Source organism: Lathyrus oleraceus, chromosome 6, assembly GCF_024323335.1.
Source record: "Lathyrus oleraceus cultivar Zhongwan6 chromosome 6, CAAS_Psat_ZW6_1.0, whole genome shotgun sequence".
Classification (NCBI taxonomy): Eukaryota; Viridiplantae; Streptophyta; class Magnoliopsida; order Fabales; family Fabaceae; genus Lathyrus; species Lathyrus oleraceus.
In genome coordinates, this window is record NC_066584.1 from 504266851 (window position 1) to 504338939 (window position 72089).

Sequence of the window (72089 nt, forward strand, 5' to 3'; positions counted from 1 at the left end):
CATAACTACCACATACTTTGTCCAAATTGCAAGTTCTTTATATGCACAAACTCCATTTGACATGTACTTTGAGGGTGCATCATTGGAATTTCCCAAAAATGGCCCAGGCAAAAAGTCACTTTTCAACTGGACAGCTGAATTGGACCAGGGGCAAAATTGTCCAAATGTCAAAATATTGGGAATTTTTGAATGGGACTTTTTCCAACACCTCAGGAATGGCATTTTAAGTGTGTTTGAATATTCATTTCATGGTTAATGCACATGGTTTGAGTTTTGGCATGAAGAATGAAATGGCTAAAAATGGATACTTTACATACACATAGTGAAAATGAGATTTAAGCAACCAATTGCAATGGGAATTGTTTCTACACTTCACATAGGGTGTTTTGGACATGTTGGAACCAATTTTGAGCTGGCATGTGCTGTCATGTGGAAGTTACCATTTTGCCCTCACTTACAAAAATAACAATTTCCATTAACCATGTCATTTTGCTAATTATGTGATTAGAGCTACAATTAAGCATCCATATATAATCAAAATCATCTCCTAATCATAACTGAATATCACAATTACCAAGAACAGATCTAGAAACCTCTCATTCTCTCCATTTTGCTCAAGAACACACCAATCTTCAATCACAAAATTCTTCATCGATTCTACACCAAATCACGAAATTCCTTCTTCATTCAACTCCAATCCTCTTATTCTTCATCTGTTTGTGGCATTTGGATTGCAAAGAACACTGTACCGCGACTGTTCCAAAACACATCAACAATGGCAAATCTGAATTATGGACGATAGGAGCGGAATCGATTGAAACGGAGCGTGGAATTCATCTTCCTGAAGGTTGTTGCATCGCTGTTTTGAGATCCTAAGCCTTGAAAAGTCGCGCACCATTGCTGCACTTCCAGGTAAATCGAAAATTCAACGTTCACCATTGGCTTAATAAGTATATGCGTTTGAAAGGCCTTGGATTGTAGAGCATCATGATGTAATTAGTTTTGCAAATGGTTAACCATAGCTCACGAAATCTAGGTTTGAAGTTTTGTGACAAAACCCTAAGTGAGTCGATTCGAGAGTTTGAGAAACTTTTAGGATGTGATAGTATGATATTCGTGTTCCTCTTGAAGAGACGGATCCAACGGTTATAAGCATGCCAATTTTCGTTAACATTTGTTGTTCATCCACTTTTGAGATTTTCTGGATTTTCTGCGTGTGAAAACGATGAAGAAGATGATGTTTGATCCAAATTGTCATTTGAATTTTCAAATTTGCTGTTTCCCGCCGCGCCAAAAATTACCATAATGCCACTGAAATTTCATTTTTATTAATTTAAGTTAATTCATTTTAATTCTTAAAAATTACCATGACCTTAAAAAATTCATAAAAAATAGTAAAAAATTCCTAAAAATATGGAGATTTTTTCCTTGACTTTGTTGACTTGTGTAGGATTTTTTTGACCTATTGGTCAAAGTTGTGCTTGGGGAATATTTCATTTGACCTAGGGTTTTCTAATGTATGTCACATTTTGATACATGTTTGTAATTTGATCATGAAATGCTCATAATGTAGAATAAATTCTTGAAAATTTTTGTGGTGGTTCTTGACTCATTGAGGATTATTTATATGTAAATTTCATGAATTTTGGATACCTGGTTAGAGAGCAGCAAATTCTGGAACTTAGGTGTGACAATTTGTGTCACACCTCATTATGTCAACTTGCAGGATTTTTTTGAGTGACCTATACATGTTAGAATTGGCTGAAATTTTGCATGATGGTTAGTTAGCGTGTTGAGATATTGTATGAATTTTTGTAGGATTTTTCACTGTATTTTCAATTTAATCTTGATTTTTCATTTCTGGTTGTTGAAATTGCAAGCTCATGTGATACATGTTGGTAGATTGATTGGGAAATCCTCATATTGTATTGTATGGCCATGAAATTTGATATGCATGAACTAGACACATGTTAGGACCTCCCTGTTTTGGTCTCATCAATTTCTTTTTTGTTTTCATTGAGTTATGAATTTTTGAAGTGGATGTATGCATTGATGTTGTGAATTGAAGCATGAAATTGTGTCTGTTTTTGATGAATTTCATTGACATGGTTCCATTTGCCCAATTGAGCTCAAATTTGACATGGTAGACCTTGATTGACCCCTGTTTAAGTGTATTTAATTTGAGATTTTTTTGATGTGTTTTGGCATGGCTTTGAATGCAATACTTCTGTTTGTATATTTGGTGCTTCATTTGAACCAATATGGATTGTTTTGTGCATGAATTGAACTTGATGGATGATATAAACATGAGACCAAGGATGTTTGCTCTTGTTTGATGTTAATTTGATGTTGGATGGTGGATAACTTGCTGTTTTAACTTTTTTCTTGCTTTGGGACCCTAGGCTTGGCCTAGTGGTCTAGGTGCTAATATTTGCTTGATTTTTCAGGATCAAAAAAGCAATGTACATGGAGAATGATACAAGTTGGTTTTAATTGATGTTGTGGATGTTTGTACACTAACATAACATTGTTTTGTAGGTGTTGAAGCTTGGGCTTAAGCCTTGAGCTTGCCTTGTGTTGTGCAATAGCTTGTATAGTTTGACTGGTTAACTGTTTATTGTTTATGCTTTGTCTGTCTGATTACTGACTGAGTTTGACTGTTTCCAGGTACTTTAGTTGCTCAGTTCCTTGTGAACTTTTGCTTTGCGTTGCTTAAGCAACTTGCATTTGAGGTATAACCTTCTTACTTCATGTAGTCTGGAGACCCGGCTGTTACCGAGCCGGGCAAATTGTCTGAAGTCCTCCTTAAGAGGCAATGCTTGTGTATGTTTATTTTTTAAGCCAAGCAGGAAAAGTCCTTCAAGTAAGGCAATTGGTGGAAGGTAGGGACAAGCAACCTGTCCCCCACTATTCAGTGAGTCTTCTCCTTGCTCCCATTACATGGTTGTAGCAGTGAGATCAAAAGCCCAAGATCCTGTGCAGTGCACATTGAGTCAGAGTCATCGAGTATAGAAGGGTTCCCCTATTCTGGACCCATGCTCATTTGTCAGCTCTCCCTGGTTAGGGATAAGAGCTGTGAGGTCTCATCCTCACTTCATCCTTTCATCTGCTTCACCTTAGCCTCGTAATGGCAAGGTTAAGAGCAAACGCAGCCCGTACAGACGACTTGCTTAGGCAGTCAAACCTGATTGATTGAGCCCCCTTGTTTGGCTATAGTGCGTGATATGTGGATATCTGATTGACATGTTTGTTTGAGATGCCTGTTCTCATTTAATGCTGATATATGATTGTATGCTTGTGTGCTAGCTTCTTCCCTGGTTAGGTTAGTTTGCTTATGCAAGTAGGATAGAAAACCGAACTTAGGGTAAACGATGCATGACAACATTAGGCTCGAGTCTCAGCTCCCTAGTTGTGTGTCATTCCCCGGTTTCTGGTTAGCAATTCAGTCCCTTTCAGGGGAACTACATCGCCCTGATCCTCGTGCCAGACGAGGTATGTAGGCAGGTGGTCGCGCGAGACCACTCCGGGCAACCTTTTTCTTTTTTGCGTGTGTTTACTTGTTATCTGATTGTGTGTTTTGGCTCGGATGCCGACGTAAGCCCAGTGATTGGCAGTCGGGCTCCACGTTTGCCGTTTTGTACATATTTTGGTTCGGATGCTGACGTAATTCCATCCAGTGGTTGTCGGGCTCCATGTTTGCCACCCTTGCTTGTTTGTATGTTTTGTGTTGTTTGGCGTGCGTAAGCCGAACTACAGAGGCTCTGATTCTTGTTCCAGACAAGATATGTAGGCATAAGGTGCGATACCTTATCGAGCTCGTTCCTCTTAACCCCACCTGCGTTCCCCGCGTGTGTGTGTGATGTTTAGCAACCTTTTCTTTTCTTAGAACGTGGATCCCGTCGAGTACGACGGACGTGAGGGGTGCTAATACCTTCCCCTTGCGTAACCGACTCCCGAACCTTTTCTCTCTGGTCGCGAGACCATGTCTTTCCAGGTTTCTCTGAGCGTTTCCTTTCCCTATCTTGGGATAAATAACGCGCAGTGGCGGCTCTGTGTGTTTTTATTTTTAGGCTCGCCGGTTGATTTTTCGCAGGATGCGACAATTCCTTTTGGAGGTTTTCCTTGAGAAGACAAAGAAAGTTGTTTTTTGTGAGTCCTTAAGGAGACTAGGGTATAGTTGGATCCTTGAGAAGACAAAAAAGGTTATTCTTTGTGATTATTGTAATATGTTGATTATACTAGATTAAGTTATTGTGTATAAGGAAATATCACCTTGGCGGGTGGACTGAAGTGACTTTGAGTTTCAAGTAAACCAGTATAAAAATACTCATATTTTTATCTCCTTGTTATTAACTTGTTAGTGGTGTTCTTGTTTTGAAAAAAAGCGGTTGCTTGTAAAACCCAATTCAAACCCCATTTCCTGTGTTTTTCACACCTTCAATTGGCACCAGGGCTCCAAATCTGATTGTGATAAAAGTTTTATCAACACCTCATTGTGTTCAGTACTAATCCAGTTTGTGTGAGAAACAATGGTCGCCACTAAGGCTGCTAACGTTGTTAACAATAATGAAAGAGATCATTATAGTGCAAAACCATCAATCTTTGATGGTGAGAAATTTGATTATTGGAAAGATAGAATATAAACTTTCTTTCTTGATTATGATTTTGATCTCTGGGATCTTGTATTCGATGGCTATGTTCACCTAGTGAATGCTGAAGGGAATATTATAATAAGAAGTGTTATGACTGATCAACAGAAGAAAGATTTCAAAAATCATCATAAGGCCATAACCATATTGCTCAATGTTATCTCTTATATAGAGTATGAGAAAATAACAAACAAAGATTCTGCCAAATCCATTTTTGACTTTTTAAGGAAGACTCGTGAGGGGAATGCTCAAGTAAAGGAAATAAAGGATTTGGCCTTAATCTAGAAGTAGGAGGCATTCAAAATGGAAGATGATGAAATAGTTGAGACCATGTTCTCAAGGTTTCAGATACTTGTTATAAGACTTAAAGTTCTGGACAAAGGATACTCTACAACTGACCATGTCAAGAAAATTATCAAAAGTCCTCCCAAAAAATGGAGACCTATGGTAACTGCCTTGAAGCTGCCAAATGATCTCAACAACGTCAGTCTTGAAGAACTCGTTAATTCTTTAAAAAGCCACGAGATTGAGCTTGAAGAATATAAACCTCAAAAGTGAGGTAAATCCGTTAATCTAAAATCCAAGTATGAGAAGATAATAACTTATCAAGTTGGGGAAGAATCATAAGGATCTAATGAAGAATCAGAAGACGATAATGAGCTGTCTCTAATCTTAAAGAGAGTCGGTAAATTTTGGAAACACAAGAAAAATGGTCAAGGAAAGTTCAGAGGAGTCAGAATGACTGCTGGTCGCTTTGATTCTTCGTTTGGATAGAAGAAGCAAGGTTTTGGAAAAGAAGTCATCTGCTTAGAGTGCAAGGAGTTAGGCCACTACAAAAATGATTGTGCTAAGCTGAGAAATGACAGAAGGCCTAAGAATATTTTTTTTAAAGGCAAGAAGAGGTTGATGGCTACATGGGATGACTCAGATTCCGAAGAAGAAGATTTTGACGAAGAAAAAGCCAACTTGCACTGATGGTAACTACAGATGATCCCACAGGTTTTGAAGAACCAAAAGACAAGGTATTATCAGAATCAGAATCCGACTATGATTCTGAAGAGACATCCTTAGCAGCTCAGCTGAAACACCAGTCATGGTACTTGGACAATGGATGCTTGCGAAATATGACAGACAAAAGGTCTATGTTCCAAGATTTGGAGCTTAAGCCTGAAGGCTTCGTTGGTTTCGGAGGAAACCATAAATGAAATATCATTGGCTCTGGAACCATTGGTAACTGTAAACTTCCTTCTTATACTAATGTTCTTTTAGTTGATAGCCTGATGCATAACCTTTTGTCTATTAGTCAACTTAGTGACAATGGTTATGATATCATTTTTAATTAAAAGTCGTGTAAGGATGTCAATCAGAAAGATGGTACAATCCTTTTTAACGGAAAGAGAAATAACAACATTTATAAAATTAAACTTTCTGATCTTGAAGATCAGAATGTAAAATGTCTAATGTATGTTAATAAGGAGCAATGGGTATGTCATTGACGTTTGGGTCACGTTAGCATGAGAATGATTTCTCATCTAAATAAGCTTGGATTAGTCAAAGGTCTAGCCAACCTGTAGTTCGCTTCAGATGTTCTTTGTGAAGCATGTCAGAAAGGCAAGTTTTCTAAAACATCCTTCAAAGAAAAAATTGTTGTTTCTACCTCTAGACCGTTATAACTTCTACACTTTGATTTTTTTAGACTAGTGAAAACTGCTTCTATCAATGGAAAGAAGCATGAATTGGTCATATCCGATGACTACAATCGTCGGACATGGGCAAAGTTCTTGAAACACAAGGATGAGTCACATTGTGTGTTTTCTACCTTCTGCTCACTAGTGCAAACAGAAATGAACTACAAAATAGTTAAAGTCAGAAGTGATCCTTTTGGATGTGAATGTTTTATGTTAAACACTAAAGAGAATCTCAGTAAGTTTGATTTTAAGGCACAAAAGTGTTTATTGTTAGGATATTCTGAATGATCTAAAGGATACATAATCTTTAACACAAAAACACGAATTATTGAGGAATCAATTCATGTTAGATTTAATGATAAGCTTGACCTTGAAAAGTCAAAGCTAGTTGAGAAATTTGCGGATCTAAAGATCAATCTTTTAGAATCCAAGGATATTGATTTTGGAGAAAAATACTCAGAAGGCAAAGCTAAAGAATCTAAAGAAACGACTTAACTAGAAGCAAACATTGATCCAACTCATCAGAAGAATAGTAGATCAAAAACCTCTTATTCTGAAGAACTGATTATGGAGATAAAAAGGCTCCAGTCAGAATAAGATCTTCATTCAAACCTTCTGAAGAGATTATTCTAAGTTTGGTATCTCTGATAGAACCCATATTTATTGATGAAGTTATTCTGGATAATGAATGGATTATGGCTATGCAATAAGAACTGAATCAATTCACCAGAAACGATGTTTGGGATCTTATTCAGAAACCAAAGGGTTTCCATGTCATTGGAACCAAATGAGTCTTCAGAAATAAGCTGAATGAGAAATGTGAGGTTGTCAGAAATAAGGCTCGACCGGTAACACAAGGTTATAGTCAACAAGAAGGTATAAACTATACAAAAACCTTTGCTCCAATTCCCAGGTTAGAGTCTATTCGTCTTTTAATTTCATTTGCAGTCAATCATAGCATCATCCTTTATCAGGTGGATATTAAGAGTGCATTCTTGAATGGATATACTTCTAAAGAAGTATATGTGCATCAACCTCCTAGTTTTGAAAGTTCTCAAAATCCTGATTTTGTTTTTAAATTGAAAAAATTGTTATATGGTCTGAAGCAAGCTCCTAAAGCTTGGTATGATAGACTAAGTAACTTTCTTTTGGAAAATAATTTTACCAGAGGGAAAGTGGACAAAACTTTCTTTTGAAAAACCTTTAAGAATGATATTCTGGTTGTATTTATGTTGATGATATTATTTTTGGTTATGCTAATGCATCGTTGTGCAGGGATTTCGCTAAGTTAATGCATGCAGAATTTAAAATGAGTTTGATGGGAAAACTCAAATTCTTTATGGGAATCCATATTGAATAATGTTCAGAAAGAACGTACATTCATCAGAGCAAATATACAAAGGAACTTCTGAAGAAGTTTAACTTATCAAAATGTAAGCAAGCAAAAACTCCAATGCATCATACATATATTATGGAGAAAGAAGAGATAAGTAGTAAGGTAAATCAGAAGCTTTTCAGAGGTATGATATACTCTCTTTTATATCTAACTGCTTCTAGACCTTATATCTTATTCAGTGTCTGCTTATGTGCTCGCTTCCAATCAGATCCTATGGAAACTCACTTAACTGTTGTTAGGAGAATCTGTAGGTATCTAAAAGGTACTACTAACCTTGGTTTGTTTTATAGAAAATCAATTGAACACAAATTAATAGGTTATTGTGATGCTGACTATGCTGAAGAGAAAATAGAAAGTAAAAGTACTTCTGGAAGTTTCCAATTTCTGGGAGATAACCTTATCTCATGGTCCAGCAAGAGACAATCAACAATCGCGCTTTCAACAACCGAAGCTGAATATACTGCAACTTCTAAATGCAACACTCAGATACTCTAGATGAAGAGTCAGCTGAAAGATTATTAGATATCTCAGAGTAACATTCCTATTCTTTGTGATAATACTTCAGCTATTTGTTTATCTAAGAATCCTATCTTGCATTATATGACTAAGTATATTGAAATTAAACATCACTTTTTACGTGACTATGTTCAGAGTGGTATTTTCCATTTAAAACTTGTCGATACAGACCATCAATGGGCTGATATCTTTACAAAACCCTCTGTTAAAGATAAATTCGTGTTCATTCTGGAAAACTTATTTATGGATTTATGTCCAGAATGAAAAGATGTATTTTAGAATGTTTAAAGTCTTAAGAACTCTATATTAGATTATGAGAGTGTTTTTTGTTGACTCTGAAACATGAGCTTTCTGAAGTAGGGAAGCTTTCATGAATCAGAAAGGTTCTGATCATAAGCAATCTTATCGATTTGTCTTCCTAATTCTGAATAGTTATTGCATTAAATGGTTGTCATGTCGTTTGATTTCAAGTGGTTCTAAGTGGTGACAGTTGTTCTATTTTTTTAGTATGCGTGATAAAAGCGTGACACATTGGGTTTCACAATTCTTGGAATTAGACTAAAGTCTTACGCTTCCCCTTATGTCTGTGTATTTCCATTTTGTCATCATTGCAAATTTTTCTCTATAAACCCACTTCACTCACATTTTCACACTACACGCACAATACTCTCACACTTTCATCTCTAAAACCTAAAACAACCCTTTATGCAATTGTTCTTCATCTCCTTCATCTTCATCAATGACTGCTCAACAACAACAAACTCAACAACAGTTTCAACAACTATAACTAGCTCAACCTAAATCTCCTCCTAGATCTGTCTCTAGTGAAAGCACTTATCTATCCAAAGAAGAAATCAACAACAATAATATTCAGTCGGATAACTCTCCTATCTTCACAAAGATCGATCCACCAGAAGTTTTAACACACAACTTGGAGATTTTTCTTGAAGATGATATTGGTCCTTTGGTAGATCCCTTTAATCTCCTAGATGACTACCCAATTATTCTGCTGCCTCCTTCTTCTTCCCAAAACCCTTAATTTTTCTAAAAATATCTTCACATATGTGTATGCTTTTTATTTCTATCTAAGTGTGTATGTATGTCTTTATTGTTTATACTTGCTGCATTTTATTTGTAGTTCTTTTTAGTTCTTTGTATTTCCGTTTTGTTAAATACCAGTTGTATCTTTTCTGCCTTTTTGGCTTGTCAAATCAAATATTTTGTTTCTCTTTATTTATTTTATTATTTTGTCTATGTCTTTTTTATTTATGAAAAATGGGGAGAAACATAACGTATTTAAGGGGAAGATTTCGTGGTTATTTTGATATATCTAAATTCCTTAATTAAAAACCCAAACATTGATTAACGTTTTCTGCTACCAACTACTTCGAAAAAGAGTTTGTTAAATGTTTTATAGGGTTATATCTCAAGAATCGTAATGGTTTTATTCAAACATCAGAGGTTCTTATGAAGTTTTAAAGATTTGAATATAAGCTACCAGTTTATGACGAAATGGTATTTTATATGAGTCTGTACATCTTTCATACTGATGATTGAGAATCAGATTCAAGGAACTAATATTCATGTTCTAAACATAGAACATTAAGTAATAAGCATTAAAATGCTTCTGAAAGTTCTTTATGAAAATCATGAAATTGGCATCCAACTATAAGGAAGAGTTTCCTCTATAGTAATCAGACTTGAAAAGTCAGGGTTCTTATAAGAAGATAACCATCTTTTTTAAGAAGATAACAAACTCTAAAGTTTCTTCAAAATAAATCAACAAAGTTTTGAAGTGAAGCTTATCAAAATAATGATGTTATCAAACTAGTGCTCTGGACAACATCAATCAACTTCTGAAGATAAACCAGATTTTGACTGAACATTCACTATGGTACTTCAAAAAGGTTAATCAGGAAAGTGTTATTTCATTATGATTTTATCTTTATAAGGTTATACCTCTCAGGGGGAGCTTTGTGCTTTTGTAAGATGTATTCTTTTGTGATTACACTGTACAAAATTGTTCATCAAAATACATGTTTTGTCATCATAAAAAGGGGGGAGATTGTTAGAACAAGATTTGCTTTTGCATCTATACCTTGACTTTTGATGATAACAATATTGTATTTATGTGAGAACAATTTTGGTACCCTAATGGTTTATTATTATTTAGCTTTAACATCCAGTTTTGATTATGAATATATGATGTGCAATGTCATTAATTTCTGAACTATGTGTTCCAAATCCGCTTATGCATAAAAGAATATTGAAGCGCTGCAAAAGCTTAATAAGTTTACTTGAAAAGCTATCATTTTTCTATACAATTTTTCTTTAAGTATTTGTTATTCATTTGTGTAAAATCTGCTTGTATAGAAGCATCTTGTAACATATAAAGTATTATTCAAACTGTTAGTTTGATTCTTTGAGGAGGTTATTCTTGAGAAGACAAAGAAGGTTGTTCTTTGTGAGTCCTTAAGGAGATTAGGGTACAGTTGGATCCTTGAGAAAATAAATAAGATTATTCTTTGTGATTATTGTAATTTGTTGATTATAGTGGATTAAGTCCTTATGTGTAAGGCAAAATCAGCTTGGCGGGTAGACTGAATTACCTTTGAGTTTCAAGCGAACCAGGATAAAAATACTTGTTTTTTTATCTCTTTGTTATTAACTTGATAGTGGTGTTCTTATTTTGGAAAAAACTTTTGCTTGTAAAACCCAATTCAAACCCCCATTTCTTGTGTTTTTCACACCTTCATGAACCTATGATTCTGATAGGATATCATAATACTGGAGCATACAAACTATTAAATCCAATTAATCAGAAGATTATGATTAGTCGAGATATTATGATTGTTGAAAATTTTGCCTGAGATTGAAATTCTAGTAATGCAATTGATAATGATTTCGACGATGTAAGTAATAATGTTGAAGTAAAAGATATTATCGATATTCTAGTTGGAGTTGAAACTATTACGGACATACGCGACATTGTCAAAGTCATAGAGGTTATGGCTAGCACAAGTCAGAGACCTCAAAAAACTAGAGCTCGTCCAACAAGACTTCAAGATTTTGAAGTGGTTAGTGATGATGATTTCATAACAAGTGGAGAACTGGTTCATTTTGCTTCACTTGCAGGTGCTGAACCAATAAACTATAGCGGCGCTTTAAAGAATATGAAGTGGAAGTCTGCTGTGGTCGAAGAGTTACAAGCAATCGAAAGAAACAATACGTGGGTGTTGGTCGAATTACCAACATATACAAAAGTTATCAAAATTACGTGGGTGTTCAAGTTGAAGCACAATGATTATGGGTCGGTAGAAAGACATAAGGCGATGTTGGCAGCTCAGGAATTTCTTCAGTGAGCAGGACTCGACTACGCTGAAGTCTTTGTACCTGTCGCAAGATTGGAAACTGTTCAACTAATGGTAGCCTTATCATGTAAGCAAGATTGATTGACATTTCATTTAGATGTGAAATTGCCATTTTTGAATGAACCTTTAGATGAATATATGCATGTCACACAACCTCATAGGTTTGTGATTCAAAAGGAAGAAAGGAAAATATACAAGTTGCACAAAACGCTCTATGGTCTCAAGCAGGCACCCAGGGCATAGAATAAGAAGATCAACTCATACTTAGTCGAATTGGGATTCGTCAAATGAAAATCTGAATATGGTATCTATGTTCAGGTTGTGGCACAAGATATAACATTCATTTTCTTATATGTCGATGACTTGCTAGTAACTGGAAATAGCTTGAAGAACTTGTAAAAGTTCAAAGAGCTAATGAAGAAGGAATTTGAAATGTCGGATATGGGAAAATTGTCATATTTCCTAGGCATGGAATTTCAAATGTCGAAGTAAGGTATGATGCTACATCAAAGAAAGTATGTAAAAGAGATACTCAAGAGATTCAAGATGTATGATTCAACTCATGCATATTCGCTTATTGAACCAAATTTGAAGTTGGAGAAGCATGGAAAGGAAGATAGAATCAATGAAACTCTATTCAAACAAATTGTCAAATCTCTAAGATATGTGTGAAACAGTCGACCTACTATATGTTTCTTAGTCAGATTAGTTAGCAGTTATATGAATGAACCAATGGTGTCACACATGAAGGCTGCAAGAAGAATCCCGAGATACTTAAAATAATCGACAAACTATGATATTTTATTTCGACGATACTCTAAAAGCAAAGAAGCCAAGGACGACCAAATAAGCATTGTTGGATATTTTTTCTAGTATTTGGTGCCCTAATCTCATGGTGCTCGAGAAAGCAACTTGTGGTGACATTGCCATCGTGTAAGACTGAATATATAACATGATCATAAGCTGCATGTCAAGCAATTTGGATCTGATATGTGTTGGAAGAGGTCTAGGTCGAAGTGAAGAAACCTTCGGTACTGCAGATCGACAATAAGTCAATCCTAAATCTTGCGAAGAATCCAATTTTGCATGGAAGAAGTAAGCACATAGAAGCTAAATTTAACTTCATAAGGGAGAAGGTAAATCGATGTGAACTTAAAGTAAGATATTGCTCAAGTGAAGCACAATTGACCTACATTTTCACCAAAGAATTGAAGATCGACAGGTTCCTAACGTTTGAGAAAGAAATTAAAAATAATTCAGATCGACAATGATTAGTGTGTTTCGGCAACTTGAATTATATGAGTGTGTGTTGAGATATTAGATATAATCCAAATTGAGTTGTGTGGCCCAAGCCAAAGCCAATTAGGGTTTAAAACTTGTTACTTAGTTTGTTATTTTACTTAGTATTCAAGTCACTTAATTGTATATAAATAAACATTTTATAATTGAGTATTATCATTCAATTCAATAATACAATCCTTATTTCCTTATTCTCTCTTAACTAAAAGTGCCTCAAACACTAACAAATTTAAAATAACAGAAAATGATATTTATTAGTCAATAATAAAATATATATTTAAGATACTTCAAATTATAAAGATAAAAGTAAATTTTAATTAAAATAATAAGGTAAAAGTGAAAGAAAAATGATAACCTATAAGTTAAAATGCTACTTAATATTTATAAAATAAGTTATAAACTACTAAAATAAATTATAAATTCGTGATAAAAAATCACAATTAATTTTTTTTTAATATCATATAACCTTGTAAATTATAAACTATAAACTAAAAAATAATATATCGTGACAAATAAAACTTAAAGATTTAAAAGGTAAGAAGAGTAGATTCATGAAAATGAGTTTTGCACATGCTTTATTAAACATTTACTAACTTTAATATGTTGTTTGTAAATTAAAAAATAAAATAAATAATATTTTTGTATAATTTATAATATATTCTATAATTTAATTTGAAAAAAAATAAATAAAAATAAGTTATAAGAAGCTTATGAACAATTTAATCAATTATTTCGATAATTACATAAAATTTAAGCAATAAAAAAGTTATAAATCCCAATTTAAAGAGGTTGTTATTAAAGTAACTTAAAAATAACAATTTGAATTAAAAAAACAACTTTTAGATTTTAAAAAAATTAATTTTGATTGAATTCTTTTAGCAATATAATATATGAGCATATAAGTTAACATTATCCTATTAATTTAAATAGTGTAAATAGTACTATAGGCTATAGTATGAATCATGAGAATGAAGCCAACGAAGCAAAAAGAAGGGTTAACCTAAACATAGACCCAACCCAAAGCGTGAAAAGTGTTGTGGCGAGTGAGAGTGTAATAGTCTGTACTATAGTACTAGAGTGTGAGGGTTGTGTTTATATTTGCTGGCAGAATCAAAAAGTTATTTGTATTTTTCTATCTTGCGTTGCGTTACGCTTTTTTTTTCATTTTCATATATTTACTTATTTCTCTCTTTCAAGACTCGAAAGGGATTTCTCTCTCTAAAACCTCTTTCTCTCTCTAAAAACCAAAAACCCACTCAATTCGTAGTTTGCTGATTCCGGTAGCGATGGCGGCGACACCACCATGGCAGCCACAGGAGCAAGGGTTCAAGGAGATCTGCACCTTATTGGAGCAACAAATTTCTCATTCTTCTTCCGCAGATAAGTCTCAGATTTGGAGCCAAATTCAACAATACTCTAACCTCCCAGACTTCAACAATTACCTTGCGTTCATCTTTTCTCGTGCTCAGGTAATTCATTCCATACTCGTTACTGGCACCTCCTTTGATTTTCATTTTGTTTTTTGTTTCCTTGATTTTGCGTTGTTCTACTTGAATCGGTAGATTTAGCTATGTAGTTAGGTATTTGTGTTTTGTTTGATTGTTGTTCTTCACTGAACTGAATATAATCTAGTTCAGTGATGAAAGTGATGACTTAATTGTTGCTTGAATAAGGTTGCGTTATTGAAACGGTTTCATTCACTGTGTTATATTCTGTCATTTTGTCTTGTGTGTTAGTTAGCTATGAAGCGCGGACACCGGAAACATGACACCGACACTGACAGGTCGACATATGTCATAATTTGAAAAATGAATAGATTAAACTAATCACAAGTGTCAGTTTTAACACATACACTCTTTTTCCCAGAGGGGCCGGTGCTACAGGGTTAGTTAGTTCTTCAATTTGCACTAACCAGCTTAACAGCTTGTGACTTTTTCCCCTCACATTTTCTCTTACTGGTTATTTGATTTCATATCTAAAGGTAAACATTTCTCAGATGTTTTGAAATCATTGAATTGATGTAGTTTAATCTGGATGCTTTGCCTACAAGTTGTCACGATCAGTGTTGTCAAATAGTGGAGATATAGTGTAAACTAATTTGAACCAATTGCTAATGTTTCATGATAAGGTATTTAGTACAAATTGTTGTCAAATAAATAACAGCTATAGTGCTGCAGCGAAGCGAAATTTAAACAAACTGTTATTTTTTGCAATCCGCAATTGATGATACTAACATATTTTGATACTTTTCTGCTCATGGAGACGTAAAACACGGTCTGGCCATTACTCTTAAATGCCAGTTTATGCCAGCCTATGTGTTGCAATATGTGCCATTTATGGTTTGACGGATTCATGGAATCCTTGATGTTCATTGCTAACTACGCTGCTTTGGCAATTTTTTATTTTTAACAGGGAATATCTGTGGAGGTTCGGCAGGCTGCAGGATTATATCTGAAGAATAACCTGAGAAATGTATATAAGTTAATGCAGCCTGAACACCAGCACTATGTGAAATCAGAGTTGCTGCCTTGTCTTGGTGCAGCAGATAAACACATAAGATCTACGACAGGAACTATTATCAGCGTTGTTGCTCAAACTGGAGGAATTTCACAGTGGCCTGAATTATTGCAAGCCCTTGTAAATTGCTTGGACAGCAATGATCTGAATCACATGGAAGGTGCAATGGATGCATTATCCAAGGTGTGCTCTCTGTTTTAAAATCAGTATTAGTATGTTTAAATTATTAGTATAGATCTAGCTAAAGTATTTGTGGCAACAGAAAAAATAGAGTACATCCATTATATAGTGCTACTCAGAACTGCTAAAGATAGAGGAGGGGGTTATTTAATAAAGCAATGTTATATGTGCTGCCCAACATATACTGAATGGTCATAGGATGGTGCCAGTACACATTTACTGATTTACTGTCAATGTTAAATGGACACACATCAATAAAAGTAAGATAGATGATATAACAATTTCCAAATATTTGGTGTGTCTATGGATGCATGGAAGTGTCTGGATACATCATGTGAACTTCTATTAGGTTTTCAGAAGTAGAAAGAGAAAAAAGAAAGAATTGGAAATAAATTATAAAGGAATCAATGCATTAGGGTAATTAATGATGGGCGCTCTCCCCAAAAGTCATAACTGACAGACTCACTTAACCGTATCCAGATTCCCTCTACTGCCCCCTTTGGGCTAATTAATTTATCTTCCTTCTAGAATAAACTTTCAATGATGGGCGCTCTCCATTCCTAACAATATTTCTCCCGGGGACTTCAACCTTGTCCTCAAAGTTGAGCTAAATTGGAGATCCTAGATGTGGCTTCGTCTGTAGGCTTATTCTTCCACTTCATTTTTACTTGGTTGAGTTGGACTGTCCCTTTGGCAAATATTCCCTTTTCCAATAGCCTTTTGGGCACCACTTCTGCCTCAATCTGCACTCTGGTAGATGGATTTGCTACACAAGATGTTTTCCTAGTGCTTTCTTTAGCCATGGCACATGAAACACGGGATGAATTCTGGCTTGTTTATGAGGCTGAAGCTGAAAAGCAACCGGTCCCATTTACTTAACACCTTAACCACAGGAAACAACCTACACTATTGCCCACCCAACTTGGGATGTAATGTAACTAAGTTACTACTTAAAAGCAACTATTGTTGTGCATAGCTCCCTTTCTGTCAATCTTATGGTTGTATTGTATGGCTTAGAATTTGATGCGATACTGTTTTTTAATAGTTCTGCTGACTTGAAAGTTATATAGAATATCTCTTATAAAAGCTGTGCTATGATGTCAATCGGATAGAGGACTTAAATTGTTATATTGGTTACAAAAACTTCAAGGAGGACGCTGTTGTAATTAAAACCAAGGGGATCGAAATTTGAAAGGGAACTTCAATCAAACTAAAAAAGACCAAATGTATATGTTAAGCCAAAAAATCAAGAAAGGGGACATATAGTTCCCTTCTAGTTCCCCAATTATTGATCATCTCCCTTCTTTCTTCCCTTGATCGAAAGTGAACTTTAATGAAACTATAGAGACCCAAGTCTATTTTTAAGCAAAAAATGATGAGACTGATATAGTTATTTGTAGTTCTCCTATTGGTGATCGACTCCCTTCCTTCTTCCCTTGATTCCAAATAACTGAAATGAGATGAAGGCTTGGCAGATTCAGAATGGAAGATCTTATGCTTTGTTGAAACTTTCCTGCCATTGAAGTTTTTGTTATTTGATACCTAATTTGGTTAAGTTTAATATAACATATACAAGTGAAATGGATAGGGAGGTTGTGTGCACTAGTTTTTTATGTGGTTGGAAATACCCTATTTCCAGCATCATCAACTGATACTTCAGGTTCCGTAGTATTTGTTTCCATAAACACCTTCAAACACTTGATATTTTACTGCACATGCAGATTTGTGAAGATGTTCCCCAAATTCTTGACGCTGATGTACCAGGGTTAGCAGAGCGTCCCATCAATATATTTCTTCCTAGATTGTTTCGGGTAATATCAATATTTTATTTTCATTTTTCATATTTTTGTTTGTGTGACTATATCTTCCAACTGTTCTTTTCTTTCTATTTTTTTTGTTTTAGTTTTTCCAATCACCTCATGCTTCATTAAGAAAGCTATCGTTGGGTTCTGTCAATCAATACATTATGTTGATGCCTTCTGTAAGTATCTCCGGACTTTATCATCTCAGTATTCTGGTTATTAAATATAAAATTGAAGTTTGGGCTTTGATAAAAGTAGTCTAACTCATTCTATTTAGGCCTTATGTGTATCCATGGATCAATATCTTCAAGGTCTGTTTATTCTTGCAAATGACCCTACATCAGAAGTGCGGAAGTTGGTGAGTTCTCAGTGCCTTATTGTGTATTTGGTGTAACTCAATATTCTCCGATATTGGAAATTTCTGAATTACTTGGTGCTTTCTTTCCAAGTCCAGATTATTTTTCTTGGTTTGGATGGCTAGTAGTTGAAGTCGTTGGTCTTCTGTCTCTGCCATCTACTTGCTGCATATTCTATATTTTATGTTTGCATTATTTTTACAACTGAGGAGAGTGAAGACCAGATCCTATTGATGTTTGACGAAACCAAATTTTGATAGGTTTCGCCATTCATTTAAGGAAATTGACTCACTTCTATTTTTTCATATCAGCTATTAGTATTTCTTATCCATGTTGGAATCAACTGAAACCTTTCTAATTTCCATTGACAACCAGGTCTGTGCAGCATTCGTTCAGCTGATTGAAGTCCATCCATCTGTCTTGCAGGTGTGGGCTTCTTATTCTAGTTCATTTCAGTGTTTAAAGTTAATTGAATAATGTTATTTGTAGTATTGTATATTGAGCTGGTTGTTGCATTTTATTCATTCCACCACATTACACTTCATATTTGTGTTTACTGGTTTGAATAAGTTGAAAGCAAGGAAGCTGGAAAATTATTTTGCATTTCATTTGGAAGCAGTAAAATCTGAACATGTTACTATGTTTTACATTCTTGCAAGCACCAAGTCTGGTGGTCATTTGCTTTATTTAATATTAATCCTTTTCTATGAGCTCCCTCTTTTCTGATCAATTGTTAACCATACTGCAGCCACATCTAAAGAATGTGATCGAATATATGTTACAAGTCAACAAGGACACAGATGAAGAAGTGGCCCTTGAATCCTGTGAATTTTGGTACTATTTGGTTGGAATTGTATTTTCTTAACTTACAATTAGTGGATGTTGTTCATAGTATAGCTTCTATATATTGTCATGATTCACAAGGAAAGGAATAAACTTAATTATAAATGTTTGTTTTAGGGGAAAAGGGGAAGGGAAAGAGTTCGGTTGGATTGGATGGTTATATTCTTTTCCAATATGGGAAGTATATCTCACGAGGGTGTCTGGTTTTACAAGTTTCTTTTGTTTCGGAATGATTTGTTTGCAAGAATGTCATATGAATCATCAATTCCCTGTTTCTGAAATCAGCAAACTAATGAAAGTTAGAGTGATGTTTCTATAATGTGGTGATGCTGTATCTTAAACCCTGCAAGCTTCTATATCTTTTTCTTTTTGATAATTGCTATTGCAGGTCTGCATATTGTGATGCTCAAATGCCACCAGAAAACTTGAGAGAATTCTTGCCCCGTCTTATTCCGGTAAACCTAATTCTCTCTCTCTCTCTCTCTCTCTCTCTATATATATATATATATATATATATATTTCATGTTTTGGTTGATAATACATAAGATGTATATATAGTACATAGGTTGAGAGGGAAGAGCTAATTTAGTCTAGAAATTAGGGGAATAACTATTCCTATAAATGCTAAGATTAAATGTGATAAAGACAAAACAAACAACTAGTTAATTTACATAAAGTTCTATGAGCTGTTATGATATATACAAAACATAATCTGTACAACAGAACAAATTCTATGCTGATCTTCAACACTCCCCCTCAATCTGGATGGTAGATATCTATCATATCCAGATTGGATATGATATTCTCATATATGTTCCTCGGAAGGACTTTGGTAAGAATGTCTGCTGTCTGCTGGCGTGATGGAACATGATCAATACATATAATTTTCTGATCACTTTTCTCCTTTATGAAATGTCTATCAATTTCCACGTGCTTTGTTCTATCATGCTGGACTTGATATTTCGCAATGCTTATAGCAAGCTTGTTGTCATGTAATATTTTCATTGTGTAGTTGGTGGGAATTCTAATATCTTCAAGCATCCACTTTAGCCAAATTCCTTCACAAATACCTTGTGTCATAGCTTTGAATTCAACTTCTGCACTACTCCTAGCCACCACAGGTTGCTTCTTGCTTCTCCAAATTACTGTGTTACCCCATACAAGAATTTTCTGTCAGATAAACACCCTGTCCAATCAGCATAGACAATAAATAGAGCTATCTTACCATCCACCGAGTGCTTGAAAAACATAGTATGGTCTGTTTGGCATTGAACAAAACCATTTTGCTTGTCAACTTTTCTCAATCTGTCAAACCATGCCCTCGGTGATTGTTTGAGGCCATATAGGATTTATGGAGCTTGCAAACCATATTTGAGGTGTTAGGTGATTCAAGTCCTGAAGGTATTTGCATATATACCTCTTCTTCTAACTCCCCATTAAGAAAAGCATTCTTTATGTCTAGTTGGTGTAGTGGCCAATCTAGATTTGCGGCCAAAGATAATACGGTCCGGACATAATTGAGTTTAGCTACGGGAGCGAATGTCTCTTCATAATCCACCCCATATGACTGTGTAAATCCTTTTGCAACTAACTGGGCTTTGTACCTATTTATACTTCCATCAACATTGTATTTAATTGAGAATATCCACTTGCATCCCACTGCTTTCTTCCCTTCTGGTATAGATGTGATTTCCCATGTGCCATTTTTTATTCCCACCTGAACTTCTTTTGCTACAGCTGCTGCCCATTCAGGTTTTTGCAATGCTTCCTGAATATTTCTTGGAATTTCAATGTTGTCAACAGCTGCTACAAAGGACCTGTAACTTGTTAACAATTTTTCATAGGAGACAAATCTCTCAATAGGGTGATGAGTGCAAGTTCTCACCCCTTTTCTTATTGCACTAGGAATATCATTATTTGTAATATTTACACTGACATGTTTAGGGTTAGGGATCATATTACCTGTGGGAACTTCATTTTCAAGAGCCTGGTTAGACTCATGGTTTTGCATCGGAGTCGTGCTTGACTCTACTTCCTTCCTTCCTTCTCCTTTCATAAGTCTCCCTCTTCCAAATACCCTCTTGTGCTTTTCGTCCTTGGTTCTGTTGAGATGTAGTTGAAATATTAATCATCTCCGATTCAGTTTCGGTGGTCCTTTCAACTTGGTCGGGTACTGGTTCGGCTAGTTGAGTATCAATGGTTTGGTTTGGTAACATTTGTGCAGCTTCTGGTTGAGTATCAATGGTTTGGTTTGGTAACATTTGTGCAGGTCCAGGTTGAGTATTTGAGGTCTGGTCTGGTACTGTTTGTGCAGGTTCAGTTGCTAAAGGTTGAGTATTGGAGGTCTGGTCTGGTAAAATTTTGTGCAGGTTCGGTTTCCTCAAGTGCCAAAAGTTGATATTCTGAACTATAAGTTGGATATATGTGTGGTTGCTCCCCCTGAATGCCAACTTTGGTGTAATAGGGCTGATTTTCAAAGAAAGTGATATCCATAGTATGGTATAATTTTTTTGTTTGGAGAGAGTAACATCTATATCCTTTTTTGGTGAGGAGAGTAGTCAAGAAAGATGCATTTGATGGATTTCGGGTCTAGTTTACTACAGTGAGGATTGAGATTGTGGACAAAAGCTGAACATCCAAATAATTTTAGTGGAACGGAAAAAAACATCTTACTGGTTGAGAAGAAGGTTTGAAGTGTGGAAATAAGGGTTTTATAAGATGTGTTGCCGAAAGTATAGCTTCTCCCCAAAACTGTTTTGGAACATTACTGGTTAGCATTATTGATCTAGTTATTTCTAAGAGGTGTCTATTCTTTCTTTCCACAACTCTATTTTGTTGAGGGGTGTCCAACCTTTTGGAGATAGGAGTTTAAAGAAAGATTATAGTACTCACGACCCTTGTCGGTTCTGAATACCCGAATCTTGCTTTGAAATTGTGTTTGCACTATGTTATGAAAATTCTCAAATATTCTCCCTACTTCTGATTTTTCCTTCATTAGAAACACCCAAGTGACGCGTGTGTGGTCGTCGATAAAGGTGACAAACAATCTCGAGCCAGTAATGTTGTGAACTCGAGATGGTCCCCATACATCACTATGAATTAATGAAAAAGGTTTAGATGGTTTGTAGGGTTGGAGTGGGTAATGGTTGCGGGTATGTTTAGACAATTGGCAAATTTTACACTGAAAATGCTTCTGGTTTTTATCAAATAATGAGGGAAAAATCTTTTCCAAGTACCTGAAATTTGGGTGACCTAATCTATAGTGCCACAACATTACAATTTTTTTACTATTGGGAACAGTTGCTGCCACATAAGAGTGCTCCTTGGGTTTTTCTTATGTTTTTCCAACTTGTAGGAGGTAGAGTCCCACACACTCTTCAGCATTGCCAATTGTCTTCCCCGACTCCAAAATCTGAAATTCACACGAGTTAGGGAAGAATTTAGTAACACATTTCAAATCTCGGGTAATCTTACTAATGGACAACCAGTTACAATCGAGTTTTGGTACATAAAGAACTGAGTCAAGAGTAATATTTTGAGAAATAATAATTGATCCCTTACCCATGATCTTAGCATGTGTCCCATCAGCTATCCGAACAATATAGTTATAGGGACAAGGAGAATAACTACTAAACAATGTAAAACACCAGTCATGTGATCTGAAGCTCCTGAGTCAAAGATCCATGACTTTGTTTCTTCTTTCTAGGGTTTAGAGCATATAGATAATTACTTTTTTGGGCCACATTAATAATACCAACTTTTTCTGCAGATAGCATAGTGCATAGTCTGCTGAAGTAGTTTTTGAATTGCCTCTATTTGTTCTTGGCTGATTGGAGACGAGTTAGAATTTACCTTGACTTCCAGTCTCCACCTTGAGTGATTTGTTAATTTTTGAGTCGTCCATGGTTTGACGGCCCTAAGTTAGGGATGGTTCAGAGGGAAGAACTAATTTAGCCTAGAAATTAGGGGGATAATTATTCCTATAAATACTAAGATTAAATGTTATAAAGACAAAACAGACAACTAATTAATTTACATAAAATTCTATGAGCTCTTATGATATATACAAAACAGAATCTGTACAACAGAACAGATTCTTTGCTAATCTTCAACAATATATATATATATATATATATATATATATATATATATATATATATATATATATTATTTTATAGTTGTTTTACACTGAGGTTTAAAATTTGAATTTATGTGTTGCATCTTTGCAGATATTGTTGTCCAACATGGCTTATGCAGATGATGATGAATCACTTATTGAAGCTGAGGTTTGCTTTTGGTTGATTTGTGCTTGTAGATGCCTTTACGTTTACTCTTGCCGTTCTTGATTACATGGCCTCATTTTTTTTCTTTCAGGAAGAGGGGTCACAACCGGATCGAGATCAGGTCTGATTGATTTTGGCCGAGTTACTGGATTTCTTTAATTCAACATGTTTCTAATTTTAATTGTTTTTCCCGCAGGATCTTAAACCTCGATTTCATGTATCCAGATTTCATGGATCAGATGATGTAGACGATGATGATGTATGTTGTATCTGCTCTGTTGATTGCTTATTATAGTCATTTGATGAATCATTTTGTCTCTATTTATTATAGTTTGCTATGCCTTCATAAAATGAAATGACAAGAAAAAGTTGCTTTGCTGATCTGGACTTGAATTTTATTTTCCATATTTACAGGATGATGATGTTGTCAACACATGGAATTTACGGAAATGTAGTGCAGCTGCTCTAGATATTCTCTCGAACGTGTTTGGAGATGAGATCCTTCCTACTCTGATGCCTATTGTTGAGGTGATTTACAGCCCTTTCTTGTTAGAATGTGGTTGTTGAACTGGTGCTCTATCAATTCAAAGTTAGACAGACTGTACACATGGAAATAATGTGTGAAACATAGGTGTATGCATAGAAGACATGAATGGCTACAAAAGTTTTTGCTGTTGTCTACTCTCATTGTGAATACCATATTGATCTGGGCTTTTAACGAGTTACTTTTTGATACATTTGTATGAAACTAGTCTCTCCATACGCTGTTACTCCTGTTATATATACTAAAATTTCTAAGAATGTGATCAGGCCAAGTTGTCAACCGTTGGAGACAATGGTTGGAAAGAAAGGGAAGCTGCCGTCTTGGCACTTGGTGCCATAGGCGAGGGGTGCATAAATGGTCTTTATCCTCATCTGTCAGAGGTATTCTCTTATACATGTTCTATTTCAATATATCAGTATAGGCCTATACTTCATGTTTCTGTCTCATTTCCCTCAAACAACTTGTCTAGGCCTTGCTAGTCTTTGTAGATAATTCTGTCCCTTTCAGTAGAGATGCTCCTGTTCTAAAAGATATGATCACTTTTAGGATAATTCTTGCCAAATAAAATGCTTTGCGCTATGGTTGTTTTCTTTTATAATAATAATTTATTTATTTACGGTCACATTCAATTATTCAATCACTGTCACACATTTTTGGACGATATATTTCAAATCCTTGCGATAAGAAGTAAAATGTTTCCTTGACAATGACACAGCATTTAGTTATATTCACTCAGTCACCATCATTCTTTTTTTAATAATAGGGTTGTGTCATCTATTTCATCCAATCCTCGTGCTCACACATTAATCCAAAATATTGTGGACATAAATTCTTTTGTGCAACCCTTATTTCATACTAATGAAATTGGAAATCTAAGCCATTCATTATTCTGGTTTTATAGATTGTGGCATTTCTTATCCCTCTTCTTGATGATAAGTTTCCTCTGATACGGAGTATTTCATGCTGGACAGTATCTCGGTTTAGCAAATTTATTATTCAGGTATGCATTTATTTTTGTTCCCTCCCTTGCAGTTGGACATCAATCATTTGTTGAAGCTGATGTTTTCAAGTTTTTATAACTTAATGCACTTTCTATACACTTTTTAAGATTTTGATCATCTTCAAAGCCCTAAAGATATGGCTAAAGCTATATCCTATTACTAACAAACTCCAGTCTAAAAGATGAATAAATTCTTAATTAATTAAAATCCCCAATAGCAAGTTAATGATACATTACCTACCTAATTACATTTACATTTACATTATATTCCCAATAATATGTTGTCAATAGCGGAACACAGTGCCACTATCGTGGTGGAGCATGGTGTTGCAGTGGGTAGCCCCGTTCGGAGCAGTAGACAGTATAACAGTTTGCGCAGATTGCTGCACTGCGGCAGCATAAAGGGCATCTTCTCTAATTTTCAAAGAAATCTCATTCCCTGTATTTTCTCACTGTTTTAGAAGTTGAACTCAAAAATCATAGTAGTAGAAGAAGAAAAATCACAGTAGAGGATGAGTGAGGAGGAAAAAGAAGTGTTGCGGCCACTACTAATAAATTTTAGGGTTGTGGTTATTGTTACATATAAGTTTAGGGTTATCTTTTAATTGACCTAGTAGACTTGTTCCTTTTATTTGGACCAATAAGAGGTTGAGGTGAATCATGGACCCTAAGTATTAATTAACTGAACAGTACAAATGACAACAAAATTGTGAGGCAGCCAAGTGAATAGCATAACAATAATATAAAACAAAAAATACTGCAAGGCAGCCAAGTCTTACTGAATAGTAAAAATAAACAATAATATAATTAAATCATACTAAATATTATAGTAAAATTATATTTTGTTTTAGTAAAAAATATATTTTTCGGTATCCCAGTTTTGGTGTCGTCTGCTCCGCCCCTCTATCTGGGATTGACAACATATACTAATACAGTTTATTTGTTGTTCGTGATGTATTTACAACCAATTATTCCTATTACATGCTGAACTACTTTTGATCACACATTTAATATTCTGATTTGAGCTTATATATTTTATAAATGCACATAGATCATGATCCGTGGACATCTGTGGAAATTGAAGTTAATCTAATTTCATTGAAAAACTTTAGTTAGTGAACCATTCACAAAAGTGCTTCATTGGATTGAAGGCTTGCTTCATATTTCACCCTAATAAAATATGACGTGCACAATCAACATGAGTATTAGCTATAGTTAAATAATTCAATGATCAAAATCCTTTTCTACATAAGAGTTCTTAGATGTTATGCTAAATCTTAGATCAATCTCAATCGACCGTGATCAGTTGAGATATTGTAGTTTGTCTAGATTATATGAAAAAGGACAAAATCAAAAGCACATGTTATTTATTATTTATGATGCATATGATGATATCCCAGCTGATTGATTTGTAGTTGGAAATAGTGCTATTTGGTGTATAAATCTCATTTAGAGGTCTTCTTGTTTGAATCTTGACTTAACATTTGTTAGGGTATCGGGCATCCCAAGGGTTTTGAACAATTTGATCATGTTCTTTTGGGTCTTCTCCGAAGAATTTTGGATGAAAATAAGCGTGTACAGGAGGCTGCTTGTTCAGCCTTTGCAACACTTGAAGAGGTTCTGACTACAATTTCTGTTGATCCACCCTTGAAGAATTAGTTCAGTTTCTAAATTACTTTTGAATATTATCAATTTTCAAATTTAATTTACTTATGATAGGAGGCTGCAGAAGAGCTGGTACCACGCTTGGAAATCATATTAAAACACCTAATGGCTGCATTTGGGAAGTATCAGGTGATTTCCTAACCTTAACACAACCTGTTTATGTTTCATGTGAAATGAATCATATTTGAAAGAGCACTCTTTATTGTTGCTCTATTTTGTCCTTATCATCATATGTATGCTTAGAAATCTTTAATTGTAGTTTTTTTGTTCTAAACTTTAGAGGCGAAACCTCAGAATTGTATATGATGCTGTTGGAACTCTAGCTGAAGCTGTTGGGGGAGAGCTGAATCAGGTAGGCTAATCAAACATTCTTCCCCAGCCCTAAATTTTCTCCTTTATCCAAAGTTATTTTTGATGGTTTAATGTCAAATATTCTCGATTTCCTCTGCAGCCTGTTTATCTTGACATTCTCATGCCACCATTAATTGAAAAGTGGCAACAACTTTCAAATTCAGACAAAGATCTCTTTCCACTCCTAGAATGCTTCACTTCTATAGCACATGTATGTATGCCAGTTTTTCTAGTGTATGATTTATTAAAATTGTTTTTTGTTTTATCCTACTGTACTGTATTAACTCCCAAAACATTTATTATATGCATGTTTCAATATTAATGAGTATGTCATAGAATTTGAAAGCTAGCTCATGTTTCAATATCAATGAGTACGTCATAGAATTTGAAAGCTAGCTCATGTTTCAATATTAATGAGTATGTCCAACTTAACCCTAAAAGCTTGCTCATGGGCTGAGAGTCGCCCCTCACATATAGTCATTATTCATGTCATGTCGTATCATTATCTAATGTGAGACTCTCAAGTATGCTGACAGGCTTGCTACATCTAGGTCGTAAGATGAATATATATCCAGCTATCACATTCTCAATGAATTGAAGATTATAAAATTGTTGAGCTGGCTATCTGCAATTTTTATTAAACTTTGTTTGATTTTATAATCTTAAAGAGGACCGCTAATAACACATTCTTTTCACTCTTGATTACTAGCATTCAGCATTTATGAAATCTCTATTTTAAAATTACTTGAGAATTTATGGCCACATTGTTACTGATTAGGCAGTGCTACTAATATTACCAAGCAAAAAAGTATGTCGACCTGCTCTTTTAATGAGGTTCTAGGTACTCTAAAAATTACTGTTTCTGTTAAACTTGACAGTTGACACTGAATTCTTTACTATTGGAAGTTTAATTTTATATATTGGATAATGCTAACTTGTGCCCTTGGGGCACAAGTTAAGGGATAAATATAGTAAAAAGTTACTGGAAATTGTGTCTTAAATTTAATACAACTTCATAATTAATGCTTTTATTGTTTTTTCCAATATGAATTTTCTATTTGTGGGTTTTTTAACATGTGCCCTTGGGGCACAAGTTAGCATTACCCTTATATATTTCATTTGAATATTAATGGGCTTATATGCTAGCAATTGGAAGTTAAATTATATTTCTGTTCTTATGTTGTATATGCATGGAATATGGGGAAGCTATCTACATTATTTGGAGTGCTTGATTGACTGTTTATGTACCATTATATGCATTTCCTTGTTCCTGATATGAAATTTTGCCGATAAATTTGTATCAGGCACTGGGTACTGGATTCACTCAATTTGCTGAACCTGTATTTGGGAGGTGCATAAATATAATTCAGACCCAACAATTGGCCAAGGTTCTGGTTACTTTATTCATTGTGGAAAACATTTTGATAGTTTTTTAGGTGCTGCCTGTGATTTCATTTGTCATCCTGCCATTGCTACTCTTATGATATCAGACATGCTCATTTTTTAGTAGTGGAGAACTGATTTTGATATTTTATTTCAAAGAGTTAAACACGTTTTCTTATTTCAGGCCAATCCTGCTGCTGCTGGGGCTCAGTATGACAAGGAATTCATTGTGTGCTCTCTTGATCTGCTTTCTGGACTAGCAGAGGGTCTTGGCAGTGGAGTAGAGAGTTTGGTACTCATCCAAATCTTTTATTTTCGAGATATGAAACATGCATTTTTGTTGTATAGTACATCTCTTCTCGGATGTTATTTTCCTATAATATTTTTCTTTATTGAACTCTCTCTCTACAACTTTGCTTTCTTTACTTCTCCAAGTAATTGCAGCTATTTGCAGTTGCATATTCCTATCTATCCATAAAAGGCATATTTTACCTTGAATCTTTATATTACGTCCAAATATTTATTTATTTTTCTTATTTTGCTTCGATAAATCCTTGAACTGGACAGCTATTTTGAATTTCATGAACTTCTCTATACTGTTTAACATATTGATGAGAACAGTTAAAATTAAACCAGTGATTGTATGATTGCTATTTGCCTGAGGTTATATCAATTACTATTCTTCAGGTTTCACAATGTTCTCTGAGAGACCTACTTTTGCATTGTTGTACGGATGATGCCCCCGATGTTCGACAAAGTGCCTTTGCCTTACTGGGGGACCTTGCTCGAGTAAGTTGAATGCGTAGTTGTATACTTTTTACTGAAGCCATCATATCCACTGATGGTATCTGCATATGGTCCTTAAACCTTCTTAATTTATGTTTGAAAGTAAGTTGGGTGAGTTTTGAAAGACACTAGTCAGTAGCATTCTAATAATCGCATGATTTGGCAGGTGTGTGTGATTCATTTGCACCCTCGTTTGTCTGAGATTCTTGAAGTTGCTGCCAAACAACTGGTATGTGTGTGCCTGGTTTAAGCTTAGCTATACAGTTAAATTTAGTAATACTTTTGTTGATATGCCATAAATGTACAGGAAATTTCAAAGGTACAAGCGGCTCTTTCAGTGGCAAATAATGCATGTTGGGCAATTGGAGAATTAGCAGTTAAGGTATGTCATTGTCAAATGTCGTAGTTTAAAGATAATAGAGATTGGTTTGCATAATTTAGATAAAACTGTCAGAGGTAAGAACTAGTTAGGACAATATCATTTTTATATGAAACATGTCAATGTAAATATAAATTTTGAATTTCAGGTTCGTCAAGAAATTTCTCCGTTCGTTTTAAGTGTAATTTCATGCCTGGTACCAATTCTTCAGCATGCAGAGGTCAGTCTTATCTGCTCCATACTATTGATAATTTTTGGATATATTCAGTTGCTAATCAGTAATTTGTTACTGTGGTTTATAGGGACTCAACAAGTCACTTATAGAAAACAGTGCAATAACACTGGGGAGACTTGCATGGGTCTGTCCAGACCTTGTATCACCACATATGGAGCATTTCATGCAACCTTGGTGCAATGCTCTGTCAATGTAAGTTATTGCATCACTTATATGCTTTCTTTAATCACGGCTTGCTACCTTACAAGCTATGAGGCATGGATGCCGACACAGACACTGGGACACGACACGGACACTCCGACACCGATAATGTCAAAAACATAGGACACATACACATACACAACTACTTACATATATGATACTATTTGATCTTCATTTATCCATCTATTATTAAAAGAGTTACAAGTATTTTAATCAAATTTAATATCTTTAATCTTTCATTGATCAACATTGTTTTGACACATCTTTTTAACCCTTTTAGATGTGTTTGAGATTTGTCCAACGCATGTTGTATAATGTCTCATACACCAGTCTCAGTAAAAAAACAATTTTTTAGGACACTGGTCTGTGTTTTCCGACACGTGGCATACGGGTGTCATAGAAGTGTTGGACACCACGGCGCCTAATCCAAGAGGTGTCCGTGCTTCATAGCTTACAAGTAACAAGCATCTCGTGTTTTCATTCGTTGCAAACAATAATGATTTTGAAATTCCCAGATACTTCTGCAATTAATTAGCAGCATGATAAGTTTGTCAGTAAATTATTTATTATAGAAGGTTGTGGATTGTTTATCATTTGCCCCATATGTTTAGCTGAATGTGGGATTCAGAGCCAAGTATTTTCAACAGAGGTTTAGAATTGACTCTTTCCAAACCTGTAGTCTAGTCTCTTGTATGGTAATTAATGACTACTCTACCCAAGATCTGTTAGACCACCCATTATTAGGCCACTCAGGTCACACTCTTGATGTAAGTAGAGTGTTTAATTTTGTCACCACCTGCTGAATTGGAGAGGACAAGCTACATGTGACCTAAGTGGCCCGATAATGGGCCGTCCAATGGATCTTGACCTTGATACAAAATTAAAAACTGGGTCGAGTCTAATTCAACTCTTCAAAACCAACTTACACGGCGGTGGATGTCTCTCACTTATAAACTCATTTTTTTACTATGTCTCATCTAATGTCTCTTAACAGATACTCTCTTTGGACTTTAATATAAGCACAGAACCAAATGTATTTGATCCACTTTTGGACTAAATTCATGCTTTTTGTTGCTTATATTTAAGTCCTGAGTAGTAGCTTGTTTGTCTCAAAACATAAATTTGTTTGCTTTACTTTTGCAACTGATCAATGGTTGTGCTTATGGTCTTGTATTTGTATATATTTGGGACTCACACATAGAAACATATAACATAGGGTAAACTTTTGTCTGAAAATCTCCACTTTACAAATTAATCATGGTTTTAGACATCCACTGTTTATTTGCAGGTTTGTGTATCTATAATTTTCTTGTATAATTTGTGGCAGGATACGAGATGACGTTGAGAAAGAGGACGCATTTAGAGGTCTATGTGCTATGGTAGGCTCCTCCTTTTTACAAAAATAACTCTATACATGTAAACCATTCATGCAATCAGTGCTTTACAATTTCTGTTTGTTTTCAGGTCAAAGTCAATCCATCTGGAGCTCTCAGTTCTCTTGTTTACATGTGTAAAGCCATTGCAAGTTGGCATGTATGTTGCCAGCATAAACCACTTTCTTGAATGTCAAGTGATTTATGATTTCTGTAATATAAATTCTTTTGTTGACATGTATAGGAAATAAGGAGTGAAGATTTACACAATGAAGTCTGTCAGGTCTTGCATGGGTATAAACAGGTTAGTCTTGTTTGCGGTAAACACATCTTTAGAACTTATATGTACTGGCTATAGCTGCAATTCATTCATCATGAAAATAAAGCAAAAAAATTAATGAACCCCTTTGTATGATAAAGTTGGTATTTAATAGTGCTTCATTCTTTGTGTTAAGTCCTGATTACATTGGTGGAAATTTATATAAAGATTAATAGCTGAAACTAACCGGTAAGGGATATTCCATATTTTTGCTTATAGATGCTGCGCAATGGAGCATGGGACCAGTGTATGTCTGCTTTGGAGCCGCCAATAAAAGAAAAGCTTTCAAAATATCAAGTATAATTTGATTGAGTGAGCACTCCATCTGCATTGGCCTTGGTCATTTTGTGTGTTGTCAAGCAATATCAGAGTCATGGTTCATATCGAAAGGAGCTTAGTCTTGGTCCAATTTTATCGGTCAGGGTTATCAGTATTTATACAATTCGTTGAACTTGGTGATTACAGGCAGTTCCACCAGCCTTCAAGGTCTCATTTGATGGTGTTTCCTATGAGAAATGTACAGTGAAATGGCTTTCAACCTTTGGAAATGCTTGATTCTTTGTTGTCTTTATAGTTTAAGAAAAGCCTTAATTAAAGGCTAGAAGTTTGATTTGACCTTTGAGTTCACGTCACAGTTTTCCAATATTTTTAGTGAGTTTATAGGTTTTGTGCCGTTGATTATACAGTTTTGTACCGTTAGATAGAGAGGGAGAAGAGGGGAGGGGGTGTTATGAGACCACTTGTTCCATTGTTTGTAACATTTGAAGACCTAATTAAGCTATGTGTTGCCTTAGGCAGGGCATCGTTTGAATTTTGATTGAGACAATAAGCGTTTAAACTTATGGGTATTCATTGATACATTCTTTCTTTATGCTAAAAGCATTGTTAACATTATTTTCTTAAAGTTGCCAATGTCTTTGCTTTAATTAACAATTTCAGTTTATTCTTTCAGAATGGCCTATTTTCCATCAAAAAGAAAATTTATGTTCTTGTTTTTCTATTGACGCCGGATCTGTAGGGCCTGTTCAATTGTTTTAGGAAATTGAGTCTAATGAAGTGAACCCTAGTGATCGAGAGAAGATGGAAATGTTAGTTAGGATTGTACACTTCAAGAGTTTGTATCCCATTTTTAGCAAAACACAATTTTTAGAGTATGAAAATCAAATATATTTTTTACAAAGTAAATGACTGTACGTTGTAATATAATTTTGTTTTGTTTTGTGTGTTTTTGTTGCGTTTGACGGATAGAAACTAGATTGAATTACTATTGATTTCATATCATAATCAATTTAGGTTGTCACACAAATTTTTATATTTACATTTAACTTATTTGTTTATAACAAAAAAGGACAATGTTGATATGTTTAGTACAAATGTCAATTATATATAAATTTGACGTTTTAATACCTTGTCAAACATTATTTCTTAAATAGGTATGTGTTTGTGTGCTGTTATAGTTCAACAATGTAAAAATAGTGATTTTTTAAAGTCAAGTTTAGATATTTTTTTATTGGATTAGAGAGATTGATAGATTAGTTTTGAAATCTACTTTCCAATATTGTTATATTTTTTAATCTTTGAAAAAAATCATAAACGACATCGATTTTGAAACAATACTTATAATACTGAAGATGGTCGAATGACCTAGATGCTCCATATATTTTATTCTGTAATGGAGAGTTGGATTGTGTGCCAAAGAAACTATGCTGAAACTATGCTTAACTTGTCGCATAGTATTTGAGGAGTGTGAAACTTAAATTGCAGTTCAGAGAGAAGTGATTGAACTCATAGAATTTTAGTAGATAGAGCGACAAGGCTCCTGTATTATGGTTTTGCATTGGAACGGGCAACTTAGTTCTATTTTCTGGACCACCATGATACAAGAACCTAGATAAATACATGTTCTTAAGGTTGATCTTTTGTCATTTGGGTTTGACGCCCAATCAACATCACAAAACAATGTGGAAGTGAATGATTGAATGAGTAAGGCAGGTTGAAAAAGGGGACCATGTTGCAAAGTATATTTAAATTATCTTAGCATACGCTTTACTTCCTTCCAATGTTAACAGAGAAAGAGATCTCCGGCCTTGTGAGAATAGCATACTGCAATGCACTAACAGTAAAACGATATAAGTTATGATCGTCAACATAGTTTGACCCATTTCTGGATAACTTACGGCTGAAAATCATATGAGTGTTATACCATTAGCTTTGTTCATGTGGGCTCTAGCCAGTAAGTCTCTAAATATTTGACTTTAGAGAGAAGAAATGAACCGTGTGGTAAGTGAGTTACCTCACAACCCAAAAAGATAATCCAAATCACCAATTTGTTTGAGTGCAAAATTAGAATTGAGTTTGTTAATTAGCCGTTGAATGTGTGGTAAGGAATTTGATATGATTATAATATCAACATATACCCAAACTAGGATAATTAAGGATGCTGTTCTGATCATAAAGAGACTAGGATCACATTTACTCTCACTAAAACCATGTTAGATAAGAGCAGTTTTGAGCCTTTCACATCAAGCTCTTGGAGCTTATTTAAGGCCAAAAAGAACCCTGTCCAATTGGCATACTAAGGCCTTTTCAAAGTCAGAAGGTTACTGCATATATAATTCTTCCTCAAGATGGCCATTCAAGAAAACATTATTGATATAAATTTGCTTAATTGGCTAGTTTTTGGTGACATCAATGCTGAGAATAGTATGAACTGTCACAGGTTTCACAACCGGAGAAAATGTTTATGTATAATCGATCCAACTTTTTGATGGAAACTTTTAGCTATAAGCTTAGCTTTGTATTTTTTAATACTACCATCAAGGTTCTCTTTAACCCTAATTACCCATTTGAACCCTATAAGCTTCTTACATTTCAAAGGCTCAACTAAAGTCCAAGTGCCATTATTTTCAAGCGTTACATATTCAACTTTTATTCTAGCAAGCCAAATCTGATTATTAAGTGTCTGGGAAATAGTACAAGGTTCCATGCATGTAAGTAGCAGGGTGGGATATAGTCTAGGTTGTGTGATGCCATTTTTAGCTCTAGTTTTCATGGGATGGGCATCATGCATAAGACGAGGTAATGACAATTGTACGAAATGTTTTAGAGGTAGTATTGATAGTTATAGTAGAAGGGACAAATCTAGTGTCTTGACTTCTGGTGGCGGATCCATATCAAAGAGATTCACAAAGTTTTACATTGGCTGTCTAATGACTAGCAGATACACCTATGATTTTGTATTGGATAAAATGTTGGGCGGTTAGGAATAACACGAGAATGATTTAAGTGTAGCAAAGACGAGGATGTTGCGGTGAATTTGTGATAAGACTCGACATGATAAAAATAGAAATGAAATTATTAGAGAGAATGTCGGGGTAACGCCTAAAGTAGAGAAAATGATGGAAAATAGACTTAGGTGTTTTGAGCATGTAGAGAGAAGATCTGTAGATTATGTAGTGAGGAGAGTGGACTAGAGGGAGAGAAGATAAACAATTCTAGGAAGAGGAAGATCCAAAAAGATTATAAGAGAAGTTATTAAGAAAGATCTCGAGATTAATGATTTGGATAAAAGTATGGTCCTTTATATAACATTATAACAAAGGTTAATCTATGTAGCCGACCCACTTAGTGGAATAAGACTTAGTTGTTGTTGTTGTTGACTTGTGGTGACTGAAGCTATAGAATGTACTAGCGAAGATGTAATATTTTGAGAGGGAGGTGTTTGTGGTGTATGAGGTAATGATGTCGAGGTTTTAATATCATTCAAGGGACTAGATAAGATTGTGGGAAGTTGTGCAAGTTGTGGACTTATGGTTTAGAGTTTGCAAGATGTGATGTTAAGGGTGTGGTGATGTGTGTAAGTGGGGGACTAGGTATATGGTTAGTACGATGTGTATGAAGAAATAATGGTAAAGTTGAGGTTATCCAATATACTAAGGAGTGTGTAGGAATAAAATATTGAATAAAGGACTCTTTTGATATGATCTCATCATATGGAAATCTAAGTTCTTTAAAGATTACATCTTTAGAGATGTAAACATGAAAATTTGGATTTAAACATTTGTAACCTTTGTGAGATGAGGAGAATCCTAGAAAACACATTATTCAGATCTAAAATCATGCTTGTTTGAATTATAGGGATGAAGGAAAGAAAAAGAAGCACACTCGAAAGTTCAAAGAAATTTGTAATAAGGATTTTTGTGTAGAAGGACAAAGTAGGGAGATTTATGATCAAGAAAGTGGGTGGGTAAATGATTAATGAGGTAAGTAATAGTAACGAAGGGATTTTTATAGACAGTTGAGAGAGAGAGAGAGAGAGAGAGAGAGAGAGAGAGAGAGAGAGAGAGAGAGAGAGAGAGAGAGAGAGAGAGAGAGAGAGAGAGAGAGAGAGATAAGATTTTCTAAGGTAACAAGATGAGTATAACTAAATAGATGCCTTAGGTGGTGGATAGATATTACAAAGATTAAAAACCTATTTTAGAACTTCAAAATGAGGATGACTTAGTCGGGTATGCCACAATTTAAAACATGTATGTGAATTGTTAAAAATATTATCATGCAAAGTCATTTCCACAAGGATTCGTGCGATATCACTGCCGTTCAACAATTAATACGACTTTAAGGAAAGCTTCACAAGAGTTTTGATTGTGGAAAGTCACGATTGTTAACAAGGTAAAACAACAATAAATGCTATGAAACTAACAAGTAGAGAAAACATGTCAGGATTGAGTTTCATTAACCTTTTTCATATGGATTCAACTAATATAGTATGTGAACATAGTTATTCATCTTTATTATCTTGTATCTCTCTTCAACACCGTTTATGTCTAACCGATAATGTGAGTTTTATCGTGTTGCTTAATCGACGATCTCTCTATCTATTAAGTAATGTGATTACATTAAGACTTGATACAAGTGAATATCAAACCCCAACTCCATCTCTAGACTTGGGTATTTGATAGATGATGATAACATGAATATTGATTCATAATCTCTTCACAACGATTATGGTTAATTACATCCAATTCCGACATAAGAGATTTAGCTACACATCTTCACGGTAGTTTGCTCACAAGAAAATAGAAGAGATGAATATGCATCAACGTTGATTAATAGAAGATTATTGCGCATCTAGCTCCAATTTGACTTGATTATGAGTTTTCTCTCTCTGGTGATGTATTCCTCTCTCTAAAATAATGGAATGCCCTAAAATTATGAACTGAAAAACCATTTATGATGTACTGCTAAAACCACCCGCGCTAAGCCCCAAATGCTGCGCTCAGCGTAACAATAAGACAAAACAAGATAAACCGCCATAAACGGAGTTTAGCACAGCCAAATAGGGCTCAACACGGAGCTCCCTAGAAGTCATGCTTTGAGCGCTCTTAGCGCGGTTTTGCTGATGTGTTTTTCTCCAAAAAATGCATGTTGAGCCAATTCTATGGCTTTTTATGACCAAACCTCCTTCCATACAAGCATACCGACAAAAAGGGTTGCAATTAAGCAACATTTATACTATTTACATGATAAACTATTAAAGCTAGATATTTACATCAAAGTTGAGGTTTTTCTACTAGAATATTATGAAGCAAGTTAATGATTGTCAAGTTTTTATGTACAAAATCACCAAAAATTGACACTTATCAACTTTCCCCAAATAATAACTTTTTTTGTCCTGAAACAAGAGTCTTAAAAATCTAAAGAAACAAGAACAACTTCCAAGAATTCTCATGATCAAACAAATTTTTAGAAAAAAAGACAAATGCATGGTTCAAATCTTTGAAAGCACAAACAAAGTGGTGTTTACTATTATCCTATCATCAAACCATGATCATGAAACAAGTTCTAAACACAAAACTCATGCCATACATTCCAAGGTAACACATGTTCAATCATGAATCATACCTAGCACACTTTTCATCAATGGATGAAGAACAATATGAGGGATTTAACTCACACCCAATAATCTTGCTAATATCTTGATAAACTTATGCACTCATCCAAACAAATCACATTTAAAGCATAAAAACACAAATCACAAAGGACTTTCAAGGGTTGAAATATGGTTTGGTTAACAAAGAAATGTCATATCTACATGTATTTGATTGCAAAAATCTAGAAGAGCATTCACTTTTCTAACTATTTACCATTCACAACTTCAATTAACACTTCTCTTTGTTTAAATAATATACCCTTGATTCAAAATATTTAGCACAATTCACTTTTGCCACTGTTTCTTTCAAACTTTTTCATTCATTCAATTTTTTTTTCACATTCTTTTCTTCTTCAAACTTTTCTTTTTTACAATCTTCTTTCTTTTCAAATTCTTTCTTTTTCAAAGTCTCAACAACCCACCTTTCTCTCCCTAACTTGAATACAACTAACATTTTAGTATGAATGCTCCCCTATTTTCTAAGGCAAGAGATACAATTTCACAATCAAATGAAGGTTTAAGGTTCAAGAAAAATTTCAGAATCCATTCAAAAATCAATGATGAAGTATTTTTTACATGCAAAGGAAAAATTTCACAGTTCAAAATTGATATAGATTCTGACACTAAGGCTCAAAGGGGTTAACGAATTCTCGCTCACTCACAGGTTAGATTACTTTTGGATAAGTGATTATGCTCAAACTCAAAAAATTATCTTGATCATTTTCACGCTTTCATTCAATTCAACACAATTGCAATATTAAACATAAATCAATCTAGTTAAACCAAATATTATTGGTCTCTTGCATATAATAAGCAATGGAAAGCTTCCTCACATTTAGGCTTTATTCTACAATGATTCAATCATGAAACAAGTAATGCAAAAGAATGCATGGACTGATTTTTGTATAAATTATAAGTTTCATATTCATGCTATGCTCTAGAAGGCAATAAACATATACGTTGATATTGTACCATCTTTTTAAGCTTTTATCATTACCATAACATTTGCTTGTTGAAACATTCAAACTTGGAAGAATCACTTAATGTTTCTTCAAGTCATCTAAAGACAAACTTTGGGACAAACTCAAATTTTTTCTAAAATTTAACAATTTGAAATTTAAAACTAAACTACTCTACTTGAACCAATTTAAACAAAGCAACAACTTAATTAACCAAAACCATCACATAAAGATATGGTGCCAAAAAGAGTTATGGTGACATGTAATGCCACCCAAAAATCCACATCCATACAAGGATGAACCAAAACATGTTCCAAAACACAATAAAACAAAAGTCAACAAAACATAACCAACATAAAATACTAAAATATATAAATGACTGAAAGCTTTTAGATTTCAATATGTATTGGTAGGCTTTTCAGTTAATTATCTCCTAATAATCATCATTACTCTTGTCTTCCTCCTCCTCTTGCTCTTGCTTCACCTTCTCCATCAACCTCTGGATCAACTGTCTCCTCCTGAACAAATGGCCTGACCACAGGCCAATTAATATTTTTTTTTACTAATACAATAGCCCGCACTTAACGTGGAATCCCGGGCTCAGCACGGGATCATGGACATCAGGTTTTTGAAAATAAACTCTTGCTTTCAAAATTCCATTCATTTTCATCCTAAAAGAATTAAAATACAAAATTCAAAACTAAAATACTTACAAAGTTGGGTTGCCTCCCAGCACACACTTGTTTAACGTCATTAGCTCGACGCCTTTTTTCAAATGAATTCAAGGCGACCTTTGTGATATGATCCAATCACCTACATCACTATCATGTGGCTTTGTCTTGTTCTGTCTCTTTATTGGCTTGACCCTCTTGACAACATCATGAATGGCTTTCTTGCAAGTTTTGGCTTTCTCACAAATTCTTCTGATTCCTTTTCTTTTCTTTGGGAATGTGTTTATATCCATTTCATATTTTAGTATGAAAGATTTTGGTGGTGTTTCAGGATCTGTTATACAGTCACCAATATTCTCTTCTTTTATTGCTTTGTCAAGACCATCCATTTGATAACATATTTCTTTGTTGGCTGGATATTTGCTTGCTTCAAACAAATAGAAGTTGACTTCTTTATCATGCACTCTTACTTTCATCACTCCCTCATCCACATCTATCATCATTCTTGCTGTTTTCATGAAAGGTCAACCTAAAATCAAAGGTGCATCATTATCTTCTTCAATATCCATCACAATAAAATCAATTGGAAGTAAGAACTTGTCCACCTTAACCAAAACATCTTCAGCTATTCCTGATGGACGGATGATGGATTTATCTGTCAACCGCAATGTCATCTTTTTATGTTTAACTTCAAGGTTGCCTAACCTCTAAACTACGGATAACGGTATCAAGTTTATGCTTGAACCCAATTCTATTAATGCTTTGGAAATGTTTACATTCCATATAGTGACATGAAATATAACTCTCCCATGGTCTATTTCTTTATGTGGGATAGTTATTTAAATGATGCCACTACAACTAGCATCTAGGTTGATGGTCTCTTGATCCGTATACCTCATTTTCTTCGTGAGAGTGTGCTTCATAAACTTAGCATAAGCTGACATCTGTTCAAGAGCTTCAGAGAATGGAATATTATCTGTAAACTACTAAATATATCCAAAAACCTTGCATAATGCCTTGCATTGTATTTCTTGGTAGGGGAATATGGATAAGGTAGGTGTTGTACGGGAAAACTCTTCATTTTCCCTTTCTCCTCTCGAGCTTTTTGAGCTTTTGTCTTCTTTTCTTCAATCTTTTTATTTTCTAACTCTTCTTTTTCAATTTTTTCATTTTCAAATAGTCTCGCTCTTTACTTTCTTGTTCTAATTCCTTCTCACATTCTCCATTCTCTTCTTCTTGTCTTTCTATCACAACTTGCTCTTTCTCAGTATTATCACCAATGCCTTTTCCAATTTATTTACCGCTCCGAGTCAGAATGGATTTGCAATGAGTTTGAGTATTTGCAGTAAATGTACCTCCTTGTTGATTAACTAATTGCTTAGCTATTTGACCAACTTGATTTTCAAGGTTCTTGATAACCGCATCAGTGATTTTTTGATTTGCAATAAACATTTACATAAGTTGAGTCAAAGTGTCCTCCATCTTTGAATTCTATCTTGTGGTTGTGGATTCTGATTATAATTCTGATAAGGATTTTGTCTATTGGATGGTCCTGATTCTAGTCTCCATCCTTGGCCATAGTATGCATTGTTCCCTCTTTGATAACAAGGGTTACCTTGATATGGTGCTTGCCTCTGTTAATATTGATTTTGATTTCCCATATAATTTACCTCTTCATTCGTCGTAGGATAATAACCTGTTGGATGATCTCCATTGCACAGTTCACAATATGTTACCTGTTGATGTTTGCTTGGGACTCCATGCATCTCCTTGAGTTGTTACGGAAGCTTCAACATTTGTTTTGTAAGTTCTTCCACTATTTGAGTTAACAATTTGTTTTGATCCAAAATCGCATCATTTGTTCCCAATTCAATGATTCCAGCTTTCTTTTGTGAAGGGCCTCTATTGTGTTAAACTTAGTGATCATTGAGTTCCATTTTATCAATAATTACAATTGCATCTTTAGCACTCTTAAACATTAAAGAACCACCTGAAGTTGCATCCAAAAGAAGTTTTGGTTATGGTAGAAGTCCATTGTGGAAGATATGAATTTGTGTAAGCTCATCAAAGCCATGGTTATGACATCTTCTCAACATCGACTTGTATCGCTCCCATGCTTCACAAGGTGTTTCACTTGAGCCTTAAGAAAATATAGCAATTGTGGGTTCGGCCTCCATAAATCTGTTGTTTGGAAAGAATCTATCAAGAAATGTTTCCTTAAGCACATTCCAATTTTTCATAGTCTGAGTTGGTTGGTGAAGGTGCCATTCTTTTTCTTTTCCGATCAATGAATGAGTGAATAATATCTTGAACACTTATTCTTCTTCTGCTTAAGGAGCTCCAACTGTACCAACAATCTCATAAAACTTGGTAAGGTGAGTATATGGATCTTCATGGTCAAGTACAGTAAAATGGTTTGCATATAATATATGAAGTAGGCCAATCTTCATCTCTGAGTTCCTTGCATTTTGTGCAAGTCTAGCAAAATGAGCATTCCTTCTTGGGTTATTTTGACAAGGCCCTCAAACAACTTCTGGTTCAACCATGACTTCTTCAATTTTTGGAGTTGTTGAAGAAGTAGAAGTAGAAGTTCCTTCATGTTGGTTCCTTTGTTTGGCTAGTTGGTTTCCCTTTCTGGCTCTGTTGTTGTTTCTAAGAGCTGCTCTTTCTATTTTAGGATAAAAAAGAAGTTAATCTTTCAGTGTACTTCCTCGCATGCACAGAGTTCTGAAATCTAACCACACAACTGAACAAACACGAGGTATAAAAAATATAACAATATATAATTTATAGAAGTGCAAAATTACTTAAAATAATAGAAACAATTGCTATGCATGTAATATCTATAAGCCAATCCCCGACAACGACGACATTTTGATAAAAACCACTTTTGAAGGGGTAAGTATTTTGTATCATCTCCACATGGATTAATGCGATATCACCTCCATTCAACAATTAATACAATTTTATGGAAAGGTTCACAAGAGTTTTGATTGCGGAAAGTCACGATTGTTAACAAGCTAAAACAAAAATAAATGCTATGAAACTAACATGTAGAGAAAACATGTCAAGATTGAGTTTCATTAACCTTTTTCATATGTATTCAACTAATCTAGTATGTGAACATAGTTAATCATCTCTATTATCACGTATCACTCTTCAACACCGTTTATGTCTAACCTATGATGTGAGTTTTACCGTATTGCTTAATCGATAATCTATCTACCTATTAAGAAATATGATAACATTAAGACTTGATACAAGTGAATATCAAAACCGAACTCCATCTCTAGACTTGGGTATTGGATAAATGATGATCTTAGGTCAATATTTGAAAGATATTTCTCAATAATGATTCAAACCCATAAATTTAACATGAAAACAAAGATAACATCAATACTGATTCATAACCTGTTCATAAAACAATGATTAGAATAAATACATACTGTCATACGGTGAACTGACTTTGTGTGTTTTTGCTTTAGAAAGCAAATGTCGCGGATAGCAAGAGTCGCCACCGACTTTTCTTTTATCCAATAAGGAAAGGCGGAAAAGAACAGGAAAGACCTTGATTAGATTTTGGGTTCGGGAGGTACATTATACAAAGGGAAGGTGTTAGCACCCTTTGTATCCATGGTTATCCATGGGCTCTTAATTGCTTGATCACTTATGTTTTTCTTGTCTGAAAAAGTGTGTGAGAGCTGTTTAGAAAATGTTTTGAAAAGAGAGTTTAACTTTGTAATGATTCTTGTACGAATGTATACAAAGTATTTATCTCGTTTAATTTTGAAAGCTGTTTAGAAAAATATAACTTGGCAATGATTCTAGTACGAATGTATGCCAAGTGGTGATTTTCTAATAGAGGTTTTGAAAAGTGTGAGGTGTGAAAAGTAGTTTAAGCTGTGAGCAAGCATTTAGGAGTTATACCTACCCAAGGTCTTTATGGGCATTTCCTATCCTTATGAGGGTAAAACTGTCCTTACTATTGAGAAGTAAGTAGTTCTATCCTTTGGATGTAAAGGGTCATCGTAGGGTCATCGATTGGTCATTGAAGGCAACATTTGTAAGGATACCTTAGCATTCGAAGGGACAATCATCATTTAACCGTAGGCTACAACGACGGGTCACCGAGGGACAAAATCATATATTCGCAGGCAACATCCGAGGGACGATGATTTATTTTATAGGGACATGATGGTTTAATCAAAGGGTCTTTGCTAAGTGTATCCCCACATTCGCGGGACGTGACCATAATACCGTAATACCGTAAGGCAACAAAGAGAGGTCCAAGATCACATATTCAAAGGCAATATTTTATAATCAATTAGGTAATTAGGATGAATCTCCACATTATAATCAATTAGATAATTAGGATGAATCTCCACATTAAAATCAATTAAGTAATTAGGATGAATCTCCACAAGGGTATCCCACAAATAAAGTGGAATACCTAGCAAGCTACCTTTTCCGGGAGTATGTGAACCCTTACAAAATTCAGCAAACAGGTCAGAATACCAAATCAGGGTGCAATCGAGAATCGCACCAAACAAAAGGAATCACAACAGTAATAATGTCAGGTAAACAATGCATGGTGATAATAAAACATGTCAAATGAGCAAAGATCGGAACAGAAAAATCAGCGACTGTCATGTTCGCTGCTGCCTCGCCTAGCGAAGGCCTAGCGAACGCTCGCTACATGTTCGCTTAGCGATGTGCTAGCGAACGGCTGCGGGTTTTGAATTTTAGAACAGTACGATTTCAGCAAGCTCCAAACCCTATGACATCCGTTACAGAAATTACATGGTTAAACGTTCAAGATATCCAGGCATACTTAAGTCCACATGCAAAACCTCAAATATATTTATGAATTCAATTATGATATCACATGTGAATTAGGAACATAAAGCGGTAATAGTAATGCAAACCGGTTTGAAATTGAATTGCAACCTTGAATTGGCAGATCGCTCTTAGGGTTGATGCCGGATTGAGTTGGGCGGAGGTAACCTTTGTGCAAATGAGTTTCCTTCAGGGTTTCCTTTAGGGTTGCTCTGAATTCTCTGGGTTAGCCTCCAGGGTTTGCTGTCTGTGGGTGTTTTTGTTTCTCCCTTTTCCTCTTTCGTTCCCCTTCTGACTGAAGTTCTGGTATTTATAATGCTTTTTGTGTGACCTAATGGGCTCAGAATGAAGCCCAAAATTTCTGGTATTCGCAAGCTTCGCTAGGCGAGTGGTGTAGCGAAGGGTTCGCTAGGCGAAGGATTTTGCTCGCCTAGCGAGCAAGCCATTTTAAGCCATTTTCTGGATTTGGGCCACCTGTGTGCTGGGTCTTTGTTCCTGTAAGACCAGTGTCTTGAAAAATGAATTGGAGTGCCTTGAAAAATGTCTTGCAAGATTAACGGGCAAATTTTGGGGTATGACAGCTGCCCCTGTTCAATATTCTTGAACCGAGAGAGTTAGAATGGTATGTACGCCATTCGTGGTCTGGAGGTGGAAGATTATTGAACACTTAGAATGCCCCAAAAATTTGCACTTTGTTAATTAGTCTTGACGGAGATGGGCTTAAAGATGCCATCCAGGAAGTTTGATGATGAAAGCTTCAGAGGGCGTCGTACATCAGACCAATTCGAAGACATGGGTGCCACACCAGGTCGTACGCTAGACCGTATGGTGAGCCATCCATTAGGTGATATTAGGGTAAGCTGAACCTGATGAGATAAGGATCCGAATGGATCATACCCTGCTGGGGATAAAGGATCAGAATGGACCATTCGCTAGCTCGTATCTGAATAGCAGAATGAGTTGTCCATTAGGCGGGTGACTTCACTAGGGATGAAAGATCAGAATGGATCGTACGCTAGATCGTATCTGAGTTGCAGAATGAGCCGTCCGTTAGGCCGTATCTGACGAAACAAGAATCGGAATGGATCGCACGCTAGACCGTATCCGAGTTGCAGAATGAGCCGTACGTTAGGCTGTATCTGACGAAGTAAGAATCAGAATGGATCGTACGCTAGATCGTATCTGAGTTGCAGAATGAGCCGTACGTTAGGCTGTATCTGACGAAGAAAGTAGTCGTGCGCTAGACTACACCTCGGAATGTACCGTACGCTAGGTAGTATTTGAGGATTTGAAGATCAGAATGGATCGTACGTTAGATCGTATCTGAGTTGCAGAATGAGCCGTACGTTAGGCTGTATCTGAAAAAGAAAGTAGTCGTACGCTAGACTACACCTCGGAATGTACCGTACGCTAGGTAGTATTTGAGGATTTGAAGATCAGAATTGATCGTACGTTAGATCGTATCTGAGTTGCAGAATGAGCCGTACGTTAGGCTGCATCTGAAAAAGAAAGTAGTCGTACGCTAGACTACACCTCGGAATGTACCGTACGCTAGGTAGTATCTGAGGATTTGAAGATCCAAATGGGTCGTATGCTAGACCGTATTGGAGTTGCAGAATGAGCCGTACGTTAGGCTGTATCTGAAGAAGAAAGTAGTCGTACGCTAGACTACACCTCGGAATGTACCGTACGCTAGGTAGTATCTGAGGATATGAATATCCAACTGGGTCGTACGCTAGACCGTATTGGAATAATTGAAGGAATCATATGTTGAGCTGAATCAGAATGAACCGTACGTTAGGCTATATCTGATAACATTTGTATATGTTGTATTTGCAATAAATGTCTGGGATGGGCTTAAAGATGCCATCATTAGGAGGATATCAGAATGCTTGTCAGAATGAATATTCACATGGATTATATCTGAAAGATGTATCTGAATCTCGAATGTAACCGCTGAGGGTGTCTGTCTGAATGAACCTTTATTTTGACTGTATCCGAAGGATAATTAACCTGAAAAATAAAGTTAGCTTTATGCCATGTCATGATGCATGAGATGTTTTATGCTTTCGAAAATAAATGCGAACATTGTATGCATGCGTATGATGTGAAATGATGTAATGAATGAATTATGCGTCTGAAAATTTTGCCAGGGGAAAATAAATCCCAATATTCTGGTTGGAGATATTTGTATTGATGGCCCTTTCTTAGCTGGGGATACTTGATTTCGGTCTGATGGTAGAAATATTCAGCAGAGCCTGACTGGGGATGGAAGAGATGATCAGTCTGTTTAGCGATGCCAATTTCTTCTGGGGAGTAACTGGTTTTTGCTGGGGAATAGGATTAGCAACCGAATTCATCGGAAAGCATGGTTAGACCTTATCCACGATCCTAAAGTCTTTTAGTAACTGTTGTTGCTATTTTATGCATGTATTTTCGGTAAACATCAATCATGTTCAAATGCATATATTAATTCAAACTAAATCAATGGACGTTTACGCAAACAAAACAGAGGAAGTAAAACAAAAGCATTTCTTTGGAAGTAAAATTGTATCGATTTTGAAAGAGGGCCTATAAACAGGCAATTTGTGTACAGGGAGACAGAAATCCTAGTAAGAGGAAATTGTCAAGAAAACAAAGAGAAAGCTATGCAGAAAAAGTCCCATCGATTTTAATTCCACTACTGTCATTATGTCTTCAAGCCTCTCATCTCCTGCTGTCGGATAGAAGTGATTGGCTTATTCAGTCCCTTGAACTTGGGTGAAGCTGACCGAGAACGGGACATAGTCATACGCTTTAATCCCTAATTTTGCCTGGACCGCCTTTTCAGGTTTTCAGTCTACCGGGATACCCTTTTTTGCCCAAGCCGCCTTTTCAGGTTTTCGACTTGCCGGGTGTACGTTTTTATATGTTAATCCCTAATTTTTGCCCGAACCCTTTTAGTTCGCCGGGATGCCCTTACTTTTGCCTAGATACGTCGACCTAGTGGGTCTCTTTCATGCGTAGTATTTTTTAACTATGTCCGCGTTCACGGGATGTGGGAAGTCTTCGCCATCCATTGTAGCAAGTGTCATGGCTCCACCGGAGAATACCTTCTTAACTACAAATGGCCCTTCGTATGTGGGGGTCCATTTGCCTCTGGGATCACCTTGTGGTAGAATGATACGCTTGATCACCAAGTCACCAATTTGATACACCTGTCTCTTGACCTTTTTGTTAAATGCCTGGGTCATGCGCTTCTGATATATCTGCCCATGACAAACAGCCGCAAGTCTCTTTTCATCAATCAAATTTATCTGATCGAGTCGAGTCTGAATCCATTCATCCTCGTCTAAATCTGCCTCTTTCATGATTCTTTGAGAGGGAATCTGAACTTCCACTGGTAAGACGGCTTCCATTCCGTAGACTAAAGAGAAAGGCGTTGCCCCTGTCGAAGTGCGCACTGAAGTGCGATAACCATGAAGAGCAAAGGGTAACATCTCATGCCAGTCTTTGTACGTTACTGTCATCTTTTGTATGATCTTCTTGATATTCTTATTAGCAGCCTCCACGGTGCCGTTCATCTTTGGTCGGTACGGAGAAGAGTTATGGTGTTTTATTTTGAACTGCGTGCAGAGTTCAGTAATCATCTTGTTGTTCAAATTGGTGCCATTGTCCGTGATAACTCTTTCAGGGATGCCATATCGACAAATAAGACTATTCTTGATGAACCGTGCCACCACATTCTTGGTGACAGAAGCAAATGAGGCTGCCTCTACCCACTTTGTAAAATAATCAATAGCAACAAGGATGAAACGATGTCCATTAGAAGCAGTAGGTTTAATCTCTCCGATCATATCAATGCCCCACATTGCAAAGGGCCAAGGAGCTGTCAACACGTTTAATGGAGCAGGAGGCACATGTACTTTATCCGCATAGATTTGGCACTTGTGACAAGTTCTGGAGTGATGGTGGCAATCGGCTTCCATGGTAGACCAATAATACCCTGATCTCAGAATCTTCTTGGCCATTGTATGTCCACTAGAGTGAGTCCCGAAAATACCGTCATGCATGTCTTCCATAATCTTTTCTGCTTCCTTTTTATCCACACAGCGAAGCAAAGTCGAATCATGATTACGTTTGTATAATATCCCATTACTCAAAAAGAATTTAGCGGAGAACTTCCTCAGAAATTTCCTGTCACTGATGGATGCCCCTCCAGGGTATTCCTGAGCTTCTAAATATCTTTTTACTTCGTGGAACCAAGGTTTCTCTTCTACTTCATCAGCGTTAAGTTCATAACAATATGCTGGTTCGTCTAATCGTTCAATGGTGATCATGGGAGCTTCATTGTCCCATCTGACTCTGAACATAGATGACATGGTAGCCAATGCGTCTGCCAACTGATTCTCCTCTCGTGGAATATGTTCGAATGTAATCTCTTCAAAATATGGGATTAGTGTCAACACCCGTTCTCGATAAGGGATGAGATTCGGATGCTTAGTGTCCCATGCTCCTTTGATCTGACTGATTACCAAAGCTGAGTCTCCATACACACTCAAAAACTTGATTCTCAGGTCTATAGCAGCTCTGAGTCCCAAAATACATGCTTCATACTCGGCCATATTATTGGTACAATCAAAACATAGTCTAGCAGTGAAAGGCGTATGGCAACCCTTGGGGGAAATAATTACAACACCAACACCATTGCCCAATGCATTAGAAGATCCGTCAAAAACCATAGTCCATCGGGATTCCCTTTCGGGTCCTTCATTCGGTCCAGGTTCTTCATTATCAGTAACAAGCATGACATTCTCATATGGGAACTCAAAATTCATAGATTGGTAATCATCTACTGCTTGATGAGCCAAATGATAAGCTAGCACGCTTCCTTTGATTGCTTTCTGGGTAGTATACTGGATATCATACTCTGTTAAAATCATCTGCCATCTTGCTATTCTTCCGGAGAGGGCAGGTTTCTCAAATATATATTTGATAGGATCCATCTTAGAAATCAACAAAGTGGTATGATTCAACATATACTGTCTTAGTCGGCGAGCAGCCCAGGCCAAAGCACAGCAAGTTTTCTCGAGCAATGAGTATCTTGTTTCACAGCCGGTAAACTTTTTGCTAAGGTAGTATATGGCATGCTCTTTTCGACCAGACTCGTCATGTTGCCCCAACACACACCCCATTGAATTTTCTAACACGGTCAAATACATGATCAGAGGTCTTCCTTCAACTGGTGGCATCAGAATTGGAGGTTCTTGGAGGTACTTCTTGATTTTGTCAAAAGCTTCTTAACATTCATCATTCCATATCATCTCTTGATTTTTCCTCAGTAACTTGAAGATGAGTTTGCAAGTAGCGGTCAAATGGGAGATAAACCGGGCAATGTAATTCAAACGTCCCAAGAAACCTCTGACTTCTTTATCTGTACGGGGAACTGGCATTTCTTGAATAGCTCTCACCTTAGCCGGGTCAACCTCAATTCCTTTGCCACTGACAATAAAGCCCAAGAGTTTACCGGATCTTACTCCAAAGGTGCATTTGTTCGGGTTCAATCTCAGCTTGTATTTCTTCAACCTCTCAAACAGTTTGTATAAATGATCGAGATGTTCTTCTTCAGTATGAGATCTGGCTATCATGTCATCCACATATACTTCTATTTCATGATGAATCATATCATGGAACAAAACCACCATAGCACGCTGGTGTGTTGCCCCGGCGTTCTTTAAACCGAATGGCATTACTTTGTAACAGAAAGTGCCCCATTGCGTCACAAACGTAGTCTTCTCCATGTCTTCAGGTGCCATCTTAATCTGGTTATAACCCGAGAATCCATCCATGAAGGAGAATACCTTGTGTTGAGCGGTGTTGTCTACCAGAACATCAATGTGCGGGAGTGGAAAGTCATCTTTGGGACTCGCTTTATTCAGATCTCTGTAATCGACGCACATTCGCACCTTACCATCCTTCTTCGGTACCGGTACCACATTAGCAACCCATTGAGGATAAGAAGTAACGGCTAGGAAACCGGCATTAAATTGTTTCATAACTTCGGCTTTGATTTTCTCGGACATTTCAGGACGCATGCGACGAACCTTTTGCTTAACAGGATGACAATCTTCCTTCATTGGCAAACGATGCACTACTATATCGGTATCCAGTCCTGGCATGTCTTCATAAGACCAAGCAAAAATCTCCATATAGTCATGTAACATTTGAATCAATCTTTCTTTGACACTGTTTTCCAAGCCTGCTCCTATTTTGACTTCTTTCTTGTCTACTTTTGTACCCAGATTTACAGTTTCAATTGATTCTTCATGCGGCTGTATAGTCCTTTCTTCTTGCAGTAACAGTCTGGCAAGTTCTCCAGGGACTTCACAATCTTCCTCACTTCCATCCTCGGCTTGGTAGATCGGATTTTCAAAGTCATAATGAACAATAGCAGAATTATTATCAACAGGATCCAGAGTGGATATGGATCTGCAATTTGTTACGTGAGTGTGTGTAAGAGAACATAGCTTGTTTAAAAGATGACAGGAAAGATAAGGAGCGCAATATTTGAATGCAAAAAGTCCATTGATTTATTGAATGTGGATATGCTTATGAAAATGACAAAACCCTTAACAAATTAGCTATTTGTGCCCCGGGGATAGACACAATGCGTTAAGAAGTTCAATTGTAAAAATTAAAAAATTGCAACCCTAAAATAGACAATAACAATTACTCCTGACTAAAGGAAATCGGGATAGTGTCTTCAGCCTTCCAATTATTGAGTCCGTCACCAATTGTTGGGAAAATCCGGCTATCCAAGTCACAATCGCTATCGGCATCTTCTACAACATTAATTTGATCTTTGACTATCTTCTCAGAGTTAAACCCCAGGCCAGACCTATCAGACTTGTACGGTACATTGATCAGTTGACCCCAACCAGTATGACCACCATCTTCAACCACGGTTTGAGCGTCTTTCAGAGAAATCATAGCAGGAGGGGCATGAATAACCTCGGGCACAAGGGAAGTTGGCTTAAGGACAGGACTGGTCGGATGAACCATTTCAAATGACTGAGAGGGAGTCTTAAAGAATTCGCCATCGACGCATCTGAAGGCCTGCACACTACTGACAATATACTCCTCTTCTCCATATACGGTGACGATCTTGCCCTCTATCGGATACCTCAGCTTTTGATGGAGAGATGAAGCTACAACACTTGCCCCATGAATCCAAGGGCGTCCCAACAAGCAGGAATAGGCAGGACGAATGTTCATTACGTGAAAGATAGTGTTGAAAACCTGAGGTCCTATCTTGATAGGGAGAACCACTTCACCATGGACAACACTCTTCGCACCATCGTAAGCACACACCACAACGTCACTAGGCTTCAGTTCAATGCTTTTACAGTCAAGCTTATCGAGTACAGCTTTCGGTAGCACATTCAAAGAAGAGCCATTATCGATCAACACATGAGACAACGTGATCCCCTTACACTCAATGGAGATATGCAGAGCTTTATTGTGATTCTTTCCTGCTGGCGTCAGATCAGCATCGGAAAAGCCTAGGCCATTGTCAACAGCCAGGTTAGCAACATAGTTTTCGAACTGATCGACGGATGTCTCCTGAGGTACATGAGCAGTCTTCAAAAATTTAATCAATGCATTGGCATGAGATTCAGAAGATAACAACAAGGATAGCATCGAAATTTTAGACGGAGTATGCCCCAGCTGTTCTACCACATCAAAATCACTCTTGCAGATGATTTTCAGCACTTCTTCCATTTCTTGTTTGGCAACATCTTCGGTAGTAACTTCGACCGGTGTCTCTGACTGAGAAGGGTTGACTGGTTCCTTTCCTCGAGTTTCAGGGGCGGGAGGTGAGATTTCTGGAGAGAAGATCCTTCCACTTCGAGTAATTTTACTAGTCCCAACAATGCCATTAGGATTAGCAGAATTATCAACTTGCTTTACGCCATGGATGTAAACATCACCTCCATAATTCCACGGAATGGATTTGCTCGAGGAATACGGTACTAGGCCAGGTGCAATAATGATTAGGGGAGCTACCTTGGGCTCAGCAGTAATCTTCACAGGCGCCCTAGTAGCGGTAATCTTCACTGGAACTTTGGACCTAGCAATCACAGATATTTCTTCAATAGGGTTTTCCAGCTTAGGAATCTTTTTGTAGAGGATTGTGCGATCGTCCATCAGCCGTTGAATACCATTTCTCAACTTCAAGTAATCATTGGGTCGGAGTATACAGAGATCGCAATTTTCAGCACAACCTGGAAATAAACCAGCTTGCAATAAATTCTTCTTGATGGTCAGGAGAGGAGATGCTAAGTCAGCTACATTAGAAATGTGAGAATTGTCATCCACACCATTAACAGCCTTGTCATGGTTAGGCATAGGTGCAGTGATGACATTAGGAGTCTTTGGAGGATCAAATTCAATTTCTCCAGCGTCGATCATATCCTGAATCTTATTCTTTAACAACCAGCAATCGTTTGTATCATGCCCGGGGCTATCGGAGTGATATGCACACCTGGCATTGGGATTATAACGAGGAGAAGTAGTGTTGACATTTGCAGGAGGGCCCTTGAGGGTAATTAGATTTGCCTTTAGCATACCCTGCAGTGCTTGTGCTAAAGTCATATTGATCTTGGTAAACTGCCTTCTTGGCCTGTCTTGTCTGTGCTGGTAGTTTTGAGATGGCGGTGCTGCAATCGTCACTGCTCCAACAGCATGGTCACGATTTTTCTTGTTATGACCCCTCTGGTGGTACACAGCATTTGATTCATTCCTCCCCTGATAGGACTTTTTGGTGCTGCCGAGGTAGCCGCCTGTATCTTTCCACTTCGAATGCCGCTCTCAACACGTTCACCTGTCAATATAAGTTCAGTGAAACCCGATGAAGAACTTCCCAGTAGATGGCTGTAGAACGGACCAGTCAGTGTACCCATGAACATGTCCACTAATTCTCGATCAGTCATAGGGGGTTTGACTCGGCCAGCCAAATCTCTCCATTTTTGAGCATATTCTTTGAAGCTTTCTTTAGATCCCATAGTCATATTCTGCAACTGTAGCCGAGTAGGTGCCAATTCAGAATTATACTGGTAGTGCTTGTAGAAAGCTGTCGCTAAATCAGTCCAGGTGCGGATGTTAGAGCTCTCGAGCTGATAATACCATTCCAACTGTGTGCCAGACAGACTCTCTTGGAAGAAATGGATCCATAGCTTCCTATCAGTGGTATACGGCTGAATCTTTCTCACATAAGCTCTCAGATGCATCTGAGGACAAGACACACCATCATATTTAGTGAAAGCGGGGACCTTGAATTTGCGAGGAATGACCACATCAGAGACCAGTCCTAAGCCTTCGAAATCCAAACCGGGCACCTTCTGACCCTCCATAGCTAGCATGCGTTCTTCCAGCAACTTATACTTATCATCTTTTGGAGAGTATTGTTCATTTTCATAATCTTCATCGTCGTCCTCCTGGCTGAAAGGATCAGCATTCTCATCTTCTGAATCTGTCCCCTCTTCTTGATCCTTCGGAATTCTAATCTTGACTCCTGCAGCCTGTCCTTTAAGCCTTCTTCCCGGGTTAATGTAACTCACAGGTTTCTTGTCTTTCTTCTGCTCGAGCAAGAGAGCCTTCAGTTCCTCCTGCCCCTTGGATAAGTTCATGATCATCTCCTGGAATTGAGCATTTTGAGCCTGGAGATCTTTGACAGTTTGTTCGAGAGCCATTTTTCTGTTTAGAAGGAAGACTGTAAGAATATTGACCTTTTAGAATACCTGTTATGCAATGTTATGTTATGCTATGCAATGTATGAAATGTTTTCAAGGACATTTGGAATTTAACTTTGCGTAAACTACCAAAAAGAGGGAAACTTTTATTACTGATTTCTTTAATCACTGTTCATTACAAAAATAAAATAATAAAAATACAATGAAAGCTCAAGTCTCCCAGGGACGACTTCTTTTTGGGCGAAGATATGCATTGAGTCTTCGTTCCTCATTAAGCTGGCTGGTGAGCTCTAATACTTTCTTCCTTTCTGCAACGAACTGAGTCTCAAAAGTATCCCTTTCCTCTCTCAACTGGATCCAGGATCTCTTCAGTTCTTCAACATTGGTAGGCATATCTGGATAAGGAATGATCTGAGGAGTACCTCCTTCAACTCCTGGTTCAACAATCAGCGGTCCGACTGCCAGATATGGCATGACAAGTTCACGAGCTCTTGCGCGTACCCATCTGAGATAAGGCTCCATAGGAATAGAGTTTTTCTGTCCTAAAGTGCTTCTTTTCACCATGCCCCAAGCTCGTACAAACCTTTGACGGAGACCTTGAGAATCGTTGTCATAGTCAAACACAGTGCCTTGGATAATTATTTCATGTGGACCATCTCTTCGAGCATAACCAAACTGACGTAGGGCTAAAGCTGGGTTATAAGTAATACCTCCCCTCATCCCCAGGAGCGGTACGTTAGGGAATTCTCCACAACGGTCAATGAGGATAACATCTTCTTTGAGATGAGGACACCAACGGATGTCTGAATGGGAGAGCGACATTATCCTTTGAGACCATTTCAGATTTTGCTCATTCTTCAAGACTGATTGAGGAAGGTGCGAAATAAACCACCTAGACAATAAAGGTATGCAGCACATGAGAGTCCCTTGTCTCTTCATAGTACGGGTGTGAAGGGAATGCAAAATGTCTCCAAGCAAGGTAGGTACAGGGTTATGAGTGAGAAATATCTTAATAGCATTCATGTCTATGAATTGGTCTGGATTAGGAAATAACACCAAACCATAGATTAGTAATGCTAGGACATCTTCGAAAGCATGGACATCCATAACTTTTAAGAATTCTCGGGCCTTATTTATCAGAAATTTGGCAAGTAAACCCTTAACTCCACTTCTTGTTACCCAATTAGTTTCAATATCGGACTTTCTCATGTGTAAAGCCGCGACAACTTCTTTAGACTTCGGAATCTTTTCTAAACCACTGAAAGGTGTTTGATCAAGGATAGGTATCCCAAGCAGCCTGGAGAATTCTTCTAACGTAGGCACCAACTGATAATCCGGGGAGGTGAAGCAATGATGTTTAGGATCGAAGAACTGGAATAGAACTCTCATCATATCTTCTTTGAAACCAGTGGTAATCAAATTTAGGAGAGAACCATGTTTCTTGATGAACTGAGCCTGATCAGGAAGTTCTGACACTAAACTCTTGAGTTGAGGAGAGATTGCTACAAAATTGATCCGGATGGTCTTCCTGGAAGCCATAACCCTGTTACAGAGCAAAGTTAAATCCCTAAGTCCTTGAAATGGTTAGTACAATGCCATGATGTTATGATGTTATGATGTTATGATGTTATGTAAGTAACAAACACAAGCAAGTCACACAACAATCATTCCTAGGTTTTAAGGCTTGCATGAGTTCCATAGGTAAGTACCCTCCCCACTGATGTTTGGTTGGTTCAACCTGTCCTAGAATAGTAACCGGGTTCTAGAAGGATCTCCAATCATTGACTTTCCTTTAAGTCCACTTCAGTGCAACACCCAGTGGTTGACCGAAGCTTCCCTAAAGTCCAATCTCAAAGAGTGTAGTATCGAGTCTCAACCAACCCCAGTCGGAACCGAAGTCAGTTATCTCACTATTTTCTAATGGCCAGGATGAGTCAATTAGGGTTCTAAAGGTCTGGTTAATGCTTTGATGACACCACGCAGACGCCAAATTTCTCCTCAAGTAAACATGAGGAACATCAGGACATCCAAAGTGTCACATTAACCGTAGCCATCATTTTAACCATTCCAGTATTCGCTGGATAGTCGCGATGATCTCTTGCTACTTACCTAAGGTACACTAGATCCGGGTGTAGGATCTTTCACTCAAGCATAAAATACCCAAGCAATCGGGCAAATCAAATAAGTGATCTTTTTTTTTTTTTATTTTTTTTATTTTTTTTTTAAGGTAACCTCTCTTTTTAAGGGTCCCCAGCAGAGTCGCCAGTTCTGTCATACAGTGAACTGACTTTGTGTGTTTTTGCTTTGGAAAGCAAATGTCGCGGATAGCAAGAGTCGCCACCGACTTTTCTTTTATCCAATAAGGAAAGGCGGAAAAGAACAGGAAAGACCTTGATTAGATTTTGGGTTCGGGAGGTACATTATACAAAGGGAAGGTGTTAGCACCCTTTGTATCCATGGTTATCCATGGGCTCTTAATTGCTTGATCACTTATGTTTTTCTTGTCTGAAAAAGTGTGTGAGAGCTGTTTAGAAAATGTTTTGAAAAGAGAGTTTAACTTTGTAATGATTCTTGTACGAATGTATACAAAGTATTTATCTCGTTTAATTTTGAAAGCTGTTTAGAAAAATATAACTTGACAATGATTCTAGTACGAATGTATGCCAAGTGGTGATTTTCTAATAGAGGTTTTGAAAAGTGTGAGGTGTGAAAAGTAGTTTAAGCTGTGAGCAAGCATTTAGGAGTTATACCTACCCAAGGTCTTTATGGGCATTTCCTATCCTTATGAGGGTAAAACTGTTCTTACTATTGAGAAGTAAGTAGTTCTATCCTTTGGATGTAAAGGGTCATCGATTGGTCATTGAAGGCAACATTTATAAGGATACCTTAGCATTCGAAGGGACAATCATCATTTAACCGTAGGCTACAACGACGGGTCACCGAGGGACAAAATCATATATTCGCAGGCAACATCCGAGGGACGATGATTTATTTTATAGGGACATGATGGTTTAATCAAAGGGTCTTTGCTAAGTGTATCCCCACATTCGCGGGACGTGACCATAATACCGTAATACCGTAAGGCAACAAAGAGAGGTCCAAGATCACATATTCAAAGGCAATATTTTATAATCAATTAGGTAATTAGGATGAATCTCCACATTATAATCAATTAGATAATTAGGATGAATCTCCACATTAAAATCAATTAAGTAATTAGGATGAATCTCCACAAGGGTATCCCACAAATAAAGTGGAATACCTAGCAAGCTACCTTTTCCGGGAGTATGTGAACCCTTACAAAATTCAGCAAACAGGTCAGAATACCAAATCAGGGTGCAATCGAGAATCGCACCAAACAAAAGGAATCACAACAGTAATAATGTCAGGTAAACAATGCATGGTGATAATAAAACATGTCAGATGAGCAAAGATCGGAACAGAAAAATCAGCGACTGTCATGTTCGCTGCTGCCTCGCCTAGCGAACGCTCGCTACATGTTCGCTTAGCGATGTGCTAGCGAACGGCTGCGGGTTTTGAATTTTAGAACAGTACGATTTCAGCAAGCTCCAAACCCTATGGCATCCGTTACAGAAATTACATGGTTAAACGTTCAAGATATCCAGGCATACTTAAGTCCACATGCAAAACCTCAAATATATTTATGAATTCAATTATGATATCACATGTGAATTAGGAACATAAAGCGGTAATAGTAATGCAAACCGGTTTGCAATTGAATTGCAACCTTGAATTGGCAGATCGCTCTTAGGGTTGATGCCGGATTGAGTTGGGCGGAGGTAACCTTTGTGCAAATGAGTTTCCTTCAGGGTTTCCTTTAGGGTTGCTCTGAATTCTCTGGGTTAGCCTCCAGGGTTTGCTGTCTGTGGGTGTTTTTGTTTCTCCCCTTTCCTCTTTCGTTCCCCTTCTGACTGAAGTTCTGGTATTTATAATGCTTTTTGTGTGACCTAATGGGCTCAGAATGAAGCCCAAAATTTCTGGTATTCGCAAGCTTCGCTAGGCGAGTGGTGTAGCGAAGGGTTCGCTAGGCGAAGGATTTTGCTCGCCTAGCGAGCAAGCCATTTTAAGCCATTTTCTGGATTTGGGCCACCTGTGTGCTGGGTCTTTGTTCCTGTAAGACCAATGTCTTGAAAAATGAATTGGAGTGCCTTGAAAAATGTCTTGCAAGATTAACGGGCAAATTTTGGGGTATGACACATACGATTACGGTTAATTACATCCAATCCTGATACAAGAGATTTAGCTAAACATATTCATGGTAGCTTGCTCACAAGAAAATAGAAGAGATGAATATGCATTAACATTGATTAATCCAAGATTGTTGCGTATCCAGCTCCAATTTGACTTGATTATGAGTTTTCTCTCCATGGTGGTGTATTTCTCTCTAAAATGATGGAACACCCTAAAGTTATGAACTGAAAAGATATTTATACTATATTGTTAAAACCACCCACGCTCAGCCCCAAATGTTGCACTCAGTGTAACAACAAGACAAAACAAGATAAACCGCCATAAATGGCGCTCAACACGAAGCTCCCTGGAAGTCATGCTTTGAGCGCGCTTAGCACAGTTCTGCTGATTTGCTTCCAAAAATGCATGTTGCCTTTTTATGACCAAAACTCCTTCCATGCAAGCATACCTATAAAAAGAGTTGCAATTAAGCAAACCTCACACTATTTACATGATAAACTATTAAGGCTAGACATTTACATCAAAGTTGAGGTATTGCTACTAGAATATTGTGAAACAAGTTAATAAGTGTCAAGTTTTATGTACAAAGTCACCATAAAATGGCACTTATTAGCGTGCACAATTCATCTTTGCTATTAACAACGACTACGAGTGACTCATAATATGTTGGAAGTGCTTCAAGAGCAATCTTGCGATTTCGATGAGGAATGGGATCTCCAATCGACTGATGCGATTCTTGAATTTGTCGAATGCGCATAATGTATTCCTCAGTTGTGCAAGAACCTTTGGTGAGACTTTGTAGTTCCGATCGCAGCTAACACACTTTGGTGTTATGCAACTTGTGAAAATATTTGTGAATCGTTGCTCAAACTTCCCAAGAAAAATGACAATTAATAACTTTTGCAAGTATTAAATCAGACAATGTTGATAGCAACCAAGTGCATATGACAACATATTGTTGTTCCCATGTACAAATGATTGACATTATTAGTAACACGATCTTGGTATGTGATGTACTGATATGGAGGCGATGGATCAGTGATGAATTTCTGCAACTTGTGGCCTCTAATTACACCATAAATTTGTTGTTTCCATGAATTTCTTCTACAATTTGGCGTGTCCATCTACATCTTCATCCATAACCCAATCATCAATTGTTGTGTTTTAGTAAATCTTAAATTAGCCACGACAAATACAACATCATTTATCATTTGTTTCTTTAATCGATTTCTTCTTTTGTATGAATCTTAAAAAATAATGAACAAAAATTAAGATAAAAAGATTGAAGTAATTTACATTTTAATTATATATTTTCGAAATCTTACCATTTTGAAGGCACTCCAACTATGTTCATAATCAGAGAAATTACAAGTTAAGCTAAGTGTGCAGATGTAATTTTTTGGAGCTATGGACTTTTAAAGTCGAAATCTATTCCACCAATTTGCTAGAATTTTTCTCAAATGTACCTTTAATCAATGGTGTGCGAAAATATCCTAATTACTTTTTTAAATTATACATTTGAAATTCAATCTTAGATTGTTCTTTAGCATCTTCCACCATTCTTTTTATTTAATCCATTAAACCTTTTCTATCTTCAATATCAAGACCTTAATGCACATAAGGGGAGACAACACTCTACATCATTAAAGACTTACGTATAATTATGTTTCATTTATCATCAATTATATTCTATATAGACTTGTAACTTTGTAGACTAATCTAAGTTATTATTCTTTTTTATACCAACTAAGAATTACCAAAACAAAACAAAACAAAGCTATATTTTTTAACACCATTAAAACCTTTTTTTTTGTATATGTTCCTTTCCTTGGCCCATTACTTCAAAGAAAAATTCCATGATTGATTTGTTATCCAAATCAACATAATATAGCACTTTAGCAAAAGTTCTGCTCCCCTAAAATATATTATAATATTTTCCCAAAATTTATTATCCCATGTGAATATTTTTTTATCAAAGGATCCTTGTTTTTATACAAGCACCCCTAAGTAAGGTGGACGCTACAAAGTGAGTAGCGATGAGTCTCCCAAAATCTTTATTTTTGTGTGTGGGGATACAAAATAGAAATTAGAAAAATTTTAAAATAAATAAAAATTACATTTTTTTAACCCTTAGAAATCATCCCCCATGAACAATATACTGCACAAGGAGTTCAATACATTTTTTTTCTCGTGTGCATCAGCGTCTTGTTGGAGAAATTTTCAAAATATTAAATTAATAAATAATAATGCTTAAATTGATTGTATGAATCTTTTTAATCATAAATGGCTATGTGTTGTAGTGGTTGTGGCTTTTGTTATAAAGTAAATGGTCACATGTTTGAATCCTTGATTTGAATATTTTTTGAATTTAATTGTTAAATCAACAAAATAAATGGAGAAAAGTTGCATTTGCCTGGAAATGTGTGGACATAAGGTGCCCCCACCTGACTAGCACAACTTTACATGAAAATGTTTGTTGTTATTGATATATAATGGTTTCTCCTCACCAATTGGTACAAGTTTTTCTATAAATAAAGATACTTGTTACACATAAAAGATACACAAAAATTACTTGCTTCAAGTACCAAAAATTATATCTAAGTGATTCTTTTATTTTTCTAGTGCACGCTAATAAATGAAAGAACTTTATTATGTAAAATATCGTTGATCGATATGCTTAATGTGAATGTGTGATTCATGTTAAGGTTTTCAAAGAATCTTGAAGGGGATTCACCAGATTACCCATTTGCATCCATTTTTCCTAAATTGGTAGGGGTGAATCGAACCTAAAGCTTAGTGTAAACACACACTTTGGAATTTATTTGTGCCACTTTCTCATACAATTTTCATCTTCTTCTTGTTCATGTTTTATAGCAGACCCTAACATAAGATCTAACACGTCTTACCATAGCCTTTTAAGTTTGCTGCATTATCAGTTAAAACTCGATGTTAAGAAAAAAATGCATAGAAAAATAGATAAACACAATAACAACACAATAATTTAACTTAAAAATCGGAGAAAAAACCATGATCGTTGTCAAATGACAACTATAGAATAACACTAGGTGAAAATTGTTACAACACATAGACTATCCTCAACCACCCCAAGGCCCCAATAAACCCACACCCTCCAAAGAAATTTTTTAATTATCCTTCACAACACTCTAACACAAGAGTATACGAATAAATATAAAAAGTCAAATAAAAGCTTAACATGTTTTTGACGAGTGCATCTTGTAACAAAGAACTTGAATCCTTCATATAGCCTTGAACTCTATCTTCTTTTAAAATATAATTTGCAGGTAGGAAACTCTTCAACCATCGACATAACCTCAAAATATAATTTTCATAAAGGGCAATGTGTTAATCCACTAGCAATAAACCTCCCCTTTCCATGATAATAGAAATGTCACGAGGACACACTTCTCAATTTTTCAGAGAAGATCATCATTTCCCACAACGAGGGAGACATTGCTAGCATTTGATTCAGAGCCCTTCTCTGACACTGCACCATCAGGATACTTATACTTTACATGTATAATCTTTCCATAGTTCCAACATCTCATACCCGTTTCATTATTTTTCTTCATATAAGGCCTTCTTCTAGCAACCTACAATGAGTTTGATGATGTATTATTCCGACCCTTCAATCTTTTTTGTTCAAAAATAATTTTACTAGCAATCTCTTCAAAACTCAAAGTTTTCTTCCTATATACCTAAACAGGTTTAATATGCTTATAGGAAGGTAAAAGAGACCATATTAGTTTCCAAGCTTTATTTTCATCATGAATCTTGGCTCCAATAGTTTCTAATTCATAAACAATACCAACGAGAATACTTAAATGATCAGATACTTTCGTATGTTCATCCATACACAAGCTATGAAACCTATCCTTCAACAACAACTAATTTGATATACCGTTTTCTGGATATTATCCATTAAAGTTTCTCCCAAACCTCTTTGGCTGACGACGTGCCAATAACATTCTCAATAATATTCTTAGCCAAAGACATGCAAATTATACTCGAAGCTCTCAAATCTAGTCCCCCCTACTTCTCGTTGTTCATGTTGGAAATGTCTCCTTTCAATGCCTTGTGCAGTTCTAATTGTATCTAAACATCTTTGACTTGAATTTTTCACAAGGAAAAATTGATTCTTCCATCAAATTTCTCTAAGTCAATCTTCACTGCCTTTGAAATACTTGGCATTGCAACCAAAACCTTTTGTGCAACCATTTTTTTTCCAACCAACACAGAGTATAAAATTTATTTTCTGATGTGGAAGATCAGACAAAACTGTAACCACAAAGCATACTAAAAAAATTATACCTAACCAAATCAAGGCTCTTGATACCAATTTTTAGAAAAAAATAAATGCATATAGAAAAAGATATAACAACATAATAATTTAACATGGAAACTCCAAAATCGGAGAAAAACCATGACTGTTGTCAAATGACAACCAGAGAATAACATTATGTGAAAATTGTTACAACACATAGACTACTCTCAACCACCCAAATGCTCTAATACACTCACACTCTCCAAAGAAAATATTTAACTAGTTCTTACAACACTCTAACATAAGAGTATACGAGAAAATATAAAAAAGTCAAATACAAGTTTAAAGTGCTTTTGACTGGTGCATCTTGTAACAAAGAACCTAAATCCTTTTTATAGCCTTGGACACCTTATTTCCTTACAAAACTAAGCAGCGCGAGACTTCTTTAACATGCATATTTTTAACCAACCCCAACACTTAAATGACATTTTATTCTTCGACCTCTTAAACATCTGCACTTATCATCTTAAATATTTTGTGTGTTGTTTTGGATTTGTTGGATACATAAAAAAACTTTAAAAATATAGTTCCCTTTAGATTGTTCAACAAGAAATTGATAATTGTTCTCTCCTCTTATCACTCCATTTATCTGTCATTATAGTTGAACTAGTAGTTCTCAATTCCTTCATATGTTCTTCCAAAACATAAAATGTCAATTTCACTTATAATGACATTATAATATGACAATTTAAATCTATTACTTTGTTATGAAATCAAATCGCACGATAGAGAATTCCCCACTTTTTGCAACATTGAATGATATGACATTGTTGTAAAATAAATCTTACAATTTCTTGCTAAACATCATCTCTCAAGCCCTTCCTCATCACCACATTGATAAAAGGTTGGGAGATGAAATGCCTCTTCTTAAAAATGTTTCTAGAATTGCTATCTTGTGCCTTGCTCATTCTTTTTTCACTCATTTTTATAATAACTTCCTCTACCTAAGTATTTGTTTTCTTGATAAACCTTTCTTGTAAGCTTGTAAAAGTTTTTAGCATTTCCTTTGTGAATTCATCTAGGAAAACCCTATATGTATCCACATCTCTTTGAGTTCCATCCAAGTGATGCTTAAGGCAGTACACACCTACTATTACAATTTCTTTCGACAATGTTTGCATTGTATTTTCCTATGTTTTTGAGAAGTAGCAAAATAATTCTTGCAACACATTAGTTTTATTTCCACATGCATTTTTGGGCAATGTTGTCAGTCACGTTATAGAGGGAGCAAATATATAACCAATAGATGATGTTCCAATAACATAACTTGAAGTCATGGAAAAATAGATATGAAGAGATCATATAGAAAAACTCATTGGTTGTGTGTACTATGTACTCTATTAGTAATATTGTATGATGAATAAAAAATTAAGTGAAGATATGTTTAAAGTAGTGAAAGAGGGCGAATGGATGAAAATAACGATTATTGAATAGGTAGGTGGTTAAGGAAATTAACGAATTTGGCGGTTGTATTTGATAGTTTAAAAAAGTTAATGGAATTAAGTAGGTATATTGTGAAGATTTTAGAATTTAATTGGGAGTTAAACAAAAGATAACTCTAGTTAAAAAGGGAGTTAAATGGGGGTAGAGTACAACAAAAACAAAATATTTTTTAAATGTTTCGGATGTCTAATCATAGTTAGGTAGAAAATCCGACCCGCGAAACCCGAATTTTTAATGAATATTAACAGAAACCCAAGAAACATAAGAAATGCGTGATCTCAGAGTTTCTACGTGTTTCGACACTGATCCCAATGGTCCCATCGAAATCTTAGTTTTCCGCTTCAGATAATTATTGAGCTCATTAGAATCGCAGAATCTAACGATCCTACGAGTAGGATCACAATTATGACTACATGATGTTAGACTCTTATACTCAACCTCAGTGTTGGATCATGATACAACATGTTGTTCTCTAAACCACAATGAGACCAAGTTAGGACCAAAATAAATAACTGCTTATGATGTGCTTCTTCTATCATTAGGATCATCTGTCTAATTATCATCACAAAAAACCATCAAAGGAATGAGTGTAGTGATAGAAGTAAGATGAAAAGGAAAGTCACGACCAAGAGTGTCTTTGAAATATCTAAGAATCTTCTTTACTGCAACTCAATGAAATGAACTTCTGTAGAATCTATTATCTATCACTCCCTCCATTTTTAAAAATCATTTTGGAGAAAAAAATTATACCAAAATATAAGTCGTTTTGTAATTTCAAGAAATCATTATTGTTATTTTTTCTATTTTACCCTTAAATATTTATTATCATCTCTTCTTTCGATTATTTAAATTTACCTTTTTTATGAAATTAATGAAGAATAATATTGTAAAGTCCTTCATAATTTATCTTTCCCATACAACAATGATTACTTGTCTTAATACGTGAAATGTCCAAAATCTCTTATAAAAAAACAGAGGGATTATCTATTATTCTCTCTATTAGGGCCTGCCTTAGACAAGGGCAAGACGACCTTTAGCTCAGGATCTCCAAATTAAGAGGCCTAATTTTATTTTAAAATAAATAAAATATATAGTTTATATTATATTAAATAAATTATGAAATGAAAAATAAACATGAATTTGCCAATGGCCTAGTAAAAAAATAGCAACTTTGAAATAAAGATTGTGAATTTGATCCTCTTGCATCCAATTTTTCTATGTTGCATCTATTTCTTCTAATTACTATTGCATAGTTTTTTTTTTATTATTATGATTTCAACTATTTAAAGATGAATAAAAAATATAAAAATTAAATGAAAATGAAGACTTAATATTTTTGCTTTCATTTTTTAGTTATTGATTCTTTTCATTTTGTAATTGTTAATTTTTCATTTTTTAATTTTTAATTTTTAATTTTATTTAATAATTGTTTAATGATCTTTTGGAGACACTAAAATATAAAGACTTAGTTGATGAATTTGCTTCAAAGTAATATTTTGAAAAAGACTTTTTTTAAATAATAAGAAAATTTAAGCTGTATGGATTTTTTTTATAACAATACTTTGAATTTTTTGTTACTTGATTTGGTTAATATATAATTGTATTTTTTAATAAAATTTTAATTATTAAATTATATTTATTTTTAAATTAGAATAGGGTTTTCGAATTGATTGGGCATGTCCTGGATAGTGACACGCATGATTAAATTTTATTTATTTATTTTTAAAATTATTATCATCGTTGACGTGTCAGTATCATGTACGATGTTGGTGTCGTGTACGATGTTGAAGACGCACATACCCGCGAAGCTCTTGCTGGCTTTATAAACATGGAAGGAGGTGTTTATGTGAATGTGTAAAGGATTCTTCTATTCTTTTTCAAGAATATATAGCATAAAGTCGTTTTTTCTTTACTAACTTTATCATTTTATACACGTTTTTATCAATTACATGCTTTTACACATTTTGAGTCAATGTTATGAATACTTAGCAGTATAATATAGCAACCCCATGTTGTTTTTCAATTTATTCATGTCTTATAGATTGTCACTAATATATTATATATTTCCTTAATAGTTAGTCATCTATTATGTTCTTCATAGCATTTTGAATGTTTTAAAACTTTATTCCGTTGGCACTAGTATTTGATATGTTATCAAGAAGTGTTACAAAGTATGGTAATGTTCACTTGTAACTAACTATATCAAGGTCGATCCTAATACTATTTTTATTATATATTTAGACTTATGAAAAGTTTGTCGCGGTATTCAGGTCGGAGGATAAAATAGTTATAGTTAATGTCGATGCTGACGAATACAAGGATTTGGCAGAGAAGTGAGTGCAGTAAAATCTTTTTATTTGATGAATACAAGAATGTTTTTTAAATTGTATTTTTTTATTGAGCGTCCGTTTTTATTATTTTTCCTGGACCTCTAAAAAGTCGAGACCGACCCTACTCTCTCTCTAATAAAAAGTGTTTCATTTGTATTTTTTTCTCTCTCAAAGTAATTGTCCATTTATAATATCAATGCAATATTTATTATTATATTTCCACTATTAAGCTCTTATTTATCAACTTTCACGTTATTCAACTATTCTATCAACTATGATTAATAAATGTATTCTAATAAATGATATTAGTTTTATTATTAAAATCAATATATCTAATCATGTTTTAAAGAAATGTGCATTTGCTAAAATATGACATTTGTTATGAGGCAGATGAAGTATGATATACTAAATCAGAAACTCACACACTAATGTTAGCTCTTAACTTAATTTGTGCGACATCATCCATATTCCTATTTGATACCTTCCAAAATTAATCTTCATTTTTCAAAAGACAAAATCAGAATTTTTTTTTTTAATAACCAGACACTTCATGCCAGCGCCTGCCTCTTGTTACGAACAACGTTGCCATCCGAAAATAGGTCGCACTCACCAATGCGGTTATCGGGAGGTTACGTATGCCCTTAAACACGCCGTTCATTGATTCCACAAGATTTGTTGTCATGTGGCCCCACCTTACCCCATCGTCGTATGATCTAGTCCACTTCGCTCTGTCGATATTATCGATCCACCTCCCTGCATCAGAATTTGCCAACACTATTTCCCGGCGGTAGTATTGGAATCCAGGTTGGTTTAATGCATACCCCGCGTTTATCAAATGTTGCTTCAAGAAGTTATCCTTGAACTCCCGCATAAAATTTTGAGCAATATGCCTGATGCAGTAGACATGGGTAGACGGGGGGTCATGCCAACCATTTGCTGGATTATTATATGCACTGTCTATTGAAGCGTGCCTGTCAGAAATAACACAGATGCCAGCTTGTGGAGTCACGTGCGTTCGGAGATTCTTAAGGAAGAAACTCCAAGCAGCAGCCGTTTCTCCTTCTACCAATGCAAAGGCTATTGGGAAAATATTAGAATTTCCATCTTGTGCGACCGCCATCAGTAACGATCCTTTGTATTTCCCATACAGCCAAGTTCCATCGACTTGAACAAGTGGTTTGCAGAATGTGAAACCGATGATGCAGGGACGGAATGCCCAGAAAAGTCTATGGAATATTCCATTACCTTCTAGACGAGTTCCGTCAGGGGATTGTGCCGGCAAGGTCTCCATTATAGAAACCGTCCCAGGTGAATACAATCGTAGTGCAGCCAGGTAGCGTGGTAGTTGTTTGTATGATTCCTCCCAGTTACCGTATACCAGTTCAATTGCCTTGGTTTTCGCTAACCAAGCCTTTCTGTATGACGGTGTATATTTGAAAACAGCCACACAATGGGAGATAATTGTTTTGACCTTCAGTGACGGGTCAGCCTCAACTAGAGGTAATATGGAATGGCAGATCATATCATGGCTAAGTTTGCGATGATCCTGTGCCATGTTGGTGTTGACGCAAATGTGAGCTTGAGAAATGGACCCTATCACCCACGCATTATGTTTCTTCTTGTAGGATGCCATCAACCTATACCCACACTCCGGATTTTTGCATACAATAACGTATCTTTCCGGATTTGATTTGATAACATCGTAGTCAACACAGTTTTTCAAGTGCCAGTTCTTTATTGCTAACAGATACTCTTCCTTGGTCCGAAATTGGTCACCCTTCTCTAAGTCCTCATCAGACCTCATATATGGGTTGTAGAACATATCTGATGAGGGCTCATCCTCGCCCAAGTTAAGGGTTGTGAAGTGCGCAGGCGGTGAGTAGCGTTGCGCTATAGGTATTTGAACTTGGTCTTCGTCTTCAGAATCACGGTTCACCAAGTCATCAACCACGTGTTCAGCATCATCAACCACATCGTCTTCAACGTGGTGCTCAACATCTTGTTCGTCATCAATCACAGGATCAATAACCTGTGACTGAATATTCTGAGCTGGTTGAAATTGTTCCAACACAATGTACAACACTATGTATTCGTAACCAGAATACTCATGGTTACGAAACATGTATTTTGTCTCCATGTCATTTTGAATCAATGACTTATAAAACTTGATAGAGTTATTTTCTGAAAAAAAAGGTTGTTGATAAAAAATTTGGGACACGGGTTGTCTTAGTTTGGACTCAATCTTCCTTTTCAGATAAGAGAAGTCAGCTCCTCTATTTAGACAAAAACGAGTGCATTCGGTGTTTCTAAATAGGAAGCCAGACATATCACATTCATAAGTCTCACCATTGACGTGAGCTTTGATTTTGTATTGTGATGAAGATGCCATGTTTTGTGAAGGTTTTGTGAAGATATTGTGATGGTTTTGTGAAGATATTGTGAATACCTTTGTGAAAATGTGTGTGAATATTTATACTGCAAGATTCCGACACATCTTTGCATGCATGTCTTCAACCAAGTCTGAACTTAGTCTCAGAGATTCCCACGCATGCCTGTTCCTCAAAAATATTCACCACCAAGTCTGCAAGATTCCCACGTCACACCTTTGAATGCAACACTCCCACCTAGTCTGTACCAATGCATGCCAACCTATCCACCTAGCCTCCACCTAGCCTGAACTTAGTCTCAGAGATTCCCACGCATGCCTTACAGTCTCGGCTTTAGCTTTGCTTGCACCAAAAACTTAAACTTCTTGAACTTCCAATACTGAATATCACACTTCCAATACTAAACTACCTCTTTTTTCCATTATGTGTTTAATCATATCTTTGTAATATTTGTCTTGTCTATTATTTAAATAAAAATATTTTCTGTTTATTATCTTTATATCTTTATCTTTATCTTTATATATATATATATATATATATATATATATATATATATATATATATATATATATATATATATATATATATATATATATATATATATATATATATATATATATATATATATATTAATTTACATGTGTATAAATATTTATTTACACGTATATAAATTAATTTTTTTCCAAAAATTTATAAATAATATTAATTACTTATAAATTAAGTTAATATATATATAAATTAATATATATATATATATATATATATATATATATATCTTGTAAATAATTTTATTTATATATATGTGTTAATATAAATTAATATAATTTATAAAAAATATAAATTCATAAACTAAAAAAAATTTAAAAAAAATTTTAAAAAAAAAAAAAAAAAAAAACATATTTAAAAAAAAAAAAAAAAAAAAAAAATTTTAAGGGTAGGCGCCAACTAGGGTGGCGCCTATGTGTATATTAGGGCAAAAATTGCCCATTTTTGTAATTTTTTTGAAAAAATGGGTATTTTTGAAATTTTTTTAAAAAATCTGGTTATTAAAAAAAAAAATTCACAAAATCACATAGTATTAGAGGACACAAATTCAAATTCTGACAAGTGCAAAAAAATATTAACTTAACAATTACTTATTATCTTTGATACATGTTATTTTTATAAAACTTATAAAATATTATTTCTATTTTTCTTGCAATGATTTTTTTAATTATAAAAACTAAAGAAAATAAGTTTTGATATATATTTTTAAAATAATGTCTCTAAAATGATTTTAGATTATTTATATTGTATATTCTTTATGTCATGTCAGATAAATAAATTAAAGACAAACAACAATATTCTTGATGAAGGTGAGAAAAACAAGAAAGGGGGGGTTTGAATTGTTTGGAAAATAAGCGCTTTTTCAAAATGAAAATCACACAAGGATTTTATACTGGTTCACTTATAACACAAAGCTACTCCAGTCCACCCGGCTAAGGTGATTTCGCCTTCAACAAGGACTTAATCCACTAATCTTGAAAGATTGTTTACAAACAACATCTAAGAGAAGGATCTCTTAGTCCTCTCAAGTCTACAGACTACACAGAGTCACTTGAGGAAAATAAAACAATAGATGAAAGCTTATGTAATCTAGAGTGCTTCTAAGATAAGCAAATATTACAACAATAAGAACAAAGTATTTCACGTACTAAGCAAAAGCTTCGTGAAGATTGAGAGAATAAACAGTATTTTTGTGTGTTGATGTTTCAGTATATCTTTTCTTGTATATGTTTTTTTTTGTGTGCTGAATGTTGATTTGCAGTCCTTTATATAGAAGAGAAGGATCCGTTGAAAAATCATGGCAGATAATAACTCTTGAATAATAATTAGTGCCATATCTTATGTTGCTTGTTGTCAAAGCAACTTTCACTTCTTGAATGACTACTTACCACAAATAGTTCCTTATCATTTGTATTTTTGGAGTTAACGTCTCTTCCTGTATTAGGAAATCCATTTCCATAACTTTATTTGAAGTTAACGTTACTCTTCCTTATTTAACAATTCCATAATCAGAGTCTTCATGTTTCTGGAGATCTTGGAATCTGCTATCTAGCTTCTGATGTTGATCTTTTGAGTTCTGATGATTTCTTCAGATAGCGCCAAGAGCTGCTGAAGTTTGACATACTGTTGTTCAGAATCAGAACTTCTAGAGCGTACTTCTTGTTCAGATGCTTCTGATATTTTGCTGTTTTGCTTAGAGTTAGACTTTCTTGAACGTGTTTCTACTTCAGATGCTTCTGGTCTTCTGATAATTTGTATCTGATCTGGTTCTGTATCTGATGACATCATCAGATCTCTTCCTTCTTTCTTTAGAACCCTGCACACTTAGAAACTTTTCGTTAGGGTGCCATTTTTGGTTTCATCCTTTGTTATCATCAAAATCATGGAATCTGTTGTAGAACAATTTTTGTTCTTACACTTGATTCCTCATCTATAAGGATATAGAGTTTGCCAAAATTAATTTATATATTGTCTTTTCCCCTGTTATAATGATCATAAGAAGTATAATAAAAAACAGAGATATTAGATATTAATGCCTAAAATAAAAATTCTCATATTTCAACTAATATCAACAATAAAATCAATTATAATTTTTACAATATCATTACTAAAAAATTAACATATATTATTTAAAAAAATAAAATAAAAATTTATAAAAAATATTTATATTTCCTTGCAATTATTTTTAAATAATAAAAATGAAAGAATTTTTTTTGATGTATCAATGTCTCTAAAATAATTTTTTATTCTTCCTGTTCTATATTTTTCATATCATGCCGGACAAATAACAATATTTTGATTTTTCACATATAAAAAAATAGAGTTTATAGTTTACTCAATTTTTTTATTTATAATAATGATCATATTAAGTATAATAAAAAACAAAGATAGTATTTTTTAAATAACTCTCATACCTCAACCAATATCAGCAACGAAATCACGTAAACATTTTAGTATCATTCATAACAAATTAAAATAATTTATTTTTTTAAAAAAATTAAATAAATAAAGTAACTAACATTCAAAACCGTTTTATTCATCCTATAAATAATGTTTGATAATATAAACATAAATTTGAAAAGCTTATGAAAGATTGATTTAATAATAATTACAAATCAAATTTAAACTTTATTATGGACTAAAAGTAAATACATATCATTAACAACTTAAAATCAAATGTTTAAAAAAAGAGATAGGTACCAAAAAGATATGAGAGTCAAAATAAAAAAAACACAAATAATATCTTTTTGAATTATTTAATTTTTCAAAATATATTTTAGATGTCATTCTCAGCTTAGCAAGATGCAAATCAGGGACCTTTTTTGTCTAGAGTGCTTAATTGAGATTGAAAGTGTGCTTCATGCATTGAGAAATTGTGTTGCTGCAAAAAATATTTGTCCCTCTCTTGTTAGAGATGCTTGTTGAAACTTATTTTTTGATGCATGTTTACATAATTGGATTCATTTAAGCTTATACAATAATCTTGGCCATGGGAAAATGGAGGAATGGAAAGTATCGTGGGAAACAACATGTCACTCCCTGTGATTTTTGTGCAATAAAAAGACTTATGATGATACATTTGTGATGTCTTTTGACATGGTGAGTGACATTCGCAATAGGACCAACTTTTACTTCACAAGCCTAAAAGGTAAAAAGAATATTGCGTCTTATACCAACAACAATATAATTCATAGAGAAGCTATATGCTGCGCAAAATCCTTGGTAAACATTAGTCTTCAACATGGATCACTTTGCTTGCCTGAAAGCTTAGATGAGGGAGAGCATCATGAAGTTTCTCAAACCAATGCCATAAAGAAATTTATTTGAATTTATAGTTCAACATAAACACTTGTGTAAGTATTTATGGATTGACAGCAAATATTTGTTTCATATACATTAAACAAATGTTTCAGTGAGAAACACAAATATATCTTTGTGGATTAACAAACTGATTCTTAGAAGCAGCCAATTCAATCCTTTCCCATCTCTTTTTCCTCTTCATATCTTCTTGATGTGCCACTGATTCTTTAACTTTCATCTCCATTTGAGCCTTTGCATATAACT

The 72089-nt window shown here is 35.4% G+C and overlaps 2 protein-coding genes and 1 pseudogene across 2 annotated transcripts in view; 2 read left to right on the forward strand and 1 right to left on the reverse strand.

The window, feature by feature from the left end:
* The first annotated feature begins 13879 nt into the window (after positions 1 to 13879).
* Positions 13880 to 32030, forward strand: LOC127098059 (transportin-1). Its single transcript, XM_051036559.1, has 29 exons — positions 13880 to 14388; positions 15332 to 15619; positions 17338 to 17427; positions 17520 to 17597; positions 17696 to 17776; positions 18150 to 18200; positions 18523 to 18608; positions 19006 to 19072; positions 22847 to 22903; positions 22992 to 23021; positions 23097 to 23159; positions 23315 to 23428; positions 23711 to 23824; positions 24346 to 24444; positions 25936 to 26061; positions 26164 to 26238; positions 26390 to 26461; positions 26561 to 26671; positions 27765 to 27848; positions 28028 to 28135; positions 28531 to 28632; positions 28796 to 28858; positions 28937 to 29011; positions 29157 to 29228; positions 29311 to 29435; positions 30772 to 30823; positions 30909 to 30977; positions 31062 to 31121; positions 31356 to 32030. The coding sequence occupies exons 1-29, from the start codon at positions 14206 to 14208 to the stop codon at positions 31437 to 31439; spliced, it is 2679 nt and encodes an 892-aa protein (XP_050892516.1). The 5' UTR covers positions 13880 to 14205; the 3' UTR covers positions 31440 to 32030.
* An 8735-nt stretch (positions 32031 to 40765) lies between these two features.
* LOC127099452 (uncharacterized) lies at positions 40766 to 40866 on the forward strand (annotated as a pseudogene).
* Positions 40867 to 71729: 30863 nt separating this feature from the next.
* Positions 71730 to 72089, reverse strand: part of LOC127097224 (serine/threonine protein phosphatase 2A 57 kDa regulatory subunit B' beta isoform) — a 1948-nt gene continuing 1588 nt past the window's right edge. The window contains exon 2 of the mRNA XM_051035729.1: positions 71730 to 72089. This exon is cut by the window's right edge and continues 184 nt beyond it. Within this exon, the coding sequence (XP_050891686.1) occupies positions 71935 to 72089 (155 nt within the window). The 3' untranslated portion in view covers positions 71730 to 71934.

Coding starts and splice junctions, on each gene's coding strand:
- LOC127098059 (XM_051036559.1), top strand. CDS start 14,206: ATGGCGGCGACACCACCATGGCAGCCACAGGAGCAAGGGTTCAAGGAG. Junction 26,672..27,764: donor GCTTCACTTCTATAGCACAT/GTATGTATGCCA, acceptor AATTTGTATCAG/GCACTGGGTACTGGATTCAC. Junction 31,122..31,355: donor TCTTGCATGGGTATAAACAG/GTTAGTCTTGTT, acceptor TTTTGCTTATAG/ATGCTGCGCAATGGAGCATG.